At 34.8% G+C, this 72089-nt stretch overlaps 4 protein-coding genes and 1 long non-coding RNA gene across 8 annotated transcripts; 3 read left to right on the top strand and 2 right to left on the bottom strand.

Moving 5' to 3' along the window:
* Window positions 1-20929: 20929 nt before the first annotated feature.
* LOC139872526 (uncharacterized) lies at window positions 20930-22829 on the top strand. 2 transcript variants are annotated; one of them, XR_011767073.1, is made up of 6 exons: window positions 20930-21136; window positions 21332-21418; window positions 21598-21754; window positions 21830-21913; window positions 22456-22536; window positions 22701-22829. It is a non-coding gene; the product is annotated as an uncharacterized lncRNA (long non-coding RNA). The 2 variants fall into 2 exon arrangements; XR_011767074.1 differs by having other exon boundaries at window positions 21332-21457.
* A 116-nt stretch (window positions 22830-22945) lies between these two features.
* LOC139873321 (cytochrome b561 and DOMON domain-containing protein At2g04850) lies at window positions 22946-24590 on the top strand. The gene has a single exon (XM_071861250.1). The coding sequence runs from the start codon at window positions 23158-23160 to the stop codon at window positions 24367-24369; it is 1212 nt and encodes a 403-aa protein (XP_071717351.1). The 5' UTR covers window positions 22946-23157; the 3' UTR covers window positions 24370-24590.
* Window positions 24591-25994: 1404 nt separating this feature from the next.
* Window positions 25995-29601, top strand: LOC139872301 (probable WRKY transcription factor 33). Of its 3 annotated transcripts, none has more exons than XM_071860148.1 (5): window positions 25995-26176; window positions 27547-28315; window positions 28411-28567; window positions 28649-28807; window positions 29280-29601. In XM_071860148.1, the coding sequence occupies exons 2-5, from the start codon at window positions 27595-27597 to the stop codon at window positions 29530-29532; spliced, it is 1290 nt and encodes a 429-aa protein (XP_071716249.1). In that variant the 5' UTR covers window positions 25995-26176; window positions 27547-27594; the 3' UTR covers window positions 29533-29601. The 3 variants fall into 3 exon arrangements, with proteins under 3 accessions (XP_071716249.1, XP_071716250.1, XP_071716251.1); XM_071860149.1 differs by having other exon boundaries at window positions 27542-28315; XM_071860150.1 differs by lacking the exon at window positions 25995-26176 and adding an exon at window positions 26441-26648.
* A 2337-nt stretch (window positions 29602-31938) lies between these two features.
* LOC139871217 (uncharacterized) lies at window positions 31939-33252 on the bottom strand. Its single transcript, XM_071858953.1, has 2 exons — window positions 33170-33252; window positions 31939-32782 (listed from the first exon to the last, which is right to left on the bottom strand). Exons 1-2 carry the CDS (start codon window positions 33250-33252, stop codon window positions 31939-31941), a joined length of 927 nt encoding a protein of 308 aa, XP_071715054.1.
* Window positions 33253-33875: 623 nt separating this feature from the next.
* Window positions 33876-35486, bottom strand: LOC139872279 (scarecrow-like protein 21). Its single transcript, XM_071860118.1, has one exon. It carries the CDS (start codon window positions 35424-35426, stop codon window positions 33990-33992), a length of 1437 nt encoding a protein of 478 aa, XP_071716219.1. The 5' UTR covers window positions 35427-35486; the 3' UTR covers window positions 33876-33989.
* Between the last annotated feature and the right edge of the window lie 36603 nt (window positions 35487-72089).

The following is a 72089-nucleotide window of genomic DNA, read 5'->3' as shown; positions in this document are numbered from 1 at the left end:
TGTCGTTTGGGGTTTTCTCGGGTTTTGAAAGGTGCTCTTGATAAGGTGATCTCTAAGCCTAATGACATTTCTAGTTGGGTCTCTTTGTTGGTGTTACCCCTTTGTACCCTTAAAACCTTTCGGCCACGGAGTAGTCGTGAGTCTAGGTTTTCGATAAAGCATCGGCATCAGGAAGAGAATATTTCCCGTGCTATTTGCTCTTGGGGGACAGCGGGTGGAAGTTTACAGCTTGTGAGGGAGTATTTGGCAGAGGATTCTCCTATGTTGTCAGTGGTTGATGATGAGGTCCTTGATTTGGAAGAGCGTAATATTAAGCAGTGTCGTAGGAAGATTTGTGATGGCCATTACACTGCTGCAGCTCGTGTTCTTTCTTCATCAGGCGTTGCTCCTTATAATGACGCCACACTGGCGGACTTGCTGTCTAAGCACCCTTCTTCTATAGCTCCATCCTTGCCTGATATGACGGTTGATCACCTTCACCTCGTTACGACTTCTGCTGTTATTTTGGGCCAGATTAAAAGTTTTCCTCGGGGCACTTCATGTGGTAGGGATGGTTTACGTGCACAACACCTTATGGATTGCTTGAGTGGTGCTGCTGTGGCAGTCTCGGATGAGTTGGTTGGCTCTATTACCGGGGTCGTTAATCTCTTTCTAGCTGGAAGGTGCCCTATAGAATTAGGAGAGTATATAGCTAGTGCTCCCCTCACACCGCTTGTCAAGTCCGGCGGTGGTCTTCGTCCTATAGCTGTGGGTACTGTTTGGCGACGTCTTGTTTCGAAAGTTGGCGCTGCTATGGTTGGCCAGTCTTTGGGAAGTTACTTCGATGGTCTTCAATTTGGTGTTGGTGTTTCTTCAGGTGGTGAGGCAATTCTTCATGATGTGAATCGGTTGATTGAGGATCGTGGCTCTGATGTTGGCCTCTCTATGTTATTAGTTGATTTTCAAAATGCCTTCAATCTAGTTGATCGTACGGTCATGTTACGTGAAGTTCGTCGCCTTTGTCCGAGCATTTCTCGGTGGGTTGAATTTTGCTACTCTAATCCAGCCAGATTGTATTATAGGAACCACACCTTATGGTCTTCTCAGGGGGTGCAACAGGGTGATCCCCTTGGTCCGCTGCTTTTTGCTTTGGTCTTACAACCCTTGGTTTCTAAAATCAGAGATAATTTTGAGGTTTGTCTTCAGGCGTGGTATTTGGATGATGGCACTATTATTGGGGACACTTTGGTGGTGGGGAAGGTTTTGCATTTGATTATGGAGGATGGGCCTCGTTTTGGGCTACATCTCAACGTTGAAAAAACAGAAATTTTCTGGCCTACGGAGGACCCTCGCAGCAGCCAAGTAGGTGTCTTTCCTCCTAATATTGCTCGGCCTTTACATGGTGTTAAGTTGCTAGGGGCCCCCGCAACTTCCGATCTTGGTTTTAGTAGTGAACTGGTGATGCAAAGGGTGATCAAGTCCATTGCGCTTATGGATAAGGTTGCTAAGCTTGATGATCCTCAGTGTGAGTTGTTGTTGCTTAGGGCATGTACGGGAGTTTCTAAACTCTACTTTACCTTGCGTACTTGTCCTCCTAGTATATTTGAGGCGGCTCAACCCGCTTTCGATGGAGCCCTTCGATCTTCCTTGGAGCGTATTGTTACTGCTTCAGGGCCTGGGTTTGGTGATTGGCAGTGGCGGCTTGCCACCTTGCCATTTGCATTTGGAGGGCTTGGTGTTTATTCTGCGGGAGATGTTCGTCATTATGCTTTTCTGGCTTCTCGATTACAGTCTGCTGGGTTGCAGACCAAGCTCTTACGTCATACGGGTATTGTTGGTCTTGGTCGTGCTTTTGAAGATGCATTGGGTCTGTTTAATAATACGGTTGGGTTTGATATTTTAGGTAATCCGAGTGAGGTCGCTGCCCCAATATGTGATGACCCGGAAATTTCCGATCAAATTTAAACTTTAATCTTTAAATGTTTCCGACACGATAAGAAAAATCTGTAATGTTGAGTCTCAAAAGTTTTGGAAACTATATTCATGTAATCAATTACCTTTGACCATCCTCGACGATTCACGAACAACTGTTGTAAATAAGTATGAATGTATATAGATATGTATATAAAAATAAATATAAGTATATATTATATCTTGAATTAATAAATTACAATATAATCCTTTGAATTGAAAATGTAAAGTAAAATACAAAAATGATTAAGCTATTATTAAAATGGATATATATATATACATATATGATGTAATACATGATCAAAATTATATATAAATATTAAATATTCAAAAATGATATTATAGGAAATAAGTATTACAGTACTAATAAGGTTAGTATGTTAAATTTTATTACAAGTTAGATTGTAGTTATTGTTATGATTATTATTTTCAGTACTAGTATTAATATTAGTATTATTTGTAAAATTGTGATTATCAAAATAAAGATCAAAATAAAATATTATTGTAAGAATAATTAAAAGTATAATTTTGTTATAATGTAAAAGTCATTAGTTACTATTATCATTAAAGATTTCATTGTTTACATTGTTACTAATAATCATCTTTATCCTTTTTAATACTATTATTTATTCATATTCATTATCTTTATAAGTATTATTATAAAGACTAACATTTATATTATTATTACTAATATTATTATACTAAAAGTTATGATTAATAGGATTATTATTATTATGAATATTATTTTGATACTAATAATTAATATTCTTATTATTATTATTAATTATTCAAAGGGATAGAATTATTAAAAATTAATTACTAAAATTTGATTAATATATATAGAATCTGATAAGGATCAATTCATTTGCCCATCTCCATCGACCTGTTCCAATTTTTGTTCTGTCTGTTTTTGATTGTTAAATGTCGATACAATTTAAGGAACAAAACAAAATTTGTTAAATGTCTTAATCTACTTTCTATTTTATTTATTTATTTATTTATTTCTTTATTTTTTTATGAACCTGTCGAATAATTACTCTACATATATATAACAATCAGTTAAACCGTGATATTAATCACAAACCATTCGATAGTAACTCCAGCAGTATCAATTATCACTTTCTTCAGTTTTTATTCGATTAAAATTAACAGAAAAATCAAGCAAACCGCTTGTACCTCTGTCTCTCCAACTTTTTATTCATATTACGAATTTGAATTAAATTCCAAATTGTGTTAATGTAGTCTTGTTAGTAATCCTTTGTTTAAACTATCTGTAAAACATTAGCCTTCAATTCCTCTTTATCGATTCGAATTTTGGAGTCAAACATATAAATTAAAAGGTCAAACTATTTGTTCATAAGGAAATTAGAGTTCGTTTTTGGGTTTATGAATCAATTGATGATTTCTAATGTTTGTAGACATGATTTCCAAACTATTTTGTGTAGAAAGTCATAGTTAAAACATTCCCAAAAATCGAGTTGAATTTTTATTTTATTTTTTTGTAGCAGCGACGGGCTGCAGTTCTCTCTTTTTTTTTTTTTTTAACAAACATTAAACTCAATTAGTTATGATTATGTTGTAGAATTTAAATAAGTTTAAACTTGAATTAAATCGTGGTTTGAATCATCCTCTGATCGAAGTTATTTTTGGAGATGATGATGAAGAAAATAGAAACAGAATAATAAGGGTTAAATAAAATTGATTTCGAGATTATTCAGGAAAAATGGGTTAGCTCAGTTGGTTGGACGAGGGTTCGGGTTACCAGGAGGTCATGTGTTCAAGCCCTGTAGTGGCTCAAATACTTTTTGGGAATTCGTTTAAGAGGTAGTTTTATTATTATTATTTTTATTCCTTTTATTATTATTATTCTTCTATTAGTGTTATTAATATGGTTATTATTATTATTGTTGATACTAATACTAATTATTATTCTTGTTATTATTGTTAGGATAAGTATTATTATTATTATTATTATTACTAACAATTAGTTATTATTAAGTATTAGTATTAGAGCATTATAAGAATTAATATTATTTGTTATTATTATAATTATCATGATTACTAAATTAAGTATAAGGTAATATATGATTGAGATTGTATTAAGTATGATTAAAGTTAAGATATATTAAAATAGTACTATGAATATAACCACGATATGTATAATAATACTATTACGACATACGTAGAAGTATAGATACGTAATGATGTAAAAATTGTATTTAAAACGATGCATATACGATTAAGTAAACACTATAAACATGGTTTTAATGGAAAATAAGTATATAACTTGTTATATATAAATATTAGTAATAAATACAATTTATACTGATTATAATTTTTTTGTATATATATATAAGCATATATTTTTAAATGACATATTAATAAATATATAAATATTTATTAATAATATAATATATTACGTTTTCATGTAACTATATAATTTGTATTTACTTAAAATATTAACATACTAAAAACTTTGAATATTTAAAACATATCAATATAAATTATGTATTAAAAATATTTTCACATAAACTTACTACATTTATATTAATAAATGTATTATGATAATTCAAATATAAATAGTAGTTACTAAAATTATTAATGTAATGATATAATAAATATTATATAACCAAAACTTTTAATAAGTTAATACTATAATATTAAAATATAAACATATAAATTATTACTATAACATTTATATCACTGGTAACATATAAATATGCTCGATTACGGTTATGTGTATTAACATATATATGAATAATATAGGTTCGTGAATTCGAGGCCAACCTTGCATTGTTCAGTTTCGTCGCATGAATATTTTTACTACAAAATATTGTACTGTGAGTTTCATTAATCCCTTTTTAAATGCTTTTGCAATATATATTTTTGGGACTGAGAATACATGCGCTGTTTTTATAACTGTTTTACGAAATAGACACAAGTACTTGAAACTACATTATATGGTTGAATGATCGAAATCGAATATGCCCCTTTTTATTAAGTCTGGTAATCTAAGAATTAGGGAACAGACACCCTAATTGACGCGAACTCTAAAGATAGATCTATCGGGCCCAACAAGCCCCATCCAAAGTACCGGATGCTTTAGTACTTCGAAATTTATATCATGTCCGAAGGAGGATCCCGGAATGATGGGGATATTCTTATATACATTTTGTGAATGTTGGTTACCAGGTGTTCAACCCATATGAATGATATTTTTGTCTCTATGCATGGTACGTATGTTTATGAGAAATGGAAATATGAAATCTTGTGGTCTATTAAAATTATGAAATGATTATTTATGTTAAACTAATGAACTCACCAACCTTTTTGGTTGACACTTTAAAACATGTTTATTCTCAGGTACGAAAGAAATCTTCCGTTGTGCAATTGCTCATTTTAAAGATATTATTTGGAGTCGTTCATGACATATTTCAAAAGACGTTGCATTCGAGTCGTTGAATTCATCAAGATTATTATTTAGACAATTACAGTTAGATATATTATGAAATAGTATGCATGTTGTCAACTTCCGATGTAATGAAAGTTGTCTTGTCAAAAACGAATGCAATGTTTGTAAAATATATCATATAGAGGTCAAGTACCTCGCAATGTAATCAACTGTTGTGAATCGTTTATAATCGATATGGACTTCATCCGGATGGATTAGGACGGGTCTTGACAGTTGGTATCAGAGCGGTGGTTTTAGCGAACCGGGTCTGCATTAGTGTGTCTAACTGATAAGTCGTTAGGATGCATTAGTGAGTCTGGACTTCGACCTTGTCTGCATGTCAAAAGTTTTGCTTATCATTTTTGTCAAAAATCATTTGCTTATCATCCTTAGTAAATTACCTGCTTATTATTCTTAGTCTAGACACATCTTATTGCATTGACTGCATGAATAGTGTATAGACAAAATTCATATTTTAGCGTATCTGTTATTGTTATCTTTGCTTGACAGCTTCCGTATATTCCTCCGTAACTTATGAGATTTTTGTATTATATATGCATATGTAAATTATGTATTACAGGATACTAATCTACATCCTATAATCTATTTCTTATCGAAAATCCTTCACCTGATCGTACGAGATGAATCCTTCAACTAGTTCGAGTCCCTCGAATTCCGACAGCTATTCCGATAGTTATCCCGACAGTTATTCCGAATGGATAGTCATCTAAGCTCCGGAAGTAACATCACCAGAATGAATCAACCAATCATCCATCCCCAATTCATCTGATAGATTCGTAGTCGACTTAATCAATGGAGACGGCAGAAGGCGATCCCTTCCACTAACCGAATTCACCTTTTGGCAAAGAACCTGAAGGCGAACCTGTTCGTAACACCATTTTCACCTTCATTTCCCGAATATCTCGCCACGACTATATCTTAACTCAGATTCTAAACCTTATTCATCCACTCGTTCCGACCGACAATCATCCCAGAGTAATCGAAGAAGTCAACGAGCTTTGCGTTCAAGTAATCAATTTGGAGAACATGGTGCAAAACTTACCAGCTTCAGCAACATCACTGACACCAACAGTACCATCAGTAACAGCACCTGTATCACCAACAATCCTTACCTCAACATCACATTCTGTACCACGAGCATAATCATCATTCTACGTATCGTTCTATCTATTTTATCTTCGTTCGACATTGTGATTATGTAATCTCTAATGTTTTATAGATTATGTATCTTAGTTCTAAAGGTAAATCAAATGAGATTAATACTATATTAACTCATTAAATCTATAATTACATCTGAAGAAAATATATATTTAAGTATGTTTTCATAAAGATTGTAATTAAAAATTCTTTTGTACAAACTATTAATGGTGAAAATATTTTAACGGGTAGGTAATACCTGAGGAATATTTAGATTTCACATTAATAAGTTACAATGTACATTCTTCGAATATGATTCAACAGTTATTCACTATCCTATTTACAACCACCAAGATACGTATCCGTTCACCAAAGGATAACTATTTTCATTCAAATTAAATTTCATATTTGGATTTTGACCTATCAGAATCCAACAAGTGGCATAATGAAGAAATAATGGACATAATAAAAATTGATTAGAAACAGACTAATTAACAATATTAAATTTTATTAAGAAACCATGCTAACAAAATCCTAGCTAACTGTTCCTAGCTAACTGTTAATTCCGTATTACATTTTATTTATCGTAATTTAATTATCGCAATTTATATTCTCGCAATTTTATTTATTGTCATTAAATTTCTATTATTTACTTTACGCACTTATTTATCGTCATTTAATTTCTGTTATTTATTTTACGCACTTTAAATATCGGGACACGTATACAAGGTTTTGACATATTATATCGACACATCTATATATATTATTTGAAATCACCATAGACACTCTATATGCAGTAATGATCGAGTTCTCTATACAGGGTTGAGGTTGATTCTATAATAATATATATACTTTGAGTTGTGATAGAGTCTGAGACGTATACGGGTCACGACACGTATTAATTAATTCGGATATTATATATTAAACTATATATGAATTATTGGACTGTCAACTGTGGACTATCGACTGTAGACTAATAACATTGGATAATTAAAATGAATTAAAATATTGATTATAATATATGAAACTAAACAATTCTTCAAGTTTGCCACTTGATTTCATCTTAAACATTATTTGTATCTTCACGATTACATTATGCGTTCAAACCTTTCATGATTCTTGAAAACACCTCAATCGAGAGGATGAATCAACCGCACTTCAGTTACGGAAGAAAAGATTAGTGCATATAGTTATGCACCTGAAAACACTCAGAACCTGAGTAAACGTTTAACACGTATCTGTGCTAGCTCCTTTAGCATTGTTATTACCGAAAATAACATTGCAATTCTTTTTCAAATTAGTCAATTTTGTCACAGCTCCAGCAAGTCAACTTCGACTCTTCATTCGAAGTAGCCTTACTATAATCATGATATATACGATTACCCTTTTGATACCGGAGAATTCTTTTATATTACACCATATTACCAGCAGACGTACCAGCAACCTCGATGCTTCTAGGCTTAGATCTCTCTGACAAATCATTATATTTATTCATTGAAACCCTATCATACACTCATTCACATCTTGTAACGAGAACTGCCATACCAATTACCGGGAATCAGCAATCAGTACTTTGAAAACTCACAGCATATCTACATCAACAGTTATATGTATGACATTTATCTCTTAGAATTATGATCTCTCATTCTGAAATTCTGAAAAGCACACAGCCGCAAATCAATACTCTGAATATTGAAAAAGCTGAATGAAGCAGCAGAAACCATAGATAACAGTAAACGACCTTAATCATCAGAAGTTTGATGATAAAGAATAGTATGTTGGAAAAGCTCAGAAAAGTTGAAACTGGAAAACGGATTGAACCAACCACGAAGGAGGCCAAGGACAAATACAAGGACCATACCATATATTCAAAGAATCCAGGTAATTCTGGATCCGATGAAACCTTCAAAGAATATCTTGCTCCGATGTCATATTAAAAATCTTGCGGAAAAATCTTTCTCCATTAACCATCGAACGTAGAAATTTCAAAATATCATCATCAATATCTTCGATATTTCTGAGGATATTTTCATAAATATTCTCGTCCGAAATTATATACCTCTTCGTGCTTCCTGTGTATCATTATATTGAAAACATTCAATAGAAAATTTAGTACCGAAAAGCGGATTATGCGAAACTATGAAGGAAGCAGTGGACAAATCACAAAGAATAAGTTTGACTTCAAAGAATCCAAAAGATTCAATGCCTGCTGAAGTCTTTAGCGAATATTTTGCTCCTTACTCTAAACCCTTACGGATAAATCTTCTTCATCATCCATTGATATTAGAAATTCCAAAATATCATCGTAGCTTTCATTATAAATATCCTCCATATTTCTGAATATATTTTCATAACTATTCTTATCTGAAATTATTAATCTCTTCCTGATATCAGTGTTACATCATATAGAAACTGTTAGTTTCTATATTCTGTAAACTTTCAAACTTAAAAATATGAATGCTATTGAAGTAATGTTGGGAACTGATGCATGAGTTAGTATAATATAATGACACTTGATCAACGTGATTATATTACAGTAAGTCATGCTGAGTTTCTAAATGGAACATGATAATTCACAGATTATAACGTCATCGTGTGACATGTTACATAACTCTTTCATTCTGCTTAACTTCTGAACATATCAAGAAAATATATTCTTGATAGTCCTATTCTCAGCGGTTCGGGTAATTTGACAAATCAAATCGTGCGAATTCGTTCTTTCTTGTTTAGAACATTAAATTTATTCGAAACTCCACACCTATGAATTCTGGACCGTTACTTGCAAAAAGGAAACAAAAGCATGAAGCTCCGAAATAGAAAGGGGGTATAAATCGTAGCAAATAAGAGAGAGCATTAACTGTGAATGACAATGATTATAGAAGACGGAAACAGGTACTCCAAAATATAAGAGAAAATATAAAGCTTAATGACAACATGGAGATTTCAAACCGTGGATATTAATACGAATAGAAATATAAAGAGACGGTAGAATTAAGAATAGTATCCCCCAAGGTAAAAGAAGAAGTAAGCAGATTCTTCTGGTGGAGGTTGGAAAAGGAGAATAATTGTTACGATAGTAAGGGTGAGAACAAAGATTAGAACTGGATTAAGCATTTTCACAATCTTTTGGATGTATGAACTAAGAAAGAAAGTATAGGAATGGTGAGAATAATGGAACAAAAGAGCTTAATTTATAATGGAAATATCAGACAGAGTAATCGAGGCAGATCACTGCATTTAATTATAGAAATCTAAATTTCCTTATTCACAGGAGAATCAAATCTTTTAGATTTCGAAGATTTTCCTTAAATTCCTTGAATTCCAGAATTCAAACAAGGCAACGTCAAAAGTTAAAACGAAACTTTATTTATTCATTTCAGTTTATTGTGATAACTTCAATCGTGCTCTTCGAATAATCGAATTATTTTATCTGTACTATTCAATAATGATAAAACTCCATTTATCAGCTCATATTAGTCAGGAAAACATATTTATTGTTAGCCATGACGACCTCACTCAGATTTCGGGACGAAATTTCTTTATCGGGTAGGTACTGTGATGACCCGGAAATTTCCGATCAAATTTAAACTTTAATCTTTAAATGTTTCCGACACGATAAGAAAAATCTGTAATGTTGAGTCTCAAAAGTTTTGGAAACTATATTCATGTAATCAATTACCTTTGACCATCCTCGACGATTCACGAACAACTGTTATAAATAAGTATGAATGTATATAGATATGTATATAAAAATAAATATAAGTATATATTATATCTTGAATTAATAAATTACAATATAATCCTTTGAATTGAAAATGTAAAGTAAAATACAAAAATGATTAAGCTATTATTAAAATGGATCTAGATATATACATATATGATGTAATACATGATCAAAATTATATATAAATATTAAATATTCAAAAATGATATTATAGGAAATAAGTATTACAGTACTAATAAGGTTAGTATGTTAAATTTTATTACAAGTTAGATTGTAGTTATTGTTATGATTATTATTTTCAGTACTAGTATTAATATTAGTATTATTTGTAAAATTGTGATTATCAAAATAAAGATCAAAATAAAATATTATTGTAAGAATAATTAAAAGTATAATTTTGTTATAATGTAAAAGTCATTAGTTACTATTATCATTAAAGATTTCATTGTTTACATTGTTACTAATAATCATCTTTATCCTTTTTAATACTATTATTTATTCATATTCATTATCTTTATAAGTATTATTATAAAGACTAACATTTATATTATTATTACTAATATTATTATACTAAAAGTTATGATTAATAGGATTATTATTATTATGAATATTATTTTGATACTAATAATTAATATTCTTATTATTATTATTAATTATTCAAAGGGATAGAATTATTAGAAATTAATTACTAAAATTTGATTAATATATATAGAATCTGATAAGGATCAATTCATTTGCCCATCTCCATCGACCTGTTCCAATTGTTGTTCTGTCTGTTTTTGATTGTTAAATGTCGATACAATTTAAGGAACAAAACAAAATTTGTTGAATGTCTTAATCTACTTTCTATTTTATTTATTTATTTATTTATTTATTTATTTTTTATGAACCTGTCGAATAATTACTCTACATATATATAACAATCAGTTAAACCGTGATATTAATCACAAACCATTCGATAGTAACTCCAGCAGTATCAATTATCACTTTCTTCAGTTTTTATTCGATTAAAATTAACAGAAAAATCAAGCAAACCGCTTGTACCTCTGTCTCTCCAACTTTTTATTCATATTACGAATTTGAATTAAATTCCAAATTGTGTTAATGTAGTCTTGTTAGTAATCCTTTGTTTAAACTATCTGTAAAACATTAGCCTTCAATTCCTCTTTATCGATTCGAATTTTGGAGTCAAACATATAAATTAAAAAGTTAAACTATTTGTTCATAAGGAAATTAGAGTTCGTTTTTGGGTTTATGAATCAATTGATGATTTCTAATGTTTGTAGACATGATTTCCAAACTATTTTGTGTAGAAAGTCATAGTTAAAACATTCCCAAAAACCGAGTTGAATTTTTATTTTATTTTTTTGTAGCAGCGACGGGCTGCAGTTCTGTTTTTATTTTTTTATTTTTTTATTTTTTTTAACAAACATTAAACTCAATTAGTTATGATTATGTTGTAGAATTTAAATAAGTTTAAACTTGAATTAAATCGTGGTTTGAATCATCCTCTGATCGAAGTTATTTTTGGAGATGATGATGAAGAAAATAGAAACAAAATAATAAGGGTTAAATAAAATTGATTTCGAGATTATTCAGGAAAAATGGGTTAGCTCAGTTGGTTGGACGAGGGTTCGGGTTACCAGGAGGTCATGTGTTCAAGCCCTGTAGTGGCTCAAATACTTTTTGGGAATTCGTTTAAGAGGTAGTTTTATTATTATTATTTTTATTCCTTTTATTATTATTATTCTTCTATTAGTGTTATTAATATGGTTATTATTATTATTGTTGATACTAATACTAATTATTATTCTTGTTATTATTGTTAGGATGAGTATTATTATTATTATTATTACTATTATTATTATTATTATTACTAACAATTAGTTATTATTAAGTATTAGTATTAGAGCATTATAAGAATTAATATTATTTGTTATTATTATAATTATCATGATTACTAAATTAAGTATAAGGTAATATATGATTGAGATTGTATTAAGTATGATTAAAGTTAAGATATATTAAAATAGTACTATGAATATAACCACGATATGTATAATAATACTATTACGACATACGTAGAAGTATAGATACGTAATGATGTAAAAATTGTATTTAAAACGATGCATATACGATTAAGTAAACACTATAAACATGGTTTTAATGGAAAATAAGTATATAACTTGTTATATATAAATATTAGTAATAAATACAATTTATACTGATTATAATTTTTTTGTATATATATATAAGCATATATTTTTAAATGACATATTAATAAATATATAAATATTTATTAATAATATAATATATTACGTTTTCATGTAACTATATAATTTGTATTTACTTAAAATATTAACATACTAGAAACTTTGAATATTTAAAACATATCAATATAAATTATGTATTAAAAATATTTTCACATAAACTTACTACATTTATATTAATAAATGTATTATGATAATTCAAATATAAATAGTAGTTACTAAAATTATTAATGTAATGATATAATAAATATTATATAACCAAAACTTTTAATAAGTTAATACTATAATATTAAAATATAAACATATAAATTATTACTATAACATTTATATCACTGGTAACATATAAATCTGCTCGATTACGGTTATGTGTATTAACATATATATGAATAATATAGGTTCGTGAATTCGAGGCCAACCTTGCATTGTTCAGTTTCATCGCATGAATATTTTTACTACAAAATATTGTACTGTGAGTTTCATTAATCCCTTTTTAAATGCTTTTGCAATATATATTTTTGGGACTGAGAATACATGCGCTGTTTTTATAACTGTTTTATGAAATAGACACAAGTACTTGAAACTACATTATATGGTTGAATGATCGAAATCAAATATGCCCCTTTTTATTAAGTCTGGTAATCTAAGAATTAGGGAACAGACACCCTAATTGACGCGAACTCTAAAGATAGATCTATCGGGCCCAACAAGCCCCATCCAAATTACCGGATGCTTTAGTACTTCGAAATTTATATCATGTCCGAAGGAGGATCCCGGAATGATGAGGATATTCTTATATACATTTTGTGAATGTCGGTTACCAGGTGTTCAACCCATATGAATGATATTTTTGTCTCTATGCATGGGACGTATGTTTATGAGAAATGGAAATATGAAATCTTGTGGTCTATTAAAATTATGAAATGATTATTTATGTTAAACTAATGAACTCACCAACCTTTTTGGTTGACACTTTAAAACATGTTTATTCTCAGGTACGAAAGAAATCTTCCGTTGTGCAATTGCTCATTTTAAAGATATTATTTGGAGTCGTTCATGACATATTTCAAAAGACGTTGCATTCGAGTCGTTGAATTCATCAAGATTATTATTTAGACAATTACAGTTAGATATATTATGAAATAGTATGCATGTTGTCAACTTCCGATGTAATGAAAATTGTCTTGTCAAAAACGAATGCAATGTTTGTAAAATGTATCATATAGAGGTCAAGTACCTCGCTATGTAATCAACTGTTGTGAATCGTTTATAATTGATATGGACTTCATCCGGATGGATTAGGACGGGTCTTGACACAATACTCATGAAGAAATTGGCAGATGTTTATTTCACAAAGGTTACCGCTTCTGCAGAATCCAATTTTTCGTTATCTCCCCGACAATCGGCCTTATGGAAATCACAGCAGGGTGATCACACATCTGCTTGGCTAAGGGCAGTCCCTATTTTGGGGTTTGGTCAGACGATGAACGCAAAGACTTACCGATGTGTGTTGTGCTACCGGTTAGGTGTTCCATTGTTCTCTATCTCGACGGCATGCTCTGCCTGTTCAAGGGTTTTTACTGGGGATATTTTCGGGGATCACGTCGTGTCTTGTGCTGGTATGGTGGGCATTAAGCATCGACATAATATTGTTCGGGATTCCCTTGTTGATGTTTGTTATCGATCTGGGATTTCAGCGAGAAAGGAGGTGGACATTGGGTTGTCTCGAGGGAACGATAGGGCCCTCAGACCTGCAGATGTGTTACTTTATTCCTGGGATTGTGGTCGCGATGTTTGTGTTGACTTGACAGGGTCTTCTCCTTTGACGCAGTATGGGCTTTCTGACTTTGTCCCTGGACGTGCTGTGGTTGATGCGGCTCGTCGGAAGCGGGTCAAGTACGAATCTAGCTGTCAGGCGATTGGTTATGGTTTCATTCCTTTCTCATTTTCTTCCCTGGGGGAATTAGAGAAGGAGGCTGTTTCTTTGCTAAAGCGGGTTCAGAAGAGTTCGATGGCGCAAGATATTAGTGCCGGTGCTGCTGCTCATATTTTTACTAGGATAGGTTTTGCTATTGCTAGAGGTGTGGGGGCCCAGATTGTCTCTAGGCTTCCCACTAATTTTTTGTAAGTTTTAAAACTTTTAAGTTTTTTTATAATAATAATAATAATAATAATAATAATAATAATAATAATAATCTCTACTCTATATTAAAATAAACATAAAAATAGATCATCTAAAGCTTTAATTTTTAATCCTAGCCACCCATGCCTAATCTCCCACTTAATCTAAACCTTTTAAAAAAGACATATCATGATTATGACCTCATAATCTCTAACTTTAACAATAATGAGACTGAAATACCCTTGACATTTAAAAAGAAAACACGGGATAAAAAATAGAAAACGGGGTTCTTCAAAATAATAATCTCTACTCTATATTAAAATACTAGATTTTAAGAGCCCGTGCGTTGCACGGCAGCTCTAAAAATAGTTTTCGTAAACATTGTTGTTGATCGCAGTTTAATGATTTAACACTTTAGTAGTATATGTATTGAAAGTAAAGAAATGTTAAAAATGAGTTTTAAAAACGCTATGAATTAATAGCCTTAGAATGCAACAAAGAGTTATTGATAGCATTTCAAAACTAAAATAGTCAAAAACAGAGTGAAACAATTTTGTGTCTCAAGTGTCTTTTGATTTTCCCGATGAGAAGCACCTGAAGAAACGTTTGAAAGCCTCATATTAACTGTAAGCGTAGAGTGTGATTATTGTGATTATTCATCTTTGATAATACAATTAAAAACTATAACAGTTGCGGTGGGCTAGGGTGACATGGAAACACTTATTTAACCATTATTTTGATAGTAAAAATTGGCGCAAAGGATAACATATTGTAATAAACCCTCATAAAAAATGAACATTCAAACTTGGACCATATAATTAAACAAAACGAAACCAAATGCTCTTGTAATTTATTGTGCTTCTTTTTAGTTGGATATCAGGCCTTGATCTGTAGAAGTAAATACCAACACAATATTTATGTTCTAAGAAATGATTGAATATGAACGTAAGGTATATAAAATGACCACCATATCGCGAACAATTCAAATTGTCCATGTTTTCTAATGCCAACAGAAACACAAATACTTTCAATATATATTCATTTATAGTAGAAGTAGAGAGAATATGTAATGATCTTCTAATAAATCAAAGCATTTTGAGTGATTTATTAGTTTTAGAATAATGATGAAAGAGTAGATTTTGAAGTATTGAAAACCACCTTCCTTTTTTGGTGATAAACAATTCGATCAAAGAACTAAAAAAAACTCATAATTATAAGTACGGAACTCAATGCCAAACACCCTATTTAACAGGAGGTTGAAAAATTGTTTACCGTGATTCAGGTAGTGAAATCCATCTCCAATACTGTGGAGTATCGCCCCAAACAATAGATAAATCTCTTCCACCCAACATATAGCATTTCTTACCGGTTCGTTTATCCACTGAGAAGCTCTATAAAATACCATGAATGCCATCAGTTTCATACACAATAATTCAATAGGAGAATCTGATAATTTACCTGTATAAAGTAACAACAAAACACCCAAAAATGACAAAAACAGAAATTAAAATTCAACTTTTGCGCCCAGACTCAGAATTACAGTTAGTTACTATAACAAATTTGAGACATTACCAAATAAAAAAGCTCGAGAATTTGAATTTTGTAAGCCAACAAAAACATATATCAAGATGAACATAATCAAAAAGGCATAAAGCTTCGAACTTTACAACCAAAATCACTTAATTAACATAACCCATTTGATATATCTCAAGCAGTATGGGCCCTGACCAAAGTGATCAACGTATTAGCAAGTTCATGTAGCGTCACACCCTCAAACGAAGCATTCGCAATCTCAGCTAACCTTTTTTGATGTTTTTTAGGAGCCATTACACTATTATAGATTATGAAGACGTTGCCATTACACTTTTTGATGTTTTTAGGAGCCATTACACTATTATATATTATACACACAATAGTCATAAATAGCATAAAAAGTTATTGATGCTTCTTTGCTTTTTCATGCAGCTTCTTTAAACCCACATTCACTCTCAACCTCTTTTCCTAAAACAATAAAAGAGCAACATTTATATTTCGACCTATAAAATAGATGACCAGTAAATTAAGATAATATATACACAAATTACTCAAAATGAAAGTATAAGCAATCGTTATGTAAACATATATTATCATTGATTTTAAAATGAGTATAAACATGTCATGGTTAGATTTAACTTATAGTTGAACGCTGGATTAACATCTTTATGAATAGCAAACTTGCCCCACGTTTAATCATAACATTTAATCATTTTCTTCATCAACTTGCAGTTCTTTCAACCTCTACATTATTAAATCGAGTTCTAAAGCTTTTAATACATAAATGATAAATGAAACAGTAAATATGAAAAGCAAAAACATTTTCTAACAATGATACAAACAAAGGCAACAATATAAGAGTAAAAGGTATAAGGATACCTGCATAAGCGGTGTATGATCCCTGTGTCCCTATCGATAAAAAACCGCACTGACAAAATGGTATCCATTATAATTAGATGTAAAATTCTCGAACAGTCAGTGTTTTAAGTAACCATTAAAATGGATACCATCTACCAACAATACCCAACCCGTGTATAACTTTAGACCCGTTTAAACCACACCCATTTAAACCCAAACTTCTCTTGGCTCAGTTCATAATTTTGAAGTTGTTCTACATTAGATAACCTTTGACTCAGCCTAAAATATTGATGAAGTTATACATTTGATATCAGACTTTGTGATATCCTCCTATATACCCAAAATTGATGAATTTTTCTAGTTAATAACCTATAATTTCTGCAAACAATATTTTTGAGGTTTGATATACAGACATATAACAATAGTACCTATGAGCAGGTAAAGTGTAATAGAAACTTAAAATCAATTTTTTCTAAACCTAGAAAAACCTAGAAAAACACAATCTATAGAAGATCACATCTCAAAATTACGCAATCAATAGAACATCACATCTCAATTCAAATACATATAGCAAAATACCTAAAAACGAAAAAGAGTTACAGTATGTATTTATGGCGCTGATTAGCACATCAGTGACATCAACAATGATAATGATAAATAATGTTAATAATTGTTAAATAAGTAAGTTGAAGTATTAGTAATAATCATAGCAAATTATAAACAAAATACTGCGTATATGCAATGAAATGAAGAAAAGGAGTAACACTTACAACAACAATGTCGGAATCGCACCAAGGAATAGGATCACCGCCGGAGAAGAAGTTGCCTACGGAATCGAAGAAATTACTTATCTTCGCATCCATCGATTGACTGCGACCTCTATTACGACCGCCGGAGGCCATAATCGCTGGTTCAATAATTGCCAGTGGCTGAATGGAGAGAGAGAGAGAGAGAGAGAGAGAGAGAGCGGTTTGTTGGTTTTCAGAGAGAAGAAAGAGAGCAAAGGGGTGGGCATTTGTAATTAGGTCGTGTGTTTGATTGGGTTAATGTTAAGATGCGGTTCTATTGGTCTACGTGTAATTTTCTAGCAATTAAGTTAATTAAGCAGTGTTAATCTTTTAATTTACAAATGGAAATAAGTCCCTAATTTTACTCACAGTTTGACACATCAGCAATAATCTTTATGCTTTGTAAAGTGTAGAGAAGAAACATAAAAATAGATCATCTAAAGCTTTAATTTTTAATCCTAGCCATCCATGCCTAATCTCTCATTTAATCTAAACCTTTAAAAAAAACATATCATGATTATGATCTCATAATCTCTAACTTTAATAATAATGAGACTGAAATACCCTTAAAGAAAACACGGGATAAAAAATAGAAAACGGGGTTCTTCAAAATTTCATTCATCACATCAACCAACAAGAAAAAAAAAAAAAAAACCCTAATTAACTCCCAAAAAGGCACTCGCCTAAAATCACTAAAATCGTTGATTGTTAAAGTCATCAACATCCACCAATCATCGTCAGGGTTCTAATTTAAATTTTTTATAGGAAAAGACAGCAAAAATAGGAGTTTTTTAGTTCTTATAACTATTCGATTCATCTATTTTCAGGGGTTGAAATTTCTTTACTAAATTGATATTACTAAGTTGATATGAAAAGAAGCATAATTCAGAACATCGACTACGAACCCTAACGATTGGATTCTTCTATTTTCAGGTGTTGGGATTTCTGTACTCGATGATAATTTTCATGAGATTATGGGATTGGGAATGGGGTGTTAGGTGATTAGTAGTATATATCATCCACTTGATGAAAAGGCTCATCACGTATTAAGTTTCAACACCATTAAATAGGTTAATTTCATAGTTCATCTGTATCCCTTATTCAAATCAATATAATAATAATGATAAATTTGTAACACAAATCTTTCACCGATGTCGTTTTTAATCAATTAAAGGTGAGTATTGATTGAAAATCTTTTTGTTCTGCTTTATTATGTATTATTTCATTCTTTTAAAGTTCTGTCGGTTGATGTCGATAGAAATTTTTGAGCCTAATTTGTACGATTTAATATAACCCTATTCCAGATGTAGAATTCCATCAATTCGAACTGTGCGATCTACCAGGTAAATACCGTTTATTTTACTTTGAATGTTTGTGATGATATTTAGGGTGTTGTTTTGTGTTCACTGATTATTTGTTTAGATAACATATGAGTTTCATGGTTTATTTGATCAGCTTGGTTAAATGATCTGCATTTATCAAAATCGAGTATGAATTGTGTTTTTATAATGGTGAACATGAGCCCTATTTCAGACAATATCGTTATTTTATCATGATTACTTCCTTATTTCTGCTATCCATTAAAATATCCGGTAATGTCATCACATTTATTTTAATCATGTGTAGTAATGCTTTTGCATGTTTAGAAATTTGATAACTGTAAAGATTTTACTATCTTCATCGTGAACATTAGTCGTGGAGATTTTGATTTTATTGAGGTTTGGGTTCATAGGTTTGATAATGATAATGATAATGATAATGATTTTGAATATACATACAGTTTTATGCTTTCGAAGCTTTATCTTTTATCTAACGATTCTGAAACATGATTTAATGATTTTGTTAAACTTAACTTCATTTGATTAATACAATTTATATGATCGATGCTGATCGTGATAATAATTTTGATCATGCATTCGATTTAGTTCCAACTTGTGCTATTTTCAAATTTAAGTATTGTTGCACACAGTGGCGACTCCAGGATGAAAATCTAATGGAGTCCTCAAAAAAAATTTCAAAGCTATTTATATTTGAAGGGTATTTTAGTGGTTGTTTACCTCCAAAAAACCATAAATTTTCAATATATATGGGGTCCCTTACTTAATTTTAGTGATGTCTTATACAATTTGAGATATACAATGTATAAAATTTTTTTGAAGTAGTGGGGTCATAGGACCCCATACCCCAAGGCTTAGAATCGCCCCTGGTTGCACACCTACTTGGCATGATTGTGGAAGATCATCAATGTCTACAGCCTAACATAACGTGGTAAAACCATTTGTAGTGGTAAAGGTCGTGAGTTGGTGGTGTGAGTTGCTTTTTGCACTTTTTTATAACTAGGATGTGTTGGTTTTTGGTGTGAAGTATTGGTGATATGGGTTAGGGGTGATGTGATGATGTGTTAAAATATAATTGGTAACGTGTTTAAAAGAATAAAAATTATATTTTTAAAATAATATAAAACTAATAAAACGGGAACCAAGGCCCGTTGCTTGAGCCGTTGAATGGCAACGCACGCCTCCTTTTTTGGGTTAACCAACGCTCCGATACAACCATTGTAGGCGTTGGATTTTTGCCACCTAGGATCTGCCAGGCATTTCTTTGCCCCGATACAAGCAGTCTAAGAGAAATCATGTTTGAACCCCGCGAAATCGTGGGTTATAATCTAGGATCGTAATGCAACTGCTACTGATGGTAATACATAGTATGTGTCACTTTTGGTATTGTTTTGCTGCTTTTGTTTTTCATACATCTTGCAGATGTTGATCTTTATTTATGTTATGTTTTTTTAAACAACAATGTTAGGTTCCGACTTTTTAATTCAATTATGTGTTAGCAATGATTAAATATGGCGGTCTCTTCTCGATAATGATGTTGGGGTATTCAATTATGAAGGTATTCTCAATGTTTTTGTTGTGTATTTAGTCTGAGTTTCCTATTAACGCTGTCATAGTTTGTTTTCTTTTAGGTGTTTTTAACGTATTTTTATTTTTTTGCTCATCACGTGTTACTCCGACTTATGAGGACTTAGGGGATTGTAATAACAGTTGTAGTAATTGTGATGCTAACTTTTGGATTCCTAAGGATGCCAACCCACTTGAGACGATGAAGTCTTTTATGGCTAACAATCATTTTATGGAGAATATATGGGCTTACAAGCAAATGCTTTTTATGATATCTTTTGGTGCACTGGTGGACGATTCGATTAATACAAGTGGTTACCTGTACGTGTTTAACATTTCGGCTAAATTTCCCATCGGATTGGGTCATTATGTCCACCTGAAGGTGAGATACTTAGGTTTTTACAAATGTACATATATGATACTCATCATTAGGTCGAAAATAGAATGGCGCATTTTGGAGATAAGTGTATACCAATTTATGTTATTTACGCAATAGCCAAACTATTCATAGCTTTTGCTGATAACGGTATACCAATTTACTATAATTAATACTATTTTTTATTATTGGATGAGCCAGATGACACAACCAAAGTGGTTGAAGCAAAAGTATATCCCAAATGGATAGCAAGGAACTGCCCAGATCAGAACCCACTTGGATATTGTTGTATGTTACTGGATGAAATGGCATAACAAATAAGAATAAGTAATTTATTAGAATATAGTGATTATACTTAATTACGACAAAGCTTCATTACAACAGGGTTGCAGGATGACAACTATATGTATTAACATCAAATTTATAAAACTTCAATTAACACAAACTAACAAGTAGTAAATTTGCAGGTATTGCTTCAGAGTAATCTTCACGGATAAAACTGCGGAGGCGGGATTCACATTATTAAAGCCCTTGAAAGAACATCACACATCTTACCGTTTCAGTACAACAAAAAACCAGCCATAGTTATTGTTAGCAATGTATTCAAAGTTGATAACAACCAAGGTAACAACCTCACAAAAATAAACTATAATAACTAAACAATTATATTAAGAAAATAATGAAGATAACACCTTGCAGAACAGCAGAAGCAACAAGCTCCTCTACCTACACCTCATCAAGAAAACATTATGAGCGGGAAACGGCACCTACCATTTCAGCCAGGTAAAGAAAATATGTGTTATAAACGTCCAACATATACTTAAAACTAACTACTTCATTCCAAAGGAAGTGAAGAAAAAAAAGGACCACGTCAACAGAATATCTACCAAGGAGCATGAAATTTTGTACAAAGAACCATCCTACAATATGCTCATTAGGATTTCTTGATAATGGCAGCAGTATAAATGTTAAGTGGCTTTATCTAACTGCAAATACATAATATCATTAGGATCAAATCTTTAGGTTTGTGTTTTTAACATGTTTACTTCATGATGCAACTATTTGGGTTGTGTTTCTCACTTATGGGTCGTGAAATTAAAAGAAATTAACTATAGTTCGAATGAACAAATGTTAGTTAGAATCTAACCACTAAATGGAATAAGTGTTTGTCACATATGGGTCAAGTTTTCGTCAAGTTTTTGGGCGAGTTGAGAAAATAGTAACTGTTGGGTTTGTTAGGTACCCGGAGTGTCACATTAGAACTTATATAAGTGATCATATTACTTATTCAATGCAAAGGTTTGTGAAATATGAGTTTATGTTAGAATGAGCAGGTGGCTAGGAAGTAGCATCCATCCCCTTCAATTTGATGTGGAGAAAAGGATTGTAATTAGCAGCAGCAGCAGGTACCACAATGTTATTTTTTTTTACTTTTTGTGATGCATAAATGGATTATAATAATTGCTGTCATTTGCCCAAACTTACATTACTTGTTGGCTTTCTATTATATTTGTTATTGTTACTTTTTGTGATAAAATGTATCAACTTTGTGTTATTTATTTTTTTTCAGGTTATAATTTGTTTGGTTTATTATGAGTAATTGAACATTACTTGACAAATTCAAATTCTGATTCGTCCCTAAAAAACCCCGCGAATTCGCGGGTTTTAAGGTGGTGGTGGTGGTGGTGGTGGTGGTGGTGGTGGTGGTGGTGGTCCATAATATAATTATAATACAATATAATATTATAATATAATATCATATCATATCAGTATTATACAATACATGTGAAAAGGAACATTTTGGGAAAATATAAATCCAATATACTAAAAAACACCCCTTTGTATAATGATCAAAAACATTACTCACCAAACCCACTATATTCTTACGTTGCCTCACTTCAAAGCTAAGCAGCACAAAAAGGAGCTTTCAAACACTATCATAACCACCACACCCCATATCTTTATGATAACAACTTGTGTTTTTTCATACCCAAAACTTATTCTTTCTCACATTTCACTAATTAACCATGATCCCCTTTCTATTTCTTCTACTCTCTCTACACCTTCAAACAACATTATCTGCCCATTGCACCACCAAAACCACCACCAAAACATTCGAAAAATGTATATCTTTACCCTCGCAAGACGCATCGATAGCATGGACGTTCCATAAACGCAATTCAACTCTCGATTTGGTCTTCTCGGGCTCATTTATATCACCTTCGGGTTGGGTTGCATGGGGTATAAACCCAAACTCTCCCGAAATGACTGGAACCCGCGCACTAATCACTTTCCCCGACCCAAACTCCGGCCAACTTGTCCTACTACCGTACATCATAGACCCGACCGTCAAACTACAAAAAAGCCAGTTGCTTTCTCGGCCCTTAGACATACATTTATTATCTTCTTCCGCCACATTATATGGCGGACGAATGGCTACAATCCACAATGGTGCTAGTATTGAAATATTTGCAACAATTAAACTTAAACCTAACAGAACCAAGATTCATCATGTGTGGAACAGAGGGTTATATGTACAGGGCTACTCTCCTACCATCCATCCAACCACCATTAACGACCTTTCTTCGATCACAACCATCGATGTTTTATCGGGCCTATCCGCATCTGGGCCCAATACCAACACTAAAACTTTAAAACTCGTGCATGGCATCATGAATGCAATCTCATGGGGAATTTTGTTACCAATTGGTGCAGTCACTGCACGGTACTTACGACACGTACAGTCCCTCGGGCCCACGTGGTTCTACGTGCACGCTGGAATTCAGCTATCTGCATTTTTACTTGGGACTGTAGGTTTTGCTATTGGGGTCCATTTGGGCCAAATGTCACCGGGCCAAGTCTATGGGCTACACCGAAAACTTGGATTTGCAGCATTTTTGTTGGGTAGTCTTCAAACATTAGCATTGTTGTTCAGGCCAAAAACTACTAATAAATTTAGGAAGTATTGGAAATCATACCACCATTTTGTGGGGTATGCATGTGTGATTTTAGGAGTTGTGAATGTGTTTCAGGGATTTGAAGTGATGAGAGAAGGGAGATCTTATGCTAAGTTAGTTTATTGTTTGTGTTTAGCTACATTAACTGGAGTTTGTGTTGCATTAGAAGTGAATTCTTGGGTGATTTTTTGTAGGAAATCTAAGGAAGATAAGTTGAGAAGAGAAGGGATTTTAAGGGGTCAAGAAAAAAGTTACGGATCAAACCATAGTGATCAACACTAGTCTATAATTTTATACATATTTTGTATTTCCATTGTAACAAATTTTGCTTGTTATCTTTCGTTGATTGAAGTGAACCTCATCTTTGATCTCATCTTAATCGAATGATTTAGGTTTGCATGCTGGGGGCGCTGATTGTTGAACCCTTCAACACATTCCGCAAAATTTATTGTGATATCCGAATGAAAAATGATGTTGAATCATTTAGATTTAGAAATATTATTTTATCATTCTTAAAATATATCTAGAATACCTATAAAATAATTATATTATTTCTCTTGTTAATTTAAAATGTTAATACACTAATTTTACATCATTTATAGTGTGGATCGATACTAATTATCAAACATGTTATTATCGTTCAATTATAAATTTATTTAGAACCTTTGACTCAAGCGGCTTATGAGTTATTCAACTTTTAATTATTTTGTTTTATCAAACACACCATTAATTATCATCACTCTAAATACTTTCGGACTAAAACTGTATCAAAATCGTGGCCAAATTAAAAGAGATATATAATTTTCACAGTGAAAAATTAGATGCCTTAGGCTCTATTCCCGAGATTAGTCAAGCGTATTCCCGAGATTAGTTATTAAACTAAAATCATCAATTCACAGGAACAATAAATCTTTTTGATTTAATCCTACTTCTTTTCTTTTATCTTCCTAACATAATTGTAGAACAAAGCCTTAAATTCATTTTCAAACGCTAGTTATTTCATACACTATGTGATGATGATCTTGAATTGATGGAACATGTCTTAATCTAATCACGCGCTAGAAGTTTGGTCTGGTGTACACAATTGGTGGCATCGTGAAAATTTCACTAATGTAAGCATCCATGAGCTTTTGAATATGATAACAATATTTGGCAAGCGGTCACTTGGGTCACAACATATCTAATATGGAAAAATCGTGATAACAAGATTTTTCAAGGTAAAAATTAGAATGCTCCGGTTGTGCTAAGTGAGATTCATGTGTGCTCGTTTGATTGGATTTCACGAAAGATAAAAGACATCAATCTTGATTGAAACGTTTGGCTTACCAATCCGGAATCTTATTTGTCATAATTAATATATAGGCGGGGGATACAAACTCTGCATCCTTGCCTCTCGTGTATGTATATTGACGTATTCGTGTTATAGCTTGTAATATTTTGAGTCCATGTAATCCCCAAAATGTTGGGATAACTTCATTGTGTCGGTTCTCTTTTATATATATCAATGGCTTGCTTTTCAAAAAGAAAAGAAAAAAAATAAAGCTGTATTTTATTTATTATTTTAAATAATTAATATTAATAATTTAATTAATTTAATAATAGTAAAAGAAATAAATAGGGGGATGATTCTCACACACACTTTTTTGATCCTCACACACCTATTTTAACCTTTTACTCTTCTAATAATACTCAATTGGTGTGTGAGGATCAAAAAAGTGTGTGTGAGAATTATCCCCAAAATAAAAATAGCACTTACATTACATTTATTTATTCACAACTTCCATAAAAACAAATGTTTTTGAGGGACAAGTTGTATTAACTTTATGAAGTTTAGGGGAAGTTGATGTAACTTATTCAACTACCAACCAAAAAACACACATATTCTTCTCTGCACTCAACCACATACAAACACACACACACCCTTCACTTCTTTCTTCCTCTTCCCCTTTCGATCCATTATTCTACCTTTTTTTTTTCCAGCTCAATTTCAATCACCCACACTTTTACTAAGCTCGCCGGAATCAATTACAGCTCCGGCGTGATCGGCGGCGCAGATTCTCACTCCGGCACGCATAATTCTGCGCAAAAGGTATATTTTCATTTTATTTTTTTTTGATTAAAATATATCGCTTTGGTTATGTTTTTACTTTTTTTTTTTTATCAGTTGTAGCTCTGATATACTGGTATCGATGTGAATTTCGTGTATCTTTGATTCAAAATTAATATGGTGGACTGTATGTAGGTTTGACTTTTTCAAGGTTTGACTTTTTAGGGTTTAATTTTGGTATTATGTTTTACAGTTAGGTTATGTTTATTAAGTATTTGTAAATTGTGATGTATGGACCGGTAGATGAGATTTTAAACCAAATTTTGGCACATTTCTATATGTGATGGGATTGTAAAGCAAATACTGATCAAGCCTCGGCAGCTTGTAAGCATTCGAAATGTTAGCTTATGTGTATAGTGATGAATCAGGCCTTACGGCATGCTAGTCTCACATCTGATTGTTATAAATTGACGGAACTTTCGGTTTCAGTACGTGTTAGTCCCCATAAAAGAAGGTAAATGGGTTACCTTTATTAATGATCAAACGCCTTTTCGAAATGATACAGTGAGTGTAGATATACAACTAGTCAGCTGCTGGAATCATATTAGATGGGGATAAATCAAACTAGCAAAGCTCACGAAAACTAGTGTTACAATAACTGAGGACTCTGAATAATATTATTGATCGTATGTAAGCGTTTAAGTGTAAAAAAAGCGATGAAAGTACCAGATTTTGAGTAGTCAAGCTATGTTCTTTCACTAGTAGGGGTACAAGATTGGGGCCGACAACTAGGTTACTACATGCTTATGCACACCATATTCTATGGCGTTTTGGAAAAGAGGAACTGTTAATGTTGATTGACTTAAAGTGGCTTATCCGCTTATATGTTTGCTTGTCTAATTAAATTCTTACAAATTTGATCTATTTTATTCTTCCCTCCTTTGTTGGAAATATCGTTTCTCTCTTACCCAACCGAAATCTTTTAGTTAGTTCATTGTTAGTACTGTTGGAGCTAATCGGTTAGGGTGTCCCACATAGGAAGTAGAAAGAAAAATATGTATGCATACAAGGCACTTGGGAACCTCTCTCTATCACCAATTGGTTTTAGAGTACTAGGGAACTCTTGAGCTTATATGCAAAACATGGTGGTGGACCTAAATCGATCCTACAAGTACTGTATTTAACTGTCCAATGTAGTGTCAATAAATAACTTTTTTATGATGCTGTTATATGACTGACAGAATGTGCAAATAAAAACATGTCTTTATGTTCAGAAGTAGATGACTATAAAAAACTATTGAAGCATGTTCAATTTTATGTATGCACGCAGAATGTTACGCTTTCTTAAGCTTTTAGATTCATTTTATAATGATATCATAACTAGAGTTGGCTGAAGTTGTATATTAGTGCAGATATTAACGAAATTGGCACAATGCAACCTAGATGAAAATGAAGTTACCATGATGGACAAGTCATCTGACAATTTAGAGTTGACCAGTGACCCCGACAGTGGAGACCAAACATCACTAGACAATCAAGAAACAAAACCAGAGTCTCTAACAATTAAGGAATCGCATGATAGTGGGACCCACGCCTCACATTCTAATCAAGAAGGAAGTTCCACAACCGTACTACCTAACAAAGAGTTGGATGGTGAAAATGACAAAACTAACCTTCATACATCAAGTGCTGGTTCAGACTCTTTTCAAGAAGAAAACACGCTTTCTGTGATACCTAAAAACGTCTCCCCGATCACACAACAAACTCCTCCCGATGCTGATCAGAAAAGTTTAATCGTGACGTTAAGACCCGAGAAAGGGCTGGACAAACTACCACTTAGGCGTAACGCTGATAATGTTGCACATGCAGTACATTCTGATCAAGGTGTCACCCTTTCAAAACTACCTGAAAAGCCAACTGGCGATGGTTATAATTGGAGAAAATATGGTCAAAAACTTGTAAAGGGAAATACATTTGTGAGGAGCTATTACAAATGTACGTATTCTAATTGCCCTGCAAGAAAGCAAGTCGAGCGTTCACATGACGGGAATATTACGGAAATAAATTATTTATGGAAGCATGAACATCCTAAGCCAGCTCATACACTTGTTAGAGGCTCTGCGTATGTTCTTCCTGTTCAATCAAGAGTATCCGATGAGCCTTCTTTAACCACATCTGAAGGTATACCATCAAAATTTTTAATTTCATCTTTTGGCGTTTAGTATTAATCCTTTTATTATGTACTAAACAATTTATTTGTTAATTATTATGTGAAGATCATTCATCTGTGCATCGTGAGCCATCAGAAACAGATACACGTCCACTTGCTGTGGTTCATCCGAGTGATTATTCCATGGACGTTGCAGTTTCACAGTCAAATGAAGTCAAAAGCGAGGTTAATAATGATGTTATATCATCAGATACTAAGAGACAGTAAGTTAAATCAGTTGTTAATATTATTACACTTTAATTTTTCAGGCTACTTAGTTCTGTAATATTAAATTATGTTTTTAGGAAGAAAGAGAATTCTAGTATCAATGAAGGGATTTCAACCAAGACAAACTCTGAGCCGCGAGTGGTTGTTCAGACAACAAGCGTAGTTGATATCGTAAATGATGGCTATCGGTGGCGCAAATATGGACAGAAATTAGTGAAAGGCAATCCTAATCCAAGGTACTCGATTAAAGTTTGAATCTTTAAGTAGACTTGGGGTGTGTTTGATTTGAATGTTCAAAAACTGAATGCTAAACTGTTTTGCATTTAGTCCGTTCAACAATCTGTGCTGAATCATTCAGGGTTGAAATAGTCTCTTAACCATTCAGTGCGTCCATTTCCTATATTATCCTTCTTAAGTTATATCCACAACACTTATTATATAATTATATTCTTTTATTTATTCATTTAAAAGGTTAATACATTAATTTTACATCACTCATAGAGTCCATACATAATGATTATCAAACAAGTTATTGTCGTTCAGAACTAAGTTCAATCATAACCTTTGAATCATTCATATTTTGAATCATTCATATTTTGAACCATTCAAACGCTTAATCATTCATTTTTATTGGACGCACCCTTAATGTTTTTTACATCTTACTTTGCTCATTCTTTTGGGTCATAAAATGTTCTCGTTTTACTACAGGAGTTATTACCGGTGTTCAAGTGCCGGGTGCACTGCAAAGAAACACGTGGAACGGGCATCACATGATGAAAAAGTGGTGATCACAACTTACGAGGGAAGACATGATCATGATATGCCTACTGGTGCTCGAACCGTTACTCAAAACAAGTCAGGAATCGGCACTGGCTCAGCATCAATCAACAACAATGATGGATCAAGACCTCAACCAGAATCTAGTGGTATGGATATGGTTCTTCATGTTAGTGCTACCTGAGCCGGACCAGGTTATAAACCTGAGCCTGTAGCTACTAACTAGAAGTACCGCGGGTGACTATTTTATTTATCATATAGGTGTTAATGGTAGTTACATAGTGTTGTTATATCCCCATAAACTTTATAATTGGCAGATTAAATATTGAGTTATTTGGATGAGCTATAGATATCATGAACAAGTTTTTATTTTTGGATTCGTCTGCTATAAATGTTTGGAACAGTAGTTGATGCACACCTTATCTGACATAGACCAAGATTGTAGCGGCTTGATGCCACCTTTACACGTATAAAAATTCAGATAATAATAATAGAATTCGTACGTTTCTATCGAAACACAGATTTGTGCATATATTCGTAGCGCTTTGATGAAAAAGATTAAATTTTTTATAACGATATCTATCTATACTATATACAATTTTTATCTATACTGTATACAATTTGTCAGATGATTTCATGAAGTAGCATACACTTGTGAAAGCGACCATGAACACTTTGCAGTCTCTAGTGGGGTTTATTGTTTATATTGGTCTGTCTTTATATCTCATGTTGGCTCTTTTGTAATCAACCCTTACTGTATTTAATGTAGTTTGTCTGTGGGGTTTCACCCATTTGATGGTTTAGTTAACTAGCCAAGACAGAAGCTTTCAAATTTTCCTATTGCCAGTATGATTTTTTTTTGCCGATAACACTGTTGCAGGTCAACTGCGACAGTTGAACAATGTTGCATTATGTTTGAACCCTTGAATTCACAACCTCAAAGATGATGTGTTAACTCCATACCGTTAGGCCAACGACCCTTTAGTAATCATGTACGATCTAAGACCACTCTCAAGCATCGCACACTTCTTCAACATCACACACCGCCACATTAACGTCATGTCAGCATTTTCTTCTCATCACTCACTCATCACATATCATTGTCATCCATCACACACTTCTTCACCATCACATGAACTCACTATATTATTTAGTTAAATCAATATACAATTAATAATGCGGAATGCATAAGCAGGGGCGGAACTTTGTGTAGACAGGGCGGGGCATCCGCCCCAGCTGGATTTAAAAGAAAAAGTTTATACTAAAATAAAAATTACTAAAAAATAAGTTTTTTTTTTAGTGTTTGCTCCAGCTGTAATGAAAATTTTAATAATTTTTTGCACCCGCCCTATCTGTGGTCGGGTTCAGGTTCCGCCACTGTGTACAAGAATGCATAACAAATATGCTGGTGATGTGTTATGCTTCATATTAACGAAAGTCACGGCGTGACCACCACAACGTAGGAACCATGAGGCTGTGCGTTTCAGCATGGTGATTGGTGAAAAACATTGCAAATGGTTTTCCATTTTTTTTTTTTTTTTTTTTTTTTTTGGGGCAAAAATTAACTAAAACTCACATAAAAACAAGGTCGCTTTTCAAAGAAAAACGCTCTTAACAGAGGATACAAATAAACGGGGAGAACGGGAAAGCTCTCATCTAGAGAGCATCAACTATACGAAAACTATCTATACTCCCCTAACAACCCAATAAACCTTAAAACAAACTAACCAATACTAAGCTGAATACTACACGATAAAAACATTATTTTCCGCCGTTGATAGGAAGTAGCCATCAATTTCTTTTGAATGGGACTGTTATGATCTTAGTAGCATCTATGTGGGGCCAATCTCTAATTAACCTATGGACCCCTCTTTTCAACAACGACCACCTCTTTGAAAATGAATCCTTAAACTTAAGAGATTATAGACATGGATCTAGATAGACCATACTTAATGGTTCACCCTAGATCGAAAGGGACAACCCTATATCTCTATACATGCATCCTAGGCTCATGGTTTAATTGTGCATCACTTTGCCAAAAGCTTAGCTTCGTAGATGTAGTTTTAGCTTTTGTAGAGTACATGACAAGATGTTAGTTGTTCTCTAAAAGCCTAACATTGAACTTCTAGTTTGCCATCATATTCGTCATGGTCCCGTTTGTTGCATTGGTTCGTTGATTGAAATTCGTGGTCGGAATCAAAACAGCGAGTGGCTACATTTGTGATGGTGATCTAGAAACAATGTCACCTTCATTGGTAACTCCATCAAAAAGTGTGATATGTTGATTCAACATGCTGTTTTTCTTTTTAATGGGCCATGTACAGAGGTCGCTTTTTTCATACGTTGAAAAACTTGGCTCTTTATATCTTTGTAATTGATCTATTATTATTATTATGTCTCATTGCTAGAGAGTTTGTTAGACTGGTAATATCGGGCTCTGTGGTTTTTCTTTTTTTTTTCCCCGACAAAGATCAATATATTAACTTTCAAAAACATACAAAGGTTGTACATACCCAAGCCCCAATACACAACAAAAACAAAATACAAATACAAAACCACACAACAATACCCAAACCAATACAATCATGAACTACAACCATTTGATCTCCCAAATACCTTCCACTTTATTGACTACAACTGACTGTTTGACTTTAAAAGTCAACAGTTTACACTGAATAAAACTGCATATAATTCTGCACAATACATCTTCGGACCTTGCTTCTTTCCTGAAAATTCTGTTGTTCCTATCTTGCCACACAAAATAGACACAAGCAGCAACAACCAACCTATTTAAAATACACCAAATATTCCTCTTGAAAGGATACAAAGCAATACCTTGAATAATCCCCTGCAAATCATCTGTCAGCCCTCTATAAATGAGCTTATTCTTCATAGCTTTCCAAACTTTCAAAGAAAAATCACATTTGAAAAACAAGTGGTTTATTGAGTCTGCTTCACTACCACAAAAATCACACTCTAAATCTTGAAAAGGCAGGCACTTCATCATCCTATCTTGAGTATTAAGCCTATTTAAAATTGTCAACCAAAGTATAAAAGCCTGTTTTGGGTCATAACCTTTAAACCAAACTGCATCATACCAGCTCACGCATTCTTTATTTGATTTTAAATCTATCCACACGTGCTGAGTAGAGAAAGGAACATTTTTGCCTCCATTAGTAATCCAGTGATACTTAATACTGCCATTGACAATTTCAGCTCCAACATGATCTTTAACTTTATCCCTTAATTTCAGAAGAAATTTCCATCCCCAGCTATCACTCTGCTTAGGGGCTATATCCCAAAAACTTTGGCCTTTTAACTTGACTAAGTTGACCCAAACACTCCATAATGAATTATCCTTAGTAATAATTCTCCATATTTGTTTAACAAGCAGTATTTCATTCCATTCCTTAAGTGGTTGAGCGCCCTTGGAGCTTCATTGCAACCACGCCACTACTAGTGAGCGCCCTTGGAGCTTTCTTGAGAAGACCGTGATGCAATATGTCGTTGTACAGCAAGGTTGAAGAACAGAGGGTGTAGCTTATTTGTTTGTACCACATGAATTAAAAGTTATATATTGTATTAATTAATTAATTAATTTAGGTGGGGACAATGTGGTTGTTTGACGGGTATCATGAATACTGGTGCAGTGTGATGGGTTTAGTGTTGTAAATCAGGGTTTCGATTTCGGATTTCTGAGAGTCGTGTAATCACTTTCAGATCAAAGTATTTCGATGGTACAATCGAAATCTTCAATCGGATAAAACTCAGAAAATATAGAACAGAGAATATGTTTTTGTGTATGAATTAATTAAACGTACCAATGAATTAAATAACCAAAAACGGGGTGGTGTTTATAACTGCTGAATGGCAGTTCCATCTCCAACTGCCGATGCAGTTTCATAACTGCAAAAAGAGGCTCAAAAACCGGGCTTTTTATTTTGAGTCAAAACGGGCCAAAATAAAATTTTAAGACATTTTTAATAAAGCGATGTTAGCCCAAATAAGAATGTGGTGGTCCTGCCCCTGGGACCCCGCCAGGGGCTCTGCCCCTTGGACCCCGCCAGGGGTTGCCACCCCTTGGACCCCGCTTATCGGGGGCGCTGCCCCCGAACCCCGTCATAATCAAGATAAGTTCAAACAAGTGTGCACTCCATACTTTCCCAAACTTGTTCGATATTTATCAAGATTATTTTGATTAACAAATTAATCCCATTACACTTAAATCATATTGGTGACACAAATCACCAACATTTAGTGATAGTAAATAGTTGTTGAGGTGGCACTGATATGAAACAATGTGATTATTTGAGAGGTATCATGGATAAAAGTAGTCTTATATTTTCTATATTCCTTTCAACCAAACTAACAAACAAGAAAAAAGTCACAAGAACCGCAAACACTTCAAATGGATCAACAACAGAATATGTGTTTCAGAACGAGACACATCGAATTATTAATAAACTTGAAGATTTATGATCAACGACAGAATCTTGAAGTTCCAAATTATAACAATTAACAATACTATATATAATTTCGACTAATTAAAACTCAAACATGATCAAAAAATGATCACTCTTTTATGTAAAAGATGCATGATTTCAGTTACAAAACAAAAGTAGCAATATTAATTTGTCTTGTTCATTTCCATGCACAACAAGTAACCAAATCTCTATTCATCCAACCAAGATACAGAGCTCCATCCCTTTCCTCAACCCTGTATTTCTCACTGTACTTCTTCATCAACATCTTTATCGTTCCATTAACCACCGAACTCAACGGATACGGGCTAAACCCCGCCATCAAAAACCGCAACTTCCATTTCCCGAGAAGCTCGTGTCGTTCGACCCTCTCGTTCCCTTCACATGCTATTATATTCACCACGGCTTTCGCTAAACAATGTTGCTCGACGTTTATCCGTTGCGTGTGTTGTCTTGGAAGACTAACGTCCATCGATTCAAACATTGCGTTATAGTAATCGAGCGCCTCTAGAAAACGAGGGTAAAATGGAGCTGTGTTTGTATTCGATTCTTGCTCGACTAAAGTTACTACTTTCGGGTTCATACTTTTAACGAGCCTTAAAATCCGATCCCGATGATTTTGCGTACTCACACTCTCGTCTGCCATGCGATGCAACGCAAACGCAAAGTTAACCGCCAGAGCTTCCCCGGGCCGGAGTCGAAAATGTTCGACCCCGGCTTCGGAAACGGGGACCGTAACCGAATGGAATTCGAACAGTACGTTGACCGATCTTGCGAGCCTAGAAAGCCTTTGACCAACAATATGTGCTGATGTGGAGTCATCAAAGACTGTTATACGGATATAGGGTGGCCCACCACGACGACCAGCAAACGCCTGGATCAAAGGGACCCACTGACTGCCTTGTCCAATCTCGAAATCGATGATATGGACCCGCTTTTCGTCCTTCATGGCTTCAGCAATTGCGCCATTTGCAGACATGTAACCAAATTTTAAATATGGGCAAGCTTCATACAAGATGTTTGTGTACGATAAAAGCTCGTCATTAGCAGGTTCTTGGCATATAATCGAACTTCCTAATAACGAGATTAGCGCTACCAACCCTTCTAACATATAAGCCCCGAGCCGTTGGATCGGTTCCCCAAAAACCGACACTAACTGCTGCAACTCAGTAATATAAAACACGGCTGAATTGAAATCATTATTCGAGACTGCATTTGCGCACGCAATGAGAACCTCCTTCAAGTCACTTTTAGGAACAACCTTCACCATTTCTTTCCATATTTCTATATCAGGAAGGTCAACAACCGAAAACTTTCCATTTTCGGACTCCTCGTACAAATCTGAAAGCATTGTGGTCTCTAGTTGTCTCAATTTATGCCTAAATTCATTAAACTCATCAGTCACACTAGATTCGATTACCGGAGAATCGAAGGTATAAGTACCAGTAGCGGATGAAGAATCAATTAGGGTACAATATGGTTCGGGATTATTAATGAACAAATTGCTTCCATAGGTAATATTATCTAAAGTTTGAAACTGGGGTTTACAGGCAACATCAAGTTCTTGCATAGATTGGTAGTACCACGCATTCGACATGATTGATCTTTTGTTGTGGATGCTTGTATATATGAACAAGAAACAAATCTCAATTGTCAATAATCTCAACTTCAACAGCCTGCATAAAGGATAAAGCTTTATTTAAAAATAAAAATAAAAAACTATCGTTTGTAACCCTTCTTTGGCCACAACAAAATACGGGATTTGAACATGAGACCTTTTACAAGGAAATCAGGATTCCAACTACGGGTCTATTAGTATCTTGTGATGGTTTACTCTAAATAAATAAAGAAATAAAGTTAATCTGTAAAGTCCTATCCTATCCTATACATATTAAAAGAGATATACCTCCCAAGTAAAAGACAAATTAAAAATTACTGTAGATAAATAGCTGAAATCTCATCAATTAATTAATGGCTAAAGACTTCATTTAATTGCAGAATAATTAGAGTTATTGAAGCAAGTTATGCCTTTTCAAAAGAACCCATCTCAAATTTTCTATCTTTTTTGGAAAATTTTCAATTACAAACTTTACCAATTATAGACAATTTTGCTCCCAATTTTGAATCTTTTTTGTAAGAAACCATGAAATTTTGAATCTTTATTGAGAAAAGGCTCATCATTTTTTGTGCATCACTACCTATTATTCTTTTACAACTTCCAAGTTCATCAATCATCAATTCATCCGAATAATATTTAATGGAAATTGAGGGTAACTCAACAGATTTAAGTTTATTTAACTAGAACTCATATATAATCTAACTAATAAAACCCTTACTCAAGTAAATCATGTGCACAACTTTTGTAAGTAAAAATATTAAAAGGAAACTAAATTAAAGAATAGAGAGAGAGAGAGACCCACCTATGGAAACACCATTAAATGAGTTCTTGAGCTCAAATTTTTTGCAGTGAAGTACTAAAATGGGAAACACACATTCCTTATATATACAAGCATGAAGGGTGTATTTAATTTTGGACCAAAATAATGAACAAAAAAGCTGAGGGTGGAGATGATATATGATGAACAAAGATTTATTTATATGGAAAAAAAATCATGAATGAAAGGCATCGATCATAAGGTAATATGAGTTGGAATCAAACAGTAGAACCACAATTAAATAGAAAAAGTTTGAGGAAAGGATGGTGGAACAAAGGGGAGAGAGAAATACTACTAGTAACTAGGGAGTGACTTATTTTTAGAGCACGTGGAATAAACCAATAGCCCACGAGTAGTGGTGATATTAAATGTTCAATTTAAGGTTACACATATATTTAAGAATGAAAAAATGATGGGTTTTTATGTTCAATTCAAGTACCGGTAAGTCCTCATATTGCGTCGAATTTATGAGTTATAAATACTTTGCGTTTAGATAGATGTTTTGTGAAAGTTTTAATAACTGAGTTTGTTAATAGTATATTTACATTAAAAACGTTTTACCATATATAATTAGATTACATAATAAGTATTTTGTGGTACTGATACAAAATATGAGAAGTTGCTAAGCTCTGCGTATGTTTTGCGGCTTTCAATCAAGAGTTGTCAATTTCTTTTCTTATATAAATATAGCTTAAAGTTTATAAAGTATATAAGTACAAGTATAGTAATAACATTAACAATAATAATAATAAATAAATGAGTATATATCAACAAGTGAAAAGTTATGAGCTTGATTTATAGTAAGTGAAACATTTTGTGTTTATTTGTAAAAAGTGAAAAGTTGTATGCTCATTTGTAAAAAGCAAAAAGCTTTGTGTTCATTTGTAATAAGTAATAAATTTGTATTTTAGTAGGTGTGTTCATTTGCAAAAATTACAAAAGTTTTGTACTCCTTTATAAAACCTAAAAAGTTTACTTAAAGTTTATATTTTAATAGTTGTGTTCATTTGTACAAAGAAAGTTTTATGCTCATTTGTAAAATCTACAAAGTTGTAAAAAATTTATGTTTTGGTAAGTGTGTTCATTAATAAAAATCAAAAAGTTTTGTTTCATTTGTAAAACCTAAAGAGTTTACTTAAAGTTTATGTTTTCATGGAGGTGCTCAATTGTAAAAAGAAAAAGTTTTGTGCTCATTTGTGAAATATAATAAGTTTACTATTTACTATTTTTAACTTTATATAAAAGAGAATGTTATACAAACAAAAATAATACTTCGTAATAATTTTATAATTATTATTATTATTATTTTATTATTATTATTCCTATATATTACTTGCGGTAGGACTTTTGGTCATTCTTCTCATTTTCAGTTTTTCAAACGACAAATAACATAAAACTTACAAAACCAACCCCCAAATTACGGTCCAATCTGCAAGTTCTTCAGGGGTAAAATGTGTAAAATTATTATTTTATTAGAAAAACTTTAAACAAACTCTACCCAAATTTTTAACGAGCCGTATCTTCCCACTCGCCGCTATTTAAAGTTTTACGACACCACCGTTCAACTCAAAATAATTTTACGAACACAATGCAACTAACTATAAGCGAAACGGGCACTGTTTAAAAAACACTAAATATTTCGGGCTATCTTTCATATACACATATAATAAACAACTCAAATTAACTACATCATATCGATGGTTTCGTCCCCTTCTTTTACTCAGTTTCCTGACGTTAAAAACGCATAGGCCATTAGCAGAGGCGATCCTACATGAAGAGCAATGGGGTCCTATGACCCCACATGTGGGAATTTTTTTTTTAATAATCTAGTGTTCAAAATGTATATGACACCACTAAATTTAAGTATAGGACCCCATATATATTCAGAACTTATAGATTTTTAAAGGTAAATGACCACTAAAATACCCTTAAAACATAATTCCTAATGGAAAATTTTTTGGGACCTCATTGAGTTTTAATCATAGAATCGCCACTGGCCATTAGATACATTAGGCACTAACCACGTGCATCCAAAAACAGCCGCATCAACGCATTTTTAATTCTGTAAATACATAACACTACGTTAAATATGAATATGCAATCCGAAAGACTCCGCCGCATCGTGCAGGCCTTTCTTACTAGTTAGTAGTAATTTATAACTCGCAACGTTACATATTAATAATTAACAATTAATTTATTAATAATTAATAAATATTTAATATTAAATATTAAATAATAATTAATTAGGAAACAAAGCTTCAAGCAATGGCAGATCTAGAAATTATAGTCATGATTGTCACTAATTAAAAGCTCAAAAAATTACATTATCCAAATGGTTTCGCCCAAAAGGAGTTACATTATCCACTGATCTCATTAGTTAAAAGTTCAAAAAAAGTTTCATTAGAGGCCATATTTTAATGATAGTATGTGCTACAACTGCTACTAATGTAAATCTGCCCCTGCACAAATACGTAGTCATTCAACACGCGCTCCTTCGCTTCTTTTAAAGCCTTTCAAGAATCAAACAATTGATGCGTCTCAGCTCAAGACACAAAAGACTACATAATACTCCGCAATACCCAACCAAACTCGAATGGCATGCCATTTAATGACCCGTCCTAATCCATCTGGACGAATACATTACATTTGGTTACATCGCGAGGTACTTGACCTCTATATGATACATTTTACAAACATTGCATTCGTTTTTAAAAGACAAACTTTCATTACATCGAAAGTTGACGGCATGCATACCATTTCATAATATATCCAACTATAATTGACTTAATAATGTTCTTGATGAACTCGACGACTCGAATGCAACGTCTTTTGAAATATGTCATGAATGACTCCAAGTAATATCTCTAAAATGAGCAAATGCACAGCGAAAGATTTCTTTCATACCTGAGAATAAACATGCTTAAAAGTGTCAACCAAAAGGTTGGTGAGTTCATTAGTTTATCATAATCATTCATTTTCATCATTTTAATAGACTACAAGATTTCATATATTTAATTGTACACGTAACCCGAGTACATAATAACACGCGTAACCCGCGAATTAAAATTTATTCATATGGTGAACGCTTGATAACCGAACTAACAGGATGCATATAGAATATCCCCATCATTCTGGGACTCTCATCGGATATGATAATCGAAGTACTAAAGCATTCGTAACCCGAATGGAACGTGTCGAGGTCCATAGATCTATCTTTAAGATTCGCGTCAATTGGTGGCAATTATCATAAACACCAATTCTTAGGCTACCAAGCTAAAAAGGGGCATATTCGATTTCGATAATTCAACCATAGAATATAATTTCGATTACTTGTGTCTATTTTGTAAAACATTTATAAAACAGCGCATGTATTCTCAGTCCCAAAAATATATATTGCAAAAGCATTTAAAAAGAGAGCAAATGAAACTCACGATCCAATATTTTGTAGTAAAAATATTCTTACGACGAAACTGAACAATACAGGGTTGGTCTTGGATTCACGAACCTATATCAATTATATATATTAAAACATATAATCGTAATCGAGCAAATTTATATATTATATCTTAAATTATATATTATACTTATCTAGTTTATGTATATATTCAAAATGTTTAATATTTATATAGTTATATTGATATATATTTGATTATTATTTTAATAAAAATACCTAACATGTTATATATGAATATTTATATAAACTTTGTTAATTTGATTAAAAACATACTTACAACCTTAATAATATCTTTAAAACTTTTATTTTCATAAATGTAATTATTTTTAGTAATATTGATATAGATAATGCTGATAATAATAATAATAATAGTTTTAATGAAAACAAAATAATAATTTTGGTAAAAATAATCATAGTAATAATAATAATAACTATATTAATAATGATAATATCAGTAATTTTTAATATAATGATTAATTTAATAATAATAATGATGATAAAAATAATAATTTTGATGTTAATACTTAATGCCTATTAATAATAATAATTATAACAATCTTTTTACTAATGGTAATCTTAATAGTAATACTTTTGTTAATAATAATAATACGTCTAAAATGATACTGATACTAATATTAATAATAATATTAATGGTTATAATACTTATAATAATACTAATGATAATATTAATAATAATAATAATCCTACTTAATAATAATACTAGTAATGATAATAATATTAGTAATAATAATAATAATAATAATAATAATAATAATAATAATAATAATAATAATAATAATAATAATAATAATAATAATAATCATAATTGTAATTATAATTATGATAATAATAATAAATGGTAACTAATACTTTCATTGGTAATAACAATAATAATAACAACTATAATACTAGTGATAATTATAATACTTAGTAGTAATAGCAATAATTAATAATTAATAATAATAATAATAACAATAATAATAATAATAATAATAATAATAATAATAATAATAATAATAATAATAATAATAATAATAATAATAATAATAGCGAGAAACTACCTCACAAAGAGTTCAAAAAAAAATATTGTTGCTCACGCCCAGGCTCGGGCTCGAACCCTCGACCTCTCGCACACCCGAACACACTCTCAACCACTCGTCTAACTCAGCTTTCTTGTTTTAAAGATCAACATAAATATATATAACCCGGTTGGTTTCTGTCTCCTATATCTTCTTCTTCATTAATTCTCAAATGAATCCAACTCAATCCAAAACATAACCGTGAAATCATAATCGATTTAAAACTTGATATCCAATATATAAACACTTACTTGTGATTAACAGCTTTGAAAAAAAAAAAAGAAGAAGAAAACCCATTGCTGCTGCTCGACGCGACTAAAATAAATAAATAATTGATTTCAATTTTTAGAGCGTTTTAGCCAAAGTTTACAACACCAATTATGTTTCAAATCACTCCTAAAACCTTTTTCAATCATCAATTTAACTGAAAACTTCAAAACGATTTCGAATTTTGCGATGAACACAAGCTTTGACTTTTTAGATAAAAACTTTGACTCCAAGATTAATCCTTGATTTTGCGAATTAGGATTTGAAAATTTGTAGATAGTTTCACTATAAGATTCATAACATATCTGCATTTTTAGATTTTGACAAAAGATTCGAATTCGTGTTTTGGCTGAAAAGATGAGCGTACAGAGGTGTTCATGTGGTTTTTTTTTTATTTATTTCCTTAGCAGACGCAATGACAAGGTATATATCTGATAATAATGTTTGTAATCGAATAATTGGAACAGAAAAATGGATTTGATCGATTTTGTAAGCTTGTGATGGTGGTCGACAATCTGTTCAATCAGAGACAGGAGATAAAAAAAAACAGATAGTGAGATATAACAGAATTTGTAATCTTTTGTTTTTATATTCTATATTTAATAAATAATAATAATTAATAATTATATTATATTAATTATAATAAAAAATACTAATAATAATAATAAAACTAATATTATTAATGATAAAAAAATATTTTGTATTATTTTCTAATAATAATAACAATAATAATATTAATGATATTAATTGTAATAATATTTATAAGGATAATATTAAATAATAATAATAATAATAAAAATAAAAATATATTCTTATAATAACATTTATGTTTATCATCTATATTTTTGATAATCATAACTTTTTAGTTATATATATAACAATAATAATGATGTTATTATTAATAATACTAACACTGATAATTATAATATTAATAATAACAATAACATAACAAATCAAATGTATACATTTTATATTATAATTTGTAGTAATATTAATAGTACTGTTATTAAATAATAATGTATATAATAATAATATAACAACTATAATTAACTTGCAATTATATTTTATATATTAATATTACAATTTATTAATTATGTAAGATTTATTAATTGTATAATATAAAATTTAATATTTATACCCTATATATATATATATATATATATATATATATATATATATATATATATATATATATATACACACGTTTATACATAGAATCATATTCGGAATCATTTATAGTCAATATTCTCTACATATTCAAATAACAAGTTTTGGTTATTTTAAGTTATCTTATAATAGTTCAGTAACATATTTAATTTATTATATATAACTATTTACACATATAATCATTTATATATACATTAAAGGTTCGTGAATCGTCGAGAACAGTCAAAGGGTAATTTCATAAATGAAAACACTTCAAAATTTTGAGATTCAACATTACAGACTTTGCTTATCGTGTCGGGATCACATATATAGATTAAGTTTTAATTTGGTCAGAAATTTCTGGGTCGTCACAGTACCTACCCGTTAAAGAAATTTGGTCCCGAAATTTGATTGGGATGGTCATGGCAGACAATATGTATGTTTTCATGACTCATATGAGCTGATAAATAGAGTTTTATCACTGTGGAGTAATATGGATAAGATAATTCGATTACTCGAAGCGTACAAGTGAAGCTATCACAAAAGAGTGAAATGGAGTAAATAGAGGTTCGTCTTAACCGGTGACGTAGTCACGGTAAATTTCTGAAATTCCAGGGATTTAGAGAAAATCTTCATGATAAGATTTGATTATTCGATGATTAAGGAAATTAGGATTCTCTTTTAATTAAATTCGGTCATCTGTCTCAATTTTTACGTCTGATTTTTCCTTTATAAATTAAACTCTCCCGTTCCATTATTATCATCATTCTTATACTTTATTTCTTAGTTCAGACATCCAAAAGATTGTGAAAATGCTTAATCCAGTTCTAATCCTCGATATTTTCCTAATTATCAATTCTGTCATCCTTCTTTTCAATCTTCCACCAGCAAAATCTGTTTACTTCTACTATTACCTTGGAGTGATACTATTCTTAATTCTACCGTGTCTTTATATTGCTATTCGTATTAATATTCACGGTTTGTAACCTCCATGTTGTTATTGGGATTTATATTTTCTCTTATATTTTGGAGCTCTTTGCCTTTTTATTCTCTTCTTGACCTCTTAGTAAAGCGAGTAATGGTCCAGAATTCGTAAGTATGGAGTTTCGAATGAATGTTCTAAACAAGAAATAATGTAATAGCACGGTTTGATTTATCAAATTACCAGAATCACTGAGAACAGAACTATCAAGATTATACTTTCTTGATATGTTCAGAAGTTAAGCAGACTGAAAGAGTTATGTAACATGGCACATGATGACGTTATGATCTGTGAATCATCACGTCCCATTAGAAACTCAGCATAACTTACTGTAATATAATCACGATGATCAAGTGTCATTATATTATACTAACTCATGCTCCAGTTCCCAACACTACTTCAAAAACATTCATATTTTGATTTGAATTTTTCAGAATTTAGAAACAAAAACAGTTTCCTTTATGATGTAATACAGATAGCGCGAAGAGATAAATGATTTCAGATAAGAATAGTTATGAAAATATCTTCAGCAATATCGAGGATATTTATAATGAAAGATACGATGATTTCTTAGAATTTTTAATATCGATGAATGATTAAGAAAATTTGTCCGCAAGAGTTTAGAGTCAGGAGCGAGGTATTCGTTAATGACTTCAGCAGATACTGAATCATTTGGATTGTTTAAAGGCAGATTTCGTCAATGTGATTCGTCCACAACCTCCTATATGGTTTGCTTAATCCGTTTTCCAGTTCCAACATTTCTGAGCTTTGCCAACATACTATTCTTTATCATCAAACTTTTAGCTGTTAAGATCGTTTACAGTTTTTGTTGTTTAATTCAACTTTTTCAACATTACGAGTATTTATTCGTAGACTGGGTTCTTTTCAGAATTTCAGAATGGAAATCATAATTCTAAAAGATAAATGTTATATGTATATATATAATTGTTGATATAGAAACGCTGTGAGATTCAAAATACTAGTTGTTGATTCTCGATAATTGGTATGGCAATTATTGTTACAAGATGTTGATGAGTACATGATAGGGTTTCAATAAATATAATGATTTTTCGAAAAGTCAAAGATCAATGAAGTTGCTGATAAGTTTTCTGCTAATGTGGTGGGATATAAACGGTTCCCCGGTAATGATGACGAAAGGGGCAAACGTATATATCAAAGTTATAATAAGGTTAATTCGAATGAAAAGTTGAAATTGATTTGCTGAAGCTGTGACAAAATTGGCTACTTTGGAAAGGGATTACAAGGTCATTTTTGGTGATAACAACGCTAAAGGAGCTAATACAAATACGTGTTAAACATTTACTCAGGTTCCGAGTGTCTTCAGGTGCATAACTATATGCATCAATATTTTCTTCTGTAGATAAAGTGGGGTTAGTTCATCCTCTCGATTGAGGTGTTTTTAAGAATCATGAAAGGTTTGAGCGCAGATGGTAATCGTCAAGATACAAATGAGGTTTAAGATGAAATCAAGTGGCAAACTTGAAGAATTGTTTAGTTTCATATGTTATAATCAATATTTTAATTCATTTTAATTGTCCAATGTTAGTAGTCCACAGTTAGTAGTTCAACAATTCATATATATAGTTTAATATATAATATTCGAATTAATTAATACGTATCGTGACCCATTGTATACATGTCTCAGACTCGATCACAACTCAAAGTATATATATTATTTTAGAATCAACCTCAACCCTGTATAGCTAACTCGATCATTACCGCATATAGAGTGTCTATGGTTATTCCAAATAATATATATAGATGCGTCGATATGATATGTCAAAACATTGTATACGTGTCCCGATATTTAAAATGCGTAAATAACAGTATTTAAATGACGATAAATAAAGTGCGTAAAATAAACAACAGAAATTAAATGACGATAAATAAAATTGCGAGAATTAAAATTGCGATAAATAAATGTAATAAGGAATTAACAGTTAGCTTGGATTTTGGTAGCGTGGATTCTTAACAGAATTTCTCATAGTTAATTTGTTTGTTTCTAACAAATTTTATTTTGTCAAATATTTTCTTCATTATGCCACTTGTTGGATTCTGATAAGTCAAAATCCAAATATGAACTTGAATGAAAATGGTTATTCTGTGGTGAACGGATTCGTATATCTGTGGATGTAAGTAGGATAGTAATTGACTGTCGAATCAGGTTTGAAGAATGTACAGTGTAACTTACTAATATGAAAACTAAATATTCCTCGGGTATTACCTACCCGTTAAAATATTTTCACCATTAATAGTTTGTACAAAAGAACTTTTAATTACAATCTTTATGAAAATATAATAAACATATATATTTTCTTCAGATGTAATCACGGATTTAATGAGTTAATATAGTATTAAACTCATTTGGTTTACCGCCAGAACTAGAATACATAATCTCTAAACTTTATAGATTACATAATCGCCATGAAGAACGAAAATAAATGATGTAGAACGATACGTAGAACGAAGATAATGCTCGAGGTACAGAATGAGATATTGAGGCATGGATTGTTGATGGTACTGGTGCTGTTGTTGATGGTACTCCTTGGTATCTATGGTGCGTATGACATTGATGTTCGTGAGACATTTTGTGATGTTGAATCATGGGATGTGGATGTTATGGATGGTGGTACTAGTTATGCTGCTGGTGCTGCTGATGCTCGTAGATATTGCACCATATTCTTCAGAGTCACTATTCGAGCGCGAAGATCGTTGACTTCTTCTATTATACCAGTATGATTGTCGGTTCGGACGAGCAAGCGAATAAGATCCAGAATTTGAGATAGTATATAGTCATGACGAGATACCCTGGAAATGAAAGAAAAAATAGTATTACGAACAGGTTCACCGGTAAGTGCTTCAGGTTCATCGCCAAGAGGACAATGTGGTGGATGGAAGGGATCACATTCTTCTTGTCTCCAATGATTAAGTAGGCTATGAACCCATCCCAAATTCATCCAGAATTGATGATGACTGATTGGTTGATCCATTACGGTTACACTATCTTCGGAGATCAAGTGAATATCCATATCGGAATAGCTGTCGGAATCCGAGGAATTTGAACTAGTTGCGAGTTCCATCTTGTACGGTCAGATGAAGGGTTTTCGATATGAAATGATTTTTGGATGTCGGATGATATTCTAATTACATAGAATACCTGTATATAGTACAGAAGATCCCGTAGATTACGGAGGAAATTAAGGAAACGTGTCAGACAAGGTTTAATGTGATGGGATATGAATTTGTCTGTACACCATCTATGCAATAATTGCAATAATACGTGTCGAGACTGAAAATGATAGGTAGATATTTTTAAACAAAGAACGGTAAGTAAAACTTTTGACATGCAGACCAGGTTCAAGTCCAGACTTATTAATGTATCCTAACAACTACTGGGCCGAAGTCCAGATTCATTAATGCATCCTAACAACTACTAGTTAGACACACTAATGCAAGTTCTGGTTCGCTACGACTACCGCTCTGATACCAACTTTAATGACCCGTCCTAATCCATCTGGACGAATACATTACATTTGGTTACATCGCGAGGTACTTGACCTCTATATGATACATTTTACAAACATTGCATTCGTTTTTAAAAGACAAAATTTCATTACATTGAAAGTTGACGGTATGCATACTATTTCATAATATATCCAACTATAATTGACTTAATAATGTTCTTGATGAACTCGACGACTCGAATGCAATGTCTTTTGAAATATATCATGAATGACTCCAAGTAATATCTCTAAAATGTGCAAATGCACAGTGGAAGATTTTTTTCATACCTGAGAATAAACATGCTTAAAAGTGTCAACCAAAAGGTTGGTGAGTTCATTAGTTTATCATAATCATTCATTTTCATCATTTTAATAGACCACAAGATTTCAGATATTTAATTGTACATGTAACCCGAGTACATAATAACCCGCGTAACCCGCGAATTAAAATTCATTCATATGGTAAACGCTTGATAACCGAACTAACAGGATGCATATAGAATATCCCCATCATTCTGGGACTCTCATCGAATATGATAATCGAAGTACTAAAGCATTCGTAAACACCAATTCTTAGGCTACCAAGCTAAAAATGGGCATATTCGATTTTGATAATTCAACCATAGAATGTAATTTCAATTACTTGTGTCTATTTTGTAAAACATTTATAAAACAACGCATGTATTCTCAGTCTCAAAAATATATTGTAACACCCCGTTTTTCAGTTACGCGTTATTTCGAACGTCATTCGAAATACGAGGTATGTAAGCGTATATTTGGATCCCAAATAAATTTGGAGTTACCATTGGATAGTAATTCTCATTACGTTTCCAACGATATTTGATTCATCAAAAACGGAGCTACGGTTTGAAAGTTATGACCAAAACAAGTTCTAGTTTCTGTCTCAGTTCATTGGGATGCCGTCCAGCCATTTTGGATGCCGTCCAAATGGCCTGACGGGCCAGCTGTGATATTTTGAAGTTTTTAAAAGAGGGTATTTGGGTCTTTTCACTTGGGGGGTCGTTTGGGCCATCAAAACTGATCCAAATTCATTCTTATCCCCATTTCCACCTTCCCAAACACTCTCATCCATTCCTAGAGAGAGAGGGACCATTTTAGAGAGAGAGAGCTTGGTTTGGGGAAGAAGAAGGGTGAATAAGGTCGAGTCGCGAGTGTTAATGTTGTTCACCTCGTTCACGGCTACGTTGTGGTAGTGTTGGTAAGTTCTAAATCCGAATTTCATTGTTTAGTTTATTGTTTGAGTTAGAGTTTGTGCTAGTTAGAGTTATAACCCACTTATTGTGAAATTTAGGGGTTTTTGGGTAAGATTCATGTAAGTAAACCCGAATTGGTGACTTAGGGTTTTGATTGAAGAAATTGTGAGTTTGGATCTTGCATGTGTTGGTTAAACTGTAACAACCCAAACCGTAACCGACCAAACACGACGAAATTGCAAACAAAAAAAAAATTTCTGGTGCAGGCCATCTGCGCGGCGCGCCAGATGGCCGCGCGGCGCGCCGAACCCCCTGGACAGCCCGCTGTCCCCGGAAGTCAATTTAACGAAAATGTTTGACTAGTTCCCGACATTTTTAGCCAAAACGCTTTTAACCATACATTCATATATGTAAAACTAGCACATAACTAAGGTATGAACAAGTTTTACAAGGTGGGGCCCACACGTGCCCAAAACGCCACTAAGTTTAAAATACAATGTTTAATACAAATTAGAGTTTCGACCACAAAAGGTTTAATTGCCAAACGACACAACGAGCATGGTGTTTGGGGTTAAACTACCCAAGTCTCGGTCAAACTCCAAGCCATAACCCAAAAGTGCTTCCTAATCATCGAAGCGGGAAATTCAATCCAAGGTAATGCCCTTACCCTTGTCCACACACGAACCTATAAAAAGGTAAACAACGAGAGGGTAAGCAAAGCTTAGTGAGCAAAATAATTATACATATACATATATAATCTACTTACTCGCATCACTTACACAACATCATATTCGAGTTTAACAATTCGTCAAGCATGCTACAATACTAAGCATATACCAATAACCGCAATACCACAATAGCTAGTAATACAATAGCATATATTTCATGACTAAATACTTTCAATGCATCAATCACATAACCTTGGTTAACCAATTCGAACAAGGGAAACGGTGCTTAAGAGCCCGTTGGAGTTCGTAACATCCGTTAGTGCTACTTAACCAACGCGTAGTCACTAATCCCCCGGGTGATGTCTTAAACAACGCGACTCACTCACCCTTTCCAATGTGGCGTCTTAAACAACGCGACGATTCCACATGCCATTCAATACGATGGGTGGTGTCTTAAACAACGCGACATCCACCCCAATACATTGTGGTGTCTTAAACAACGCGACATCCACTTCTATACCATGTGGTGTCTTAACAACGCGACAATGCCACATTCGTGCAACACAAATAAATACATTATATACACATACGCATAATTATTCCACTCACCTTAAACCTTCGGTGATTATTAAACCAAGCTTGAATTCCAAGGTAACGTACCTATTTCACAAGCATAATATTAATCAATCGACTTGGCCTAATCTCATAACACACACCATCCTAGGTCATCTTGACCCATTTTGACACTTAACCCTAATTTGGGTCATTCTTACCAAAAACCCTAACTCTTGGCACTCAAGGCCTTCATACACTTTAAATCACTAGATTTTAACACAAAACACTAACGTTAACCAATCTTGGTCCATTTTGACCCGTTTGACTCAATAAGAGTCAATACACCCATTTTGGGTCATTTATACCCAAATCACACCCATTTACACTTCCCTAAGGTGTTCTAGCAAATTATTAGCCAATTAGGGTTTCATAACAACAATTAATACCTTTAAAACCCTAGCTTACACATAATTGAGTCTACATGACCTAATTTACCCAAGAACACCCAATTTACCTACACATGGGTCTTAGTGTTCATCTTCAACACAAACCCTAACCCATACACGAAAACAAAACAAGAATTGAAAGTTAAGGCATACCACAACTATCAAAATGTAGCAAATGACGAGATGAACAACTTTAGAACTTGGACTTTAGCAAGAAACCCTCTTCTTCCTCTTCAAAGTGAGCTTTCCCTCTCTAAAACTCACTCTCTCACTAAAATAAATTGGGAGGTGATTAGGTTGGTGAACAAGGGAGTAAATGAGCTCCCAAACTACTGAACCAAGCCTTAAACTCGGCCTTGATGTGAATTTACCAAAATACCCCCAAAATATCTAATTTAAAAAGAGAAAAGGGATCTGTCACAGACAGTTGGCGCGGCGCGCCACAATGCCGCGCGGCGCGCAACCCTGCCAGTTCAGCTCCTTTTGTATTTTTAAATACACGCAGCAGAACCCCGTTTCAAGTACCGTACATTACACTTATATACACTATAAATAATCGGGTCTTACAACTCTTCCCCACTTATTCGGATTGCGTCCTCGCAATCCATGCCGCATGACAAGCGGGAAGATAAACCAACACAAACTCTTCAGGTTCCCAAGTGAACTCGGAACCCTTATTCCGTCGCCATTGAACTTTGTAGGTCCTAACCTCCTTATGTCTCAATCGTTTGACCTTCTCATCAAGTATGGCAATCGGCTCTTCAATATACTCCAACTTATTGTTTAGCTCAATTTCATCTAAAGGCATCCATGACGAATCATCCGCAAGGCACTTACGGAGGTGAGAAACATGAAACGTGTTATGGATCCCCGCAAGCTCTTCGGGCAATTCCAATCGATATGCAACTTCACCAACACGAGCTAAAACTTTAAACGGTCCAATAAACCGAGGACCTAACTTTCCCCGTTTTCGAAATCGAATAATACCCTTCCATGGCGAAACCTTAAGCATAACCATGTCGCCCTCTTGGAATTCGATCGTTCGTCTACGTTTATCTGCATACGACTTTTGCCTATCTTGAGCCTTTTTCAAATGCTCCCGAATAATATCAATCTTGTTATTCGTCTCTAAAACCAAATCGGTACTTCCGATTTCTCTTTGACCCACTTCTCCCCAACAAATGGGAGTTCGACACCTTCGGCCATAAAGCATCTCGTAAGGTGGCATCCCGATACTAGTGTGAAAACTATTATTGTATGAGAATTCCACCAAAGGTAAATGCTCATCCCAACTACCACCAAAATCAATGATGCACGCCCGTAGCATATCTTCCAAAGTTTGATTCGTACGCTCGGTTTGACCGTCCGTTTGAGGATGATACGCCGTGCTCAACTTTAATTGTGTACCCATATCTTCATGAAACTTTTCCCAAAATCGAGATGTAAAACGGGTATCTCGATCCGAAATAATAGATATAGGAACGCCATGCCGCGAGACCACTTCCTTGATAAACAACTTAGCCAAGGCCTCCGACGATATTGCTTCTTTAATGGGAAGAAACAAAGCACTTTTCGTCAACCGATCCACTATAACCCAAATCGAATCATATTGAGTTCTCGCCGTCTTAGGTAATTTAGTGATGAAGTCCATGGTAATGTGCTCCCATTTCCATTTCGGGATCTCTAACGGTTGCAACTTACCATACGGCTTTTGATGTTCGGCTTTAACTTGCAAACAAGTAACACATCGTTCAACGTATTTTACAACATCGCGTTTCATGCCCGGCCACCAATAATCTTTCTTCAAGTCATGATACATTTTCGTCGCGCCCGGATGAATGGAATATTTCGACTTATGTGCTTCATCGAGTAGCACCCGTCGGTAATCACCCGTCTTAGGCACCCACACCCTTCCATGAAAGGACAACAAACCCCGCGGACCCATAGTAATAAACTCCGATTGGCCCATAATTCGTTCCGTGTGCTTATCGTGAACATAAGCCTCTATTTGGTCTTCACCCATCTTTTCAAGAAAGTCATTAGTGATAATCAAACGTAACGATGCTACACGTATCGCCGGATGTTGAGTCTTCCGACTTAACGCATCCGCGACCACATTCGCCTTACCCGGATGGTAAAGTATCTCACAATCATAATCTTTCACCACATCCATCCATCTACGTTGACGATAATTCAAATCCCTTTGAGTAAAAAGGTGTTTCAAATTCTTATGATCCGAATATATCGTACACTTGACACCATATAAGTAGTGGCGCCAAATTTTCAACGCATGCACAACCGCCGCCATTTCAAGATCATGAGTCGGGTACCTCGTTTCGTGTTCCTTTAATTGTCGAGAGGCATAAGCAATGACTTTACCCCTTTGCATAAGAACGCACCCGAGCCCATTTAAGGAAGCATCACAATAAACCACCATGTCTTCGACGCCTTCCGGTAACACTAACACCGGAGCTTGACACAACTTCTCTTTCAAAAATTGAAAAGCAATTTCTTGCTCGTTTTCCCAATTGAACTTAGCACTCTTCCTAGTCAACTTCGTTAATGGAGAAGCAATCTTAGAAAAGTCTTGGATAAACCGACGATAATAACCGGCCAATCCGAGAAAACTTCGGATCTCCGTGGGCGTAGTCGGTCGTCCCCAACTCTTCACCGTCTCAATCTTCCCCGGATCCACTTGGATACCGCTTTCGTTCACAATGTGACCAAGGAATTGAACCTCTCTTAGCCAAAATTCACACTTAGTGAACTTAGCATACAACTTCTCCTTCCTTAGCGTCTTCAAAACTTCGCGCAAGTGACGTTCATGTTCGTGCATACTTTTCGAGTAGACTAGTATGTCGTCAATGAACACAATAACCGACTTGTCCAACATAGGTTGGCACACCCGGTTCATAAGATCCATGAATGCCGCCGGTGCATTCGTAAGACCGAAGGGCATAACTACAAATTCATAATGCCCGTAACGCGTTCGGAAAGCCGTTTTCTCAATATCTTCCTCACGGACCCGCATTTGGTGATAGCCGGACCGTAGGTCGATCTTAGAGAAATACGTTGCGCCTTGAAGTTGATCAAACAAATCGTCGATCCTAGGTAGTGGATAGCGATTCTTGATCGTCACTTTATTCAACTCACGGTAATCGATGCACATACGCATACTACCGTCTTTCTTCTTCACAAATAAGACCGGAGCGCCCCATGGCGAAACACTCGGTCGGATAAAACCCTTCTCGAGCAATTCTTGAATTTGATTCAATAACTCTTGCATCTCCGTTGGTGCTAAACGATAAGGAGTTTTAGCAATGGGGGTAGCCCCCGGAGCCAACTCGATGCGAAATTCGACTTGTCTTTCCGCCGGGACACCCGGTAACTCATCCGGAAAGACATCTTCAAACTCATTAACTACCGGAATTTCACGAATTGGTGGTGGCTCATTATGAGTGTCGACAACATGAGCAAGGAAAGCCATACCACCGGTAACAACGTGACGTCGTGCCCGAGCAAAAGTGCATATCGGCACCGATCTCCTTCGTTTGTCACCATGAATAATCATCTCTCCCCCACTTGGGGTCTTTACACGAATAAACTTGTCGTGGCATGCAATATCGGCTCTATAACGATCGAGCCAATCCATACCAACGACAACATCAAAATCACCCAAAGTCATCGGAATAAGATCAATTTCGAAACTTTCGGCGCCAAACACAACATTGCAATTTTTACACACATCAACCACTAGCGCCGTCTTGCCATCCGCTATTTCAACTTCTACCGGACGACTCAACTTTACTAGCGGTTTATTTAACTTAGGCACAAATCTTGGAGATACGAAAGACAAATTAGCACCACTATCAAAAAGTATTCGAGCCGGATTAGAATTAACCATGAAAGTACCTGAAACGACTTCATTGGATTGTTTAGCTTCTTCATTAGACATCAAGTAGTTACGACCCCTAGCCGTACCCGCTGCCTTCTCTATCCGCTTAGCATTATCATTACGCAACTCGGGACACTCGGGTCGTTTGTGCCCTTCTTTACCGCAATTGAAACAAGTAAACTTGGGTGTAGTAGAGGGATTGGTGCAATCACGGGCCATATGTCCCTTTCGCCCACAATTATGGCAAGTATAACGAAACTCTCCCGGCGCACTCTTCTTGACACTTCCGACACTCTCGGTTGCACCCTTCCTTGAAAAGTTTGACTTCTTGCTTGAAAAATTTGAATGACTAGAACCTTCAAACTTTCTCTTCCTCAACACAATCGCTTCAAACCCTTTCGCCATATTAAACAACTCATCGAAGCTCTTTACCACATTTACGCTAATCTTTTCTTGATAACTGTCATTCAAGGTTCGATAGAAGTCTTCTTTCAACATTTTATCATTCCCGACATACTCCGGGCAAAATTGCGTCTTGGACAAGAACACGGATTTGAGAGTGTTCAAGTCCATCGACCCTTGCCTTAAGGTGCGTAACTCGTCCTTAAGCCTTGTAAGATCGGCCGAAGTTCGGTACTCATTGAAGAACTCCGCTTTAAATTCATCCCAAGTGAAGTCCATACATTGTTCTTCACTATAAAGTTGGATCTTAGCATCCCACCACAATTTCGCGTCACCCCTTAACATGCTACAACCGTACCTAGTCTTCTTATCGGGTGGACACTCACAAGTACGGAAGGCCCCCTCCATATCGGAGATGAATCGGGCACTCTTGAGTGGGTCCCGATCGCCCTCAAAAGTAGGAGGTTGAGCATCCCTAAAGTTCTTGAAGAAAAAGTCACGCCTTCCCCCATTTTCTTCTTGAAGAGCAATCTTAATTTGCTCCTTAACCAAAGTGACGACTTGTTCGTCAATCGTCTCGAGAAACATCTTCTTAACATCTTCGCGAAACTCCGCCTTTTGGCGTTGAAAGATGGCCTCAACCTTGGCCGTGAACTCGGGGTCCTCGCTCGTGCCCCCAATATCGGTGTCGTGTCCGTTTCTCATCTTCATTCTATAAAACGGAAAAGATTAAACAACGAACTAAAGACATGACACATATATACATATACACCATACCACTCCATCTCGCTCGACAATCGTCGTACATCGCTTGCTTGACACGATTTGCACCCGTAGTAAGGGTAGCTAATCATTACTACGCGAGCACGTCGCGTTAACTCGCTCGTACAACGTTCATTTCGCTCGATGATTGCTATACAACACAAACAATAACGCATGATTAGTTCATATAAACCTATGCGCTAACCAAGACCCGGTCCGACCCAAAGTCCTACAAGTCCGCACAATGCACACACAAGAGTCTAAGTCTAGGCGCCTATCTCAAGTCACCTAAATCCCTTAGACCATGCTCTGATACCACTTGTAACAACCCAAACCGTAACCGACCAAACACGACGAAATTGCAAACAAAAAAAAAATTTCTGGTGCAGGCCATCTGCGCGGCGCGCCAGATGGCCGCGCGGCGCGCCGAACCCCCTGGACAGCCCGCTGTCCCCGGAAGTCAATTTAACGAAAATGTTTGACTAGTTCCCGACATTTTTAGCCAAAACGCTTTTAACCATACATTCATATATGTAAAACTAGCACATAACTAAGGTATGAACAAGTTTTACAAGGTGGGGCCCACACGTGCCCAAAACGCCACTAAGTTTAAAATACAATGTTTAATACAAATTAGAGTTTCGACCACAAAAGGTTTAATTGCCAAACGACACAACGAGCATGGTGTTTGGGGTTAAACTACCCAAGTCTCGGTCAAACTCCAAGCCATAACCCAAAAGTGCTTCCTAATCATCGAAGCGGGAAATTCAATCCAAGGTAATGCCCTTACCCTTGTCCACACACGCGAACCTATAAAAAGGTAAACAACGAGAGGGTAAGCAAAGCTTAGTGAGCAAAATAATTATACATATACATATATAATCTACTTACTCGCATCACTTACACAACATCATATTCGAGTTTAACAATTCGTCAAGCATGCTACAATACTAAGCATATACCAATAACCGCAATACCACAATAGCTAGTAATACAATAGCATATATTTCATGACTAAATACTTTCAATGCATCAATCACATAACCTTGGTTAACCAATTCGAACAAGGGAAACGGTGCTTAAGAGCCCGTTGGAGTTCGTAACATCCGTTAGTGCTACTTAACCAACGCGTAGTCACTAATCCCCCGGGTGATGTCTTAAACAACGCGACTCACTCACCCTTTCCAATGTGGCGTCTTAAACAACGCGACGATTCCACATGCCATTCAATACGATGGGTGGTGTCTTAAACAACGCGACATCCACCCCAATACATTGTGGTGTCTTAAACAACGCGACATCCACTTCTATACCATGTGGTGTCTTAACAACGCGACAATGCCACATTCGTGCAACACAAATAAATACATTATATACACATACGCATAATTATTCCACTCACCTTAAACCTTCGGTGATTATTAAACCAAGCTTGAATTCCAAGGTAACGTACCTATTTCACAAGCATAATATTAATCAATCGACTTGGCCTAATCTCATAACACACACCATCCTAGGTCATCTTGACCCATTTTGACACTTAACCCTAATTTGGGTCATTCTTACCAAAAACCCTAACTCTTGGCACTCAAGGCCTTCATACACTTTAAATCACTAGATTTTAACACAAAACACTAACGTTAACCAATCTTGGTCCATTTTGACCCGTTTGACTCAATAAGAGTCAATACACCCATTTTGGGTCATTTATACCCAAATCACACCCATTTACACTTCCCTAAGGTGTTCTAGCAAATTATTAGCCAATTAGGGTTTCATAACAACAATTAATACCTTTAAAACCCTAGCTTACACATAATTGAGTCTACATGACCTAATTTACCCAAGAACACCCAATTTACCTACACATGGGTCTTAGTGTTCATCTTCAACACAAACCCTAACCCATACACGAAAACAAAACAAGAATTGAAAGTTAAGGCATACCACAACTATCAAAATGTAGCAAATGACGAGATGAACAACTTTAGAACTTGGACTTTAGCAAGAAACCCTCTTCTTCCTCTTCAAAGTGAGCTTTCCCTCTCTAAAACTCACTCTCTCACTAAAATAAATTGGGAGGTGATTAGGTTGGTGAACAAGGGAGTAAATGAGCTCCCAAACTACTGAACCAAGCCTTAAACTCGGCCTTGATGTGAATTTACCAAAATACCCCCAAAATATCTAATTTAAAAAGAGAAAAGGGATCTGTCACAGACAGTTGGCGCGGCGCGCCACAATGCCGCGCGGCGCGCAACCCTGCCAGTTCAGCTCCTTTTGTATTTTTAAATACACGCAGCAGAACCCCGTTTCAAGTACCGTACATTACACTTATATACACTATAAATAATCGGGTCTTACATAAACTTAGAACACTTGTGTACTAGTGATTTTGGTGTGTGTTGACTTGATTTTGGGTGTAAACCCTAATTTGGGTCAAATGGGTATTTTGAGTCAAGTTTTGGTAAATCAAGTATGTAAATACTTGATTTAGGTGTTAGTTAGTGATTAAAGATGTTTTTGGGACTTATGTCAAAATGGGTTGACTTTGATTGGGTCAAAATTGATGATGACACTAACTTGGATTAAATGGGTGTTAAAACACTTTTGTTAAGTGTTAAACGACGTTTGATATGATTACTACCTAAGTAGTAATTTAGTGTTAAGACCTAGGGTGGTTTAAATGGTGACAAGTATAAACGAGGTTAAATTGTACTTGTTTGAATGGGTCGGAATTACCACCCGTAGTGGTAATTGGTGAAGTCCATTTTAGGTGACTAAATGGGCGGGTCGTTGTGTTAGATAGAAACACTCGATTAAGGGTGTTGGCGTCGAATTCTCTTGTAGAGAATGTATGTTGATTGTGTGTATATCTATATGCGTATTATAGGTAAAGCTTGCTCGGTTGCGTTTGGATGTGAATTACATACATGACTTGTGCGGGAAATCCAAGGTGAGTGGAATAATTATGCGTACATTTATATGGCGTATTTATTTGTGAATGTTATGGTATGAACCACGTGTCGGTAGTACCATAACATGTGTGTGACGGGTATTATGATGTGAACCACGTGCCGGTAGCATCAAGTGTGAACCACGTGCAGGTAGTACTATAAAATCATGATGTGAACCACGTGCCGGTAGCATCACGTGTGAACCACGTGCCGGTAGCACTATAAAATCATGATGTGAACCATGTGCAGGTAGCATCAAGTGTGAACTACGTGCCGGTAGCACTATAAAATGAGGCGTGAACCACGTGCCGGTAGCGCCAAAGTGTGAACCACGTGCTGATAGCACTATAAAAGAGTGAAAATCAAATGCGTATGGTGTGAACCACGTGCCGGTAGCACCATAGCGTTATGGTTAACCATATTATATTTGTTGATTGTTTAGCATATTATATTATATTGTTTGAGTATATGCTATTGGTTATGCTAGCTTGCGGTATTGGAGGTTATTAGTTTTATACTTGAGATGGTTTGCTAATTATATTGCTAGCATGTATGCAGTATGTGAGTAAGTGTATGCAAGTAGGTACATTATATATGTATATGTATAATTATTGCATTCTCTAAGCTTTATGCTTACCCCTCTCGTTGTTTACCTTTTTACAGGTATTGTGTTACGAAGCTAACTAGTTGTTAGACTAGATGCTTAGGAGCGCTTGGGCTCGATGGGGTAGCTTTTGGATATATGAATGCAGATTGGGGATTTAATAGTCCCCGGGATTGTGCTCTTGGTATTGGGTTGGGTTGTAGAGTCCTAATCCGTCTAAAGAGATAAATGGGTCGAAGTCGCTACATTATTTGTAAAATGGGTTATTGTGGGCCCGGTGTTGTAAAACTTATTTTCATCGTGGAAATCTCATAGTTTTACTTAATATGTTGTGTTGTAAAAGTTGTTTCGTCTAAAAGTGTCGGGAAGCGGGTTTTCCGCTCGTGTGAATTTGAAAAACTGATCAGGAACTTTTAGTTCATTTGGACGCCGTCCCAAGGGCTTGGACGCCGTCCAGTCCTTCAAATCTGGACGCCGTCCAGATAACTGGAACCAATCCAGATGTACTGTCCCAGATTTTTTTTTTTAATTTGGCGTGTTTTTGGTAAAACGGAGTCGGGTTGTTACAAGTGGTATCAGAGCATAGTCTAAGGGAATTAGGTGACCTTGGAATAGGTGCCTAGTCTTAGACTTATTGACAGTTATGTATTATTTGCTGGACTTGTAGGAATACGGGTCGGATTGAGATTTGCTAGTGCCTTAGAGTAGGTGACTAACTAGGACTTGTGTTTGTCCAAAGTGTGATTATGTGGGGCCTTATTTCGCGAGTAAATTAGTGCCTTAGATAGCTAGTGCCTAATGTAAGTAGGCGAACTTGGACGTTGTTTCAGTGATAGTCACCTAGGTTGTAGGTTGACTTGTTGTTGTGGTGTACTTGTGTACGTTTATTACTATATTGTATATTGGTGTATATATACAGGTATCTTTTGTGCGGTATCCTAGGGATGAATCTATTGGGGAGATTCGTATGTATGGTGGTTTTGAGTGATCAAGTTCACGGTAAGGACTTTGGTCATTCGGGTACTAGGAGTTATCGCATGTTATTTTGTGTGAATGTTGCGTCAGTCCAGGTAAAGTACTTTGCGTGACCATGTGAAAATGGTAAGGTACGCATTTGTAATAGTGACCGATCACCATTATTACGAAAGTGTATCTTGACATCAAGCATGACATGATGAGTACCGAACGGAGGAAACGTGGCATGGTTGGGGTATATTCGGGATAAATAAGGAATCTTTTATTGGTTCCTAGGTTATAGTGGTCTCGGGTGATGTGCTTGTTGTCACATCGAATTCGTTGTGAGTCGAAAATTGTTACGGTAAATTCGGTTAGTTAAGTGAGTGAGCCAACTCACGAGTTCGGCGCACATTTAGTCACCCTACGTAGTGGGTTCATTTTGAGATCGTCATTGGTTGTAGTTACCCATCGTGTAGCGACCCGACAAAATCGTCATTGACGGCGCCGCTAACTTAGGTCCCGTTACGTGGTCGTAGTCCCTATATGAGACTCGTTTGACCAAAATTATGCCGCGTCCTTTTGAAACGTATCATGCTTGCAAAGTTTAGTTTACAAAACAATTCGACAACAAGTCTAAGTTTACAAAAGTTGTAAAGTATAAATGAATTAACTTGCGACATAATTAGTTTAAAATCACGGTTGCTATAAATAGCGTAAGTATGTAGACAAAAGTTTGAATCCAAAGGTGCTATCACTAGCGTATGTATGTATGTATGCTTGACTCCAAGCAAGTATGAGTGTACGCGGAAGCATGTATCAAATAGCCAAGTATGAACCTGAGAAACATATAGAAAACTGTCAACGAAAAACGTTGGTGAAATCATAGGTGTTTGTAAACGTTGTTTTTGAACCACAAGATTTAATATAAGATGATTATCAAAATCATTTGCATTCCAAAGTTGTTGTTTGTATCCCGGGCACCCAATTATCAAACTTAACTGTTTTGCACCCTTTGCGTAGTGTTAGAACATACACTAGACCCGAAAATATATTTCATCCGCTAACGGTAGCGAACCGTCCGAATGAGGCTCGTCAAGCCCATGTGATCACATAATATAAGTTCACGTTTACACCCTGCAAGTGTAACTAATGATAATTGAATTGAGGCTTTTTGTTCAAACCCGTACGTGGAATGTTCGTTTTCGTACTTGTGTTCAAGTGTAAAAGTATGATACGTATATGTTTCTCATCCCATAGTTTAAAGCATAAAAGTTGTTTGAAAGATGGGACTATGATCTCACCTCGAGTGCACGAGTATAAATGTACTTCACAAAGTAAACGTGTGCATGAATGTTGCTTAGCCTTGACCTAAACAAGTAAGTTGTATCAATTAACCGGTTACGACACAAGGTCGGGCGAAATGTGTTCAATTAGTCCTATGGCTCATTACGACTCGATTATATAGCATGTGAATCACGTTGTCAAGTTTCATGCAAGAATCAAGTATAAAATAAGATTAGAACGATTGTATAAGTGTTTTGTTAAGTTTGACTAAAAGTCAAACTTGGTCAAAGTCAACAAAAAAGTCAACGGGGTCGGGTCGGGTCCCGAACTATTTTTCTGAGGTTTTTATTCATATATAAGCATGTTAGAACAAGTTACATGTGAATCAGAGGTGCGTAGCATAGCAAACATTTTTTGAAATTTGACAAAGTAGGTCAGAACCCAAACACGGCTATTACCGCGCCGCGGCCAGAGGTGTCGCGCCGCGACATTAGGCGTGGCCTGGTACCTGGTCAGTTTCAAAAGTTCAAGTCTTGATCCAAAATTCAATTTAGCACAAAACGCAAACCGTAAACACTTAGAATACGCATCTTATATCATTGGAAAGGTCTTTTGGCAAGGAATACAATTAAATACCTTTCACCAAGCAAAAACATCAATTACAATAACCGAAAACTCGTCAATTGGTCAAGAAAGGTTCATTTTCAAAGTTTCAAGTTCGTAAAATGTATTTTATGATTCGGGAATCCAATTTACACATACGATATGCCGTTTCGAAGGTAATTAAGCATACATTGCATCTAAACACTTACTAACAACATTAACAAGCATTCAATGCATCAAAAGTTCGTTTTAAAGCTATCAAACCCTAACCAAACTTCACAAACTCATTAATCATGTTCTTGAAGTTTTCTTACTCAACCTACGCATCAAAACGAAGCTAGTGATACTAGTAACACAATTAAAACATGAACTTTAACAATTTAACAACATTAACTCATCCAAAATCAAAGATTAAGTACACCCATTTCAAATGTTCAAACTAGTTACTCAAAACAACGAATCGAGCAAACAAAACATATATTCATGTTATACACGAGCCATAGACACTAACTAATACCATTTCAAGTCAAAAACACGAATTTAGAGAAATCTAGAGTTTTAGAAATGTTACCCAAATGAGATGAAATTGGTACCAAAATGTAGAGGATGAAGAGAGGATCACGAAAATGTAATTTGTTTTGATGTTTGCCTCTTGATCCGGATTTAGATGATGATTTTTGTGAGTTGGGTGTTTAAGTTCAAAAATGGAAGATGAGAAAGGAGAGAAAGAGATGAGGAGGTGAGTGAAAGTGAATGGGTGGATGAGGTGGGTTGACTAGTTGACTAGTCAACTAGTTTGCCCACTTGGCAACCTCGGTCCCTCAAGTTTCAAAGCGGGTGCGTGAATTCTCCAAACGAATATTTTAAAAACGCTCGAGTAAACGAGTGATGTTATAATTAAATAACGGAAATATTATGAATGCTAGTCAACGGAAACTAGGAATTTAAATAACGAAAGATATTATTAAAAAAAAAAGATAGTGTTAAAAATAAATTTAACGGAAAAACGCGGGATGTTACATTACCTACACCTTAAAAGAAATTTCGTCCCGAAATTTAGTTGGAAGTAGTAGTTGTTGGTTCTTCCTCGAGATGTTGTGTTGCCGATTCTACGAATAAGTGAAGGTACGTCTTTGGGAATTTCAACGGACTTTGACGGTCGGGATTTTATGTTGGTTTAAAGTTTGGTTTCACGATTTATAGTTTCAATCGGTCCTCCTATGAGGTGGAGTTTATCATTGATAGTAAGTTCATCGAAGAGGATAACAAGTTCTTGTTTCGCAAGACACGCCTTTAAGTTTGATACGTAGAATTTAGGATGAACGGAGACTCGAATGAGTTGAAAAATCTAAACGGCTAGTAACGGGTCCAAAACGCCCCAGGATTTTAAAAGGACTAAAAATATCGCGGATTTAGCTATCTACGTTTCCCGAAATGGATTACACCTTTTCAAGGTGCGACTTTAACGTTACGCGGTTATCCACTTGGAATTCGAGAGGTTCACGTCTAACATCGGCATAGTTCTTTTGGCGACTACGATCCGCCTTGAGCCTTTCTTGGAATTGAAAATTTTTTCCGGTTTCTTCATGAATGATTTCGGGTCCGGTGGTTCGCTTGACACCTACTTCGGTTCAACAATTTAAGAAAACGACAATTACGGCTATATGGGTCCTCGAAAAGTGTGACGTTAAGACTTGAATGATAACCATCGTTGTAAGAGAATTTGGTTAAAGGCAAAAACTTTTCTCAAGTAAATTTGAAGTTGATAACACAAATTCGTATTACGGTTTCCAAGGTTTGAATCGTATGTTTGCTCGGTCCGTCGGGTTGTGGTTGATGTGCGGTACTCATGTCTAAACGTGGTCCCGAGACTTTTTGTGAGGCACTCCAAAATCTAGAAGTGAAACGAGGATCTCGATCCGAAACGAGGTACATCTCTTTAAGGTATATTTGAAAGAGTTTGTTAGGACGTGAAAACGTTTGTTGGAACAAGTTTCTGTTTCTCAAGAATTTCGCGCCGCGGAAGATTTATCGGTTTCCGAAAATGTTCGACAGGACTATTCACCCTCGAGGCGAATACTAGTATAGTGTGAAGAGTCTCTCTCTCCATTGAGAATTTAGATAAAATATTCCCTTAAACGGAAGTACGAGTGTAAGGCGAGAGAAGTTTTCGCCTCGATGTGAGCATACCAAGCATTTTGTAGTTCGTCTATAAAAACTATAAGAAAACGAGATAGTACACACGTGTAACATATGTTTGAAGTCGAAAGAATTTGTCATTCATTCAGAAGCATCAATATGGTTCGACAATAATCGAAGATGTGTCCCGGGTATGGTTGTTATTAGTATTCTCGGAGTTTTCGGATGTTCAAACAAGAAAAATAAAGTCATGTACATGGCACATGGTGGTGATTAGGTTGATCGAGTCCAATCACCATCACGAGTCATTAGAACTTTGGTATGACTTACCATAATATAACCACGTTGATCGAGTGTCGTTATATTACGCTAACTCATACCTCCATCCCCACATCACTCCATAGATTCAGGTTCATGTAATCGTGAAGTTTTAAAATGAACAAAGCATAGCGACATCACCAACGTGACTCGTATTTAATCGTAAGAATTAGTGCAACTCTAAAGAAGCGTTCCCCGAGGGGAGTGTATAAATGATTGTTCACGTCAATGCGGTTCAAGTCAAACGATAATGTATTTCGGTGCGAGAAGTGTAACGAATCATGATAACGAATAGTACACAACTGTAGTGTTAAGTATTGATGACGATACTCACCTGGAGTAGTGATAGTAGTAACAATAAGTGGTAGATAGTAAGGAACACCGGTGTGACACTGATAGTAAGTTGAAACGGTGGCAAATAACAATCTGGGAGACAGAGTTCCCGAACAAGTGTGACTAATGAAGTCGTCGTCATCCTTACGCGTATGAATCTTGAATTTACGTGTGTTACCAGAAAGTGGCAGAATACGGATTCGTATGATGAAAGTTTGGTACCATTATGGAGTTCACCTAAGAAAGATTCAAGTATATATGCACAAGTAGTCAAGTAAGTGCTATCTATAGCAAATGCAAGTCAGGATGCAATGATTAGCTATCCGGTTGTAGTCTAGATTCACTAATGCATCCTAACGACTCCGTCAGACACACTAATGCACATCCTAGTTCCCTACAACCAACGCTCTGATACCATCTGTAGCGACCCGACAAAATCGTCATTGACGGCGCCGCTAACTTAGGTCCCGTTACTTGGTCGTAGTCCCTATATGAGACTCGTTTGACCAAAATTATGCCGCGTCCTTTTGAAACGTATCATGCTTGCAAAGTTTAGTTTACAAAACAATTCGACAACAAGTCTAAGTTTACAAAAGTTGTAAAGTATAAATGAATTAACTTGCGATATAATTAGTTTAAAATCACGGTTGCTATAAATAGCGTAAGTATGTAGACAAAAGTTTGAATCCAAAGGTGCTATCACTAGCGTATGTATGTATGTATGCTTGACTCCAAGCAAGTATGAGTGTACGCGGAAGCATGTATCAAATAGCCAAGTATGAACCTGAGAAACATATAGAAAACTGTCAACGAAAAACGTTGGTGAAATCATAGGTGTTTGTAAACGTTGTTTTTGAACCACAAGATTTAATATAAGATGATTATCAAAATCATTTGCATTCCAAAGTTGTTGTTTGTATCCCGGGCACCCAATTATCAAACTTAACTGTTTTGCACCCTTTGCGTAGTGTTAGAACATACACTAGACCCGAAAATATATTTCATCCGCTAACGGTAGCGAACCGTCCGAATGAGGCTCGTCAAGCCCATGTGATCACATAATATAAGTTCACGTTTATACCCTGCAAGTGTAACTAATGATAATTGAATTGAGGCTTTTTGTTCAAACCCGTACGTGGAATGTTCGTTTTCGTACTTGTGTTCAAGTGTAAAAGTATGATACGTATATGTTTCTCATCCCATAGTTTAAAGCATAAAAGTTGTTTGAAAGATGGGACTATGATCTCACCTCGAGTGCACGAGTATAAATGTACTTCACAAAGTAAACGTGTGCATGAATGTTGCTTAGCCTTGACCTAAACAAGTAAGTTGTATCAATTAACCGGTTACGACACAAGGTCGGGCGAAATGTGTTCAATTAGTCCTATGGCTCATTACGACTCGATTATATAGCATGTGAATCACGTTGTCAAGTTTCATGCAAGAATCAAGTATAAAATAAGATTAGAACGATTGTATAAGTGTTTTGTTAAGTTTGACTAAAAGTCAAACTTGGTCAAAGTCAACGAAAAAGTCAACGGGGTCGGGTCGGGTCCCGAACTATTTTTCTGAGGTTTTTATTCATATATAAGCATGTTAGAACAAGTTACATGTGAATCAGAGGTGCGTAGCATAGCAAACATTTTTCGAAATTTGACAAAGTAGGTCAGAACCCAAACACGGCTATTGCCGCGCCGCGGCCAGAGGTGTCGCGCTGCGACATTAGGCGTGGCCTGGTACCTGGTCAGTTTCAAAAGTTCAAGTCTTGATCCAAAATTCAATTTAGCACAAAACGCAAACCGTAAACACTTAGAATACGCATCTTATATCATTGGAAAGGTCTTTTGGCAAGGAATACAATTATCTACCTTTCACCAAGCAAAAACATCAATTACAATAACCGAAAACTCATCAATTGATCAAGAAAGGTTCATTTTCAAAGTTTCAAGTTCGTAAAACGTATTTTATGATTCGGGAATCCAATTTACACATATGATATGCCGTTTCGAAGGTAATTAAGCATACATTGCATCTAAACACTTACTAACAACATTAACAAGCATTCAATGCATCAAAAGTTCGTTTTAAAGCTATCAAACCCTAACCAAACTTCACAAACTCATTAATCATGTTCTTGAAGTTTTCTTACTCAACCTACGCATCAAAACGAAGCTAGTGATACTAGTAACACAATTAAAACATGAACTTTAACAATTTAACAACATTAACTCATCCAAAATCAAAGATTAAGTACACCCATTTCAAATGTTCAAACTAGTTACTCAAAATAACGAATCGAGCAAACAAAACATATATTCATGTTATACACGAGCCATAGACACTAACTAACACCATTTCAAGTCAAAAACACGAATTTAGAGAAATCTAGAGTTTTAGAAATGTTACCCAAATGAGATGAAATTGGTACCAAAATGTAGAGGATGAAGAGAGGATCACGAAAATGTAATTTGTTTTGATGTTTGCCTCTTGATCCGGATTTAGATGATGATTTTTGTGAGTTGGGTGTTTAAGTTCAAAAATGGAAGATGAGAAAGGAGAGAAAGAGATGAGGAGGTGAGTGGATGTGAATGGGTGGATGAGGTGGGTTGACTAGTTGACTAGTCAACTAGTTTGCCCACTTGGCAACCTCGGTCCCTCAAGTTTCAAAGCGGGTGCGTGAATTCGCCAAACGAATATTTTAAAAACGCTCGAGTAAACGAGTGATGTTATAATTAAATAACGGAAATATTATGAATGCTAGTCAATGGAAACTAGGAATTTAAATAACGAAAGATATTATTAAAAAAAAAAAGATAGTGTTAAAAATAAATTTAACGGAAAAACGCGGGATGTTACACATCGTAACTAGGATGACCGATTAGTGTGTATGTGTGTGGGGCAAGGACTTGAATCCCGTAATGGGATGTAGCAAGTCTAATGATTGTAGAACGGGGTTACACTCGGTAGAGTGTGTGGTTAGAGAATCGTGTTAGGATTCTAATTGTGAGTCGCCTTGGAATTGGCGAATCAAGTAGTCTTAGGGTCATTAAACTCATGGGAGTGGGACCCGTACGACGGTAATTGCGTTAGTGTGTTAGCGTGTTGTGGATTATAGAGTAACATTCCTAACGGAATATCCCTTGTAGTGGTGGATGTGTCGATGTGCGAAAGGATGTAAGACTTGGTGTTTTCAAGCGTCTCTTTAGTGTTAGATGAAAGGTTTCGCGAGGCTATATCATTTGGCCTTTTGGAAATTGCGGGTAGCGTGTGATCGCTAGGAACTTTCGATAAGACAATAAACCGTAAGGTTGTCGGGTAGGTATGACTTCGGGTCATTATTATAGAGAGATGGGTGACATCGGATGTATGGAACCTAAAGATTTAGATTCTAAAATTCGGTTGATAGTGGTGGGAGTTTGCATGACACTGCGTCAGGTGCCTCTTTATACCTGCTAGTGTAATGCTCAACTCCAGTAGTGGTGTGATCACCTTGTGCTTAGGGTGACCGTGAGATACCCTTGGGAGCATCGGAGATTATAATAGTGATCGGCGGGTGATAGTAATTCGACGGTTGCGAAAGTCGAAGTTTAAGAGCATTGTGATGAATACTTCTTATGAAGTGACGGATGAGCGAATCTTGTTGCTCTTAAGTGATTGATGGGTAAAGATGACTGGTGAGCCGGTGATGTACTTAATCTTCGGTTAGGCCGAAGATTATGATGAATGGTTGATATTGTGGCCGACGCAATTATCGTGTCGAATTGGTCACTCTTCACCATGAGAGTGAGCCATTGTTGATAAAGGTTCGTTGAGTGAAAGGTCGGGTGATCTCGACTGAGATGCACGACTGATTAAGCGGAGTGGCATATGCCTAGTCGTAAAGACGTATGTGAGACCTTGGTGGAGTTTGCTTTGTGAACGATTAAGGACTGTTAATAGTAATTATGGTATGAAGGTGCGATGTTATCGCGTGTACGTCACTTCAAGCGAATGTGTATGTCGGCTCTGAGAGCTCGAAGAGAATTAGTGGTGATTTGGAGTGGATGACCAGTGATGAGAATGGCCATGTGTTTCGTGGAATGCTAATTCCCCAGGATGTTATCATCTTGGCGGTGAGAATGTGGAGCCACATTTCTAAGTGGGGGAGTTTTTACTGCCGCCCAAGGAAGCTCCGGTGGTGTTATATATAGCGAAGTGTCGGAGTGTACTGTGCTAAGCCTTAATAGGTATTCGGAGTTCCTAATGAGGAAGAGTGATGGGTTTTTGATGTTGACTCGAGATCGTGCATTACGATTGTGAGTTATTGTTTCAGGAATGTTATGCGTGAAGATTGTGATGATGGGATCGAAGGAAGTGTAAGACTTCCTATGTAAGGTGGTCGTATAGTACCAATGTGCGGTATGAGACCAAATGTGAATCTTGAGATCTCGGGGTGAGAGAATGAAGCTGTCATTGCGGGTGCTCTCATAGTGAAAAAATCTGGGTTGTCATGAAACCCGGATAGGATTATTGGATGGTAACGAGTTCGATGTCGTGGCGAATACTGTATTTTCCCTGTCGGGAAATGTGATCTTAGAAATTGTCAGTGGATCATTCCACTTTATGGACGATTGTGAGGCGGAGAGTGTCGGTTCTGACTGTCTCCCGTAGAGACACGCGGATGTTGTTTGTTTACGAGAGTGTGTACCCTAGTGATGTGACTGTAGGTTGCATTGAAATGTCGAGGCTATCCTTAACGGCCGGTTTAGGTAGGAAGGTTCACCCGGCGTTGGTAAATATTCTGTGAGTCGTGTGGCGAATTGCAGAAATTTTGTGATGATAATTCGCCATTGACGGGATTCTAGTATACGATTAGTCTCCATGCTAGTACTAGGAAGCCGTCTTGTGTGGTTGTGTGGTAGGGTTTAGAGGAGGAACCCTGCGTTGAGTGTTGATGTTTTGCTCAGCACATGGTGTATTTTTGTCGTCCCGGATTAATCCAGTGACGGATGGTCGTGTGTGGATCGATTGATTGAGTGATATGGTTACGAATGTAGCTTGTTGCGAGTTTTAGCCAAGAGAATTTGAAGGGATATTGATGTTTCCCGTATTTTCCTAAGTGGGAATTCTGAACGTTGTGTGTATGAGATACCGTTTGTTGCGGTAATGCGCGCTAGTGATTATTAGCTGTGACGAGATATTCGGGTTAATGGAAACCTTTTATGGACATCAATTTTGAAGGTATGTCAGAGGGCCTTTGAGTGTAGGTCTGGTTTGTTAAGTGACGGAGATCACGGGGACGTGATCCAATTTAAGTGGGGGAGAGTTGTAACACCCCGTTTTTCAGTTACGCGTTATTTCGAACGTCATTCGAAATGCGAGGCATGTAAGCGTATATTTGAATCTCAAATAATGTTGGAGTTGAGGTTCTAAAACCTTACCATTGGATAGTAAATCTCATTACGTTTCCAACGATATTTGATTCATCAAAAACGAAGCTACGGTTTGAAAGTTATGACCAAAACAAGTTCCAGTTTCTGTCTCAGTTCATTGGGACGCCGTCCAGCCATTTTGGAAAGCCGTCCAAATGGCCTGATGGGCCAGCTGTGATATTTTGAAGTTTTTAAAAGAGGGTATTTGGGTCTTTTCACTTGGGGGTCGTTTGGGCCATCAAAACTGATCCAAATTCATTCTTATCCCCATTTCCACCTTCCCAAACACTCTCATCCATTCCTAGAGAGAGAGGGACCATTTTAGAGAGAGAGAGCTTGGTTTGGGGAAGAAGAAGGGTGAATCGGGTCGAGTCGCGAGTGTTAATGTTGTTCACCTCGTTCACGGCTATGTTGTGGTAGTGTTGGTAAGTTCTAAATCCGAATTTCATTGTTAAGATTATTGTTTAAGTTAGAGTTTGTGCTAGTTAGAGCTATAACCCACTTATTGTGAAATTTGGGGGGGTTTTTGGGTAAGATTCATGTAAGTAAACCCGAATTGGTGACTTAGGGTTTTGATTGAAGAAATTGTGAGTTTGGATCTTGTATGTGTTGGTTAAACTTAGAACACTTGTGTACTAGTAGTGATTTTGGTGTTTGTTGACTTGATTTTGGGTGTAAACCCTAATTTGGGTCAAATGGGTATTTTGAGTCAAGTTTTGGTAAATCAAGTATGTAAATACTTGATTTTGGTGTTAGTTAGTGATTAAAGATGTTTTTGGGACTTATGTCAAAATGGGTTGAATTTGATTGAGTCAAAATTGATGATGACACTAACTTGGATTAAATGGGTGTTAAAACACTTTTGTTAAGTGTTAAACGACGTTTGATATGATTACTACCTAAGTAGTAATATAGTGTTAAGACCTATGGTGGTATAAATGGTGACAAGTACAAACGAGGTTAAATTGTACTTGTTTGAATGGGTCGGAATTACCACCCGTAGTGGTAATTGGTGAAGTCCATTTTAGGTGACTAAATGGGCGGGTCGTTGTGTTAGATAGAAACACTCGGTTAAGGGTGTTGGCGTCGAATTCTCTTGTAGAGAATGTATGTTGATTGTGTGTATATCTGTATGCGTATTATAGGTAAAGCTTGCTCGGTTGCGTTTGGATGTGAATTATGATAATGCTAAAAACGAACATATATTTCATAGCATTATCCCTCAAGAAAGACAAGCTTTTAGTTGCAATTGTTCTATTTACAAGTGATATTCGTTTAAATAATAAAAGGTGAAGACAAAAGACAGATTCGACGATTTGAAGACACAAATGAACAAAAATCTAAAAAGTACAAAGTACAATCCAAGTGGTTCAATTTATTGATGAGAAACGTCTCAAAATTACAAAAGTACAAGTCGCGAAACGCAAAGTACAAGATATTAAATAGTACGAAAGGACGTTCGAAAATCCGGAACCGGGACCAGAGTCAACTCTTAACGCGAACATATATTTCATAGCATTATCCCTCAAGAAAGACAAGCTTTTAGTTGCAATTGTTCTATTTACAAGTGGTATTCGTTTAAATAATAAAAGGAGAAGTCAAAAGACAGATTCGACGATTTGAAGACGCAAATGACCAAAAAGCTATAAAGTACAAAGTACAATCCAAGTGGTTCAATTTATTGATGAGAAACGTCTCAAAATTACAAAAGTACAAGTCGCGAAACGCAAAGTACAAGATATTAAATAGTAAGAAAGGACGTTCGAAAATCCGGAACCGGGACCAGAGTCAACTCTCAACGCTCGATGCAACGGACTAAAAATTACAAGTCAACTATGCACATGAATATAATATAATATATAATTAATTTTTAAAATTATATATATATATATATATATATATATATATATATATATATATTATATATTAAAACCGTCGGCAACAAGAAAACAAGCAAATGTGAGCTGTCCCAAGGGGCCATGCGATCGCATGGCCTGGCAGTTATAAACCATGCAATCGCATGGCAGCAACAGTCAGGTCAGGTCCTGTCCTATAAAGTTCGCGTGTTTTGGCCGAATTTTTACACAATTTTTCAATCTCTCTCTCTCAAGATATATATATAAATATAATTTATAATTTTAATTTTAATTTAAGATTAATAATAATAAGGGTATGTTAGCGAATGTTGTAAGTGTGCAAGTCAAAATTCTGTCCGTGTAACGCTACGCTATTATTAATCATTGTAAGTTATGTTCAACCTTTTTAAATTAATGTCTCGTAACTAAGTTATTATTATGCTTATTTAAATTGAAGTAATCGTGATGTTAGGCTAAAATATTAAAGACGTGGTAATTGGGCTTTGTACCATAATTGGGATTTGGACAAAAGAACGACACTTGTGGAAATTAGACTATGGGCTTTATATTTGTTTAATTGAATGATAGTTCGTTAATTTAATATAAAGATTTATAATTGGACGTAATTATAAATAACCATATACACTCGATCGGACACGAGGAGCGGGATATTTATAAGTACTAATAATCATTCATTTAACCGGACACGGGAATGGATTAATAGTTAATAGACTCATTAAAACAGGGGTGAATTATGTACAAGGACACTTGGTGTAATTGATAATAAAGTATTAAAACCTTATTATAGTTTAAGTCCCCAATAAGTTGGAATATTTGACTTCGGATATAAGGATAATTTGACGAGGACATTCGCACTTTGTATTTATGACTGATGGACTATTATGGACAAAAAACAAATGGACATATTGAATAATCCAGGATAAAGGACAATTAACCCATGGTAATAAATTA

The sequence above is a fragment of the Rutidosis leptorrhynchoides genome, chromosome 10, assembly GCF_046630445.1.
Source record: "Rutidosis leptorrhynchoides isolate AG116_Rl617_1_P2 chromosome 10, CSIRO_AGI_Rlap_v1, whole genome shotgun sequence".
Classification (NCBI taxonomy): Eukaryota; Viridiplantae; Streptophyta; class Magnoliopsida; order Asterales; family Asteraceae; genus Rutidosis; species Rutidosis leptorrhynchoides.
Note: the sequence above shows the minus strand (reverse complement) of the source record. Positions and strands in the feature narration are given on the sequence as shown.

Coding starts and splice junctions, on each gene's coding strand:
- LOC139873321 (XM_071861250.1), top strand. CDS start 23,158: ATGATCCCCTTTCTATTTCTTCTACTCTCTCTACACCTTCAAACAACA.
- LOC139872301 (XM_071860148.1), top strand. CDS start 27,595: ATGATGGACAAGTCATCTGACAATTTAGAGTTGACCAGTGACCCCGAC. Junction 28,316..28,410: donor TTCTTTAACCACATCTGAAG/GTATACCATCAA, acceptor TATTATGTGAAG/ATCATTCATCTGTGCATCGT. Junction 28,568..28,648: donor TCATCAGATACTAAGAGACA/GTAAGTTAAATC, acceptor TTATGTTTTTAG/GAAGAAAGAGAATTCTAGTA.
- LOC139871217 (XM_071858953.1), bottom strand. CDS start 33,252: ATGAAACTGCATCGGCAGTTGGAGATGGAACTGCCATTCAGCAGTTAT. Junction 32,783..33,169: donor TTTGGTTATTTAATTCATTG/GTACGTTTAATT, acceptor GTTGCAATGAAG/CTCCAAGGGCGCTCAACCAC.
- LOC139872279 (XM_071860118.1), bottom strand. CDS start 35,426: ATGTCGAATGCGTGGTACTACCAATCTATGCAAGAACTTGATGTTGCC.